Here is a 72,089-nt window from a genome sequence, read left to right as displayed (position 1 = left end):
AAATAACAGAATAATTGGAAGGGACTCCGTCTGTAGTTTTTGACCAAGAACATAGCTGATAGACAGTTAACAGGAAAACTATCGTTACTTTTACTTGTACAGCTTACAAGTTGTATATAGAATATATCACATGTACACATATGCTAAAGTTTTTGCAGTTTGAAAGTAATGAAGACAAATGTCTAAATAAAATTACCGTTATTTGGCTTGTTGTCTCCCTAGCTACATATAGCTATTTTGATTTGCAAATTTATCTTCATGTATGACACAATCCCAATATTTAACTCATCCAGAACCTTTCCCACCATTATAGGCTTATTCTCTAGCAAAAGTATTCCCATATAAGAGATGGTATTTTGCCAGTTCGGACCAGTTCAGACGAACTGGTAGAGCTGACTTCAGGTGGGGGTAATTAAATCTGAGGAAGCAGAAGTAATGTTTAGAAGCATTTTGTGACATGTTGATATACTGTTTATTTCTTCCAATACTCTTAGAATAATGAATTTACAAATGCTAGCTAAAATTTTACTAACTCTTAGAAGCCAGTAGCATGAATGAAAACCAACAAAGATAAGTTATTGGGGTAAAGATGGATTCTGTCAGCAAACTGCAATCAAGAAGATTTCATTTAACAGAACAACAACTGTATGAAAACAAGAAATTGATTAAAATTAAAATGAAACTTTTAAGAAGCATAATATCAGTAACATTAAGACCAACATTAAAATTTAAATACTTTGGAAATATGGAACTAAGTAAAGAGATGGCTATTTCTCCTGATGATGAAAGAGTTAAGTAAGTTAAAGAAAACTCTGTAGAATTGAACAAATGACTAATAGTTTGGCCTGCCTTTATATGAAAATGTGTGGTACAAATACAAAGTTAAGATGAGATCCATACGACCCAAATTTTCTGTAGCACTTAATTGGGTGTTCTCAATTCAGCATACAACGGCACCTCACTACTCATTGATCATTAGTTCCAAGAGGCACAACGAGTACCAAAAATGGTGAGTGCTGAAAAAACTTTTCCCATAAGGAATAATGTAGTGAGTCACAAGGCAGTGATATTAAAAAGTTCTAGTTCATGCATTGAATACCAAACAAACAATGAGTACTGGAAAAAAAATTCTATGTCACAATCCTCTGAGTACCAAAATCATTGAATTTCAAACCAGTTGAATACCAAGCACCTCTGTACTCCTAAAATGTTGTAAAAAATCAAATTGTGTTAAAAGTATTATGCTATATACATCTTGAACTCCAGGAAGACATGATAATAAATATATAAGAAATACCAGAGTTTTCATCGGAAGCATATACTGTATATCTGCAATTTCTTCAACTACAGAAATGGAAATTAAATAGCAGCTATAATATATATTAGGGCAAAAGAATCTGATTCATTGTTGGCTTTTTGAGAATACCGCATTCTTCAAGTCACTATATTGATTTCAGTGAAATGGAATCACTGTTTTCTTGATGGAACAAAATGTATTTACAGATCATATAGTTAAAATATATAATGGTCAAATCTGTGATTCTTTAATTCTGTGATATCTCTTCATACACAGCGCAGTTGCAATGCAAACAGATGTCACATTGAACATTATATTTTTTCTTCATATTAGATAGTGGATTTTACATGTTCACATCTGCTGTGACATCTGGATGAAATGCATTCATATTATATGTTAGGGAAGCTAGGTTTTTTTCCCCTTTCAAAACAACAAAAAAACCACCAGAAATTTTTCAAACCATTACAAGCTAAAATAAAAAACAACATGCTGTTCTGAGCACAATCAGCACAACTCTGAGATTTGTAGAAAATATTTATGCTATTAGAATTAAATGCATAAACATTTATTATAATTGCTAACAATGGTGGATGATGATGATGATGATCACGATGATGATGGCATTGTTTGCCTTTTCTTTGGTTTGAAATTTTCAGGACATTTTTTACTATTTTGTAATTACAAATGCCTGCCTAGATCTTCATCAATAACAGGAAGGTGATATTCTACCAAGTGAATTACCAAATAATTTATACAAAGATTAGCTTTGTTGTGTTCACAATATATAACAGGAAAGTAAAGAAAAGGATGTGGACAATTTAAAAAATTGGCACTGCCCTTTATTAACTAGAATTCAAATATTTCGCATACTATTTCTGAAATGCTTATTTTTACAATTAATCAGTTCATAGCACAGGAAAAAATTCTTACGGAATGGCTAAAATAACTCAAATCCACAGTGGCAGAGAATTTCCAACTTAAGAGATGGCTGCATAAATAGTGAGTATAGTTTTTGTCCTTGGAGGCAGGGATAAGAACATAAGAAAAGCCATGAAGAAAGAAATGAAATGTTTATGTATTTTAATGTACATTTGTCTTTCTTTCCTAATCTAAAATCAGCTCTTATGAACATTTGAAACATTAGGTTTTATTTGGTGGACCAATTCCAGTTTGTCTTGGCATAAAAATTAGACTATAAATGCTGTAATAAAAAGAAATAAGAAACATTTGTATGGTTTGATATAAACCCAGAGAGGTGCACAGGAGGAACAGTAAGCGATCGAACTGATTCTTAAATATTTCCCAAAATTGTCTCAGAAAAAATGTATCTGGTCAAACTAGACACATTTTTTAATATGGTGACAGCCACCAGATGAATAAAACTAATATTACATTTGTGTTAAAATTGGATGAAACAATAAATATAAAACTTTATAAAATTATAAATATATAAAATATATTTATATATTTAAAATAAATATAAATATTTTATAAAATAAATATAAATATATAAAATATATTTATATATTTAAAATAAATATAAAATAAATATAAATAAACAGGTGAACCTGTTTTACAAAAATGGTAGAAGGTCTTAAGCATAAAACTTATCAGGAAACACTTAATGAACTCAATCTGTATAGTCTGGAGGGCAAAAGGGAAAGGAGGGACATGATCGAAACATTTAAATATGTTAAAGGATTAAATAAGGTTCAGGAGGGAAGTGTTTTTAATAGAAAATTGAACACAAGAACAGGGGGGCACAAACTGAGGTTAGTTGGGGTAAAGATTAGAAGTAATGTGAGAAAATATTATTTTACTGAAAGAGTAGTAGATGCTTGGACAAACTTCCAGCAGACATGGTTGGTAAATCCACAGTAACTGAATTTAAACATGCCTGGGATGAACATATATCCTTCCTAAGATAAAATACAGGAAATAGTATAAGGGCAGACTAGATGGACCATGAGGTCTTTTTCTGCCGTCAATCTTCTATGTTTCTATGTTTTGGTTTGCATGCCAAAAGGGGGAGGGAGCAGGGGTAAGTGCGTGTGTTATAATAATAATAATAATAATAATAATAATAATAATAATAATAATAATAATAATAGTTATAATAACAATAATTCCATTTGGGGGCCCCATGCGTGTGTGTGGGATCCCCCCACTCCCATCACGCAATGGTATACCTGATTTTTGCTCTCCCAAGGCTTCAGGGCCTTTCTAAGAGCCTGGGACATTCTAAATGGCCTTCCCCACACCCCTGGGGTGATTTAAATGGCCTGGGGCATTCTAAATGGCATTTCCTCCCCCAGAGGTCCTTTAGAGGCTGAAAATATTAAATTTTCCGACTTATGGTTGAACTAGAAGTTCCATTTTTTTTTTTTTTTTTGCTCATCCAGGCCCCTAGAAAGGCTCTGCAGACTGGGGAGAGCAAAAAAAAAAAAAAAGAGGCTAAAAACAGGCCATTTCCTGACTCCTAGTGGGCCTAGAAGACCGAAAATCAGCTGGCCGGACCTGATCGGATATGACCACTGATATGGATCCATATGCCACTTGTAGCAGGCATGCCATAGATTCGCCATCACGGGCATATTAGTTAAAATAGTTTATGAAATTATCTAATTCCAGTTATTTTAATTGGAAACAATGAAACCATTATATTTTAAACTACATCTGAATGGGACAGATTAGTCGCTTTCATTTTGCATAGTTTTCTTCCACCAGAGTTTTATTTTTAGATAGGTGATGTCCATTTGGTTGAACATTTGATCCAACATTTATTTTGAATCAATAGCTGATATTTTTAATGGTCTTTTTTCCAGGCAGAATGAGAGCAAGAATTTTATTTTCTTATTTTTGAAATACCTTAACTAGGTGTTATTTCTGCCTTGAAATCAGTATGTAATTGAAATTCAACATATTTACAAAATTGGATGGGGGAAACACACTGATTTTGAACTTCTGAACCCAATTTTTACTTCAATGCATGATCAATAAATTTGATTACATCAGAATATCTTTACATGTCAAACACCTAACATATCAATGACCGAGAAAACTACTGGAGGGTATTAAGATATTTGATGAGTCAATATTTAGAAAATATGGGACCTTCTCATCCTCTTGACCTCATAACTAAATAAAGAAGAATTGATTTTATTAAAGTTGGATTAATATTAATCATTATACGAAGGCAGCAAACTAATTCTAATTTAACCAAAATTTTAATTCAAAACGTAACAAGCAAACATAAGCAGAAAACTGAATACTTCTGTTGATCAGTAGATCAGCTGATCGTCTATTTTGAATCAATAGCTGATATTTTTAATGGGGGTGGTGTGGACAACAACTTGAATTGCTGTCTTTTTTTCCAGACAGAATGAGAGCAATTTCTTCCAAAGTGCACAACTATGTGTGCCCAGGACATAGGGCTTCTACAAGCAAAGCAGGAACTTGCTAGAACTTACTTTAGACATTGCATATGTTGGCTTTCCTAGGCAGAGTAGGAACACATTTCAATAAGAATCCAGTTTTAGATGTATGAGCCATTTTTCAAGTACCTCAAATTTGCTCGAGACTCTTTAAGCACATAATCTAGTGATCACCATATGAGAGAACAATCATGCATAACTTGAAGTCATAAAGAACAAATGTATGATTTTTTAATTTTGTTTAACTCCCCATCATTGTATTCTCTACTCAATGGTGCCTCTTAAATCTTGAAATATATTCAAACTTGAAGTCTGCAAGATATTGTAAAAGGTCATTTATAACAAGGAAATGGTAACAATTTGGCAATAGCAATATCAAACTTCATCCAAATTTATATGAAATAACACCTTATGTTAATACGAGATATATTACATCAAATCCAACCACATGGAAAATGTGAATATTTTTACATAATCAATCTCACACAATAGTTAGATTATAGAAGGGGTTTTTTTCTAGAAAAGGAAGAAGGTGACATTCAAACACCATGTCTTAAAATGAGCCAACAATGTTCTCCAAGTACCAGAATAGAATTAAGGATAAGTAACAGTGGGCTATGACATTTTGAACAGATTATCTTGTTTTACCAAATGCTGCTTATTTTCAGGATAAATTGCTAACGGAAATAATTTAAACATATGCATGATGAGAAAGAAATACCAAAATAAAATAGTTGAGGAAGGACAGGAATATCAATAACAGCAACAGTTATTAGAATATTCTATATTACATCTTCAGCTAAAACATTTTACCTAATCCTAATCCATGTTTCAGATTTGTAATCTTTTTGTCATTTGAGTATTGAAGGAGGTTAACTATGTGAAATAGTGAACAATGCAATGCAAAGAAAATATTGTCACAAAGTAGAAGGAAAACTAATGGGAAACATAATTCTTCAGAATGTCCCCACACAGAGATTACTAAGGCCGAAATTTTGTTGTGTGTTGTGTGTATGTAGGTAGATATGTATCAGAGGTGGGTTCCTCCCCATTTGGACCAATTTGCCCAAACCAGTAGGAACCTGCTGGTGATTTCACAATGATGTCACAGAACTGGTTTGGTGAGTGGTACACACAAACACAAACACACACACACACACACACACACAGTATATATCTCAAATTGAGGAAAGGTAGCTTTTTAAAAAAAGAAATGCATATAACACAATTACACACAATTATGTGTACAAACAAAAGTGACAATTTAAAAGCAGTTGTTTGAACAAATGTGCCTGTGGAAAAGGCAGAATATATAACAAACCATGATAAACAACAGTGGGAGAAAAGGACAGTCTCCAAGAGCAAATAACTAATGTTGTTGCAATCAACAGTTTCGCCAATTATTTTTAATTGCTCTAAATTTGCCTGTTGTTTCACAGACAGTCAAATGCATAGGTCAAACCCTTCTAATATTTCTTTTTCTTGTGGTTTGGTAAAATGCCACAACAAATCAAAGGCTGGTGTGATATCAGTTGCCTTTATGAAGATTATATTTTCTAGAGGTTATTGCAAGATCAAGGACAATTCCATCTGTCTGTCCATCACCCTGGGGGGGGGGGGGGAAATATTGACCCCCTTGGAGAGGGTCCGCAACTTGGGCGTCCTCCTCTATACACAGCTCACATTAGAGAAACATCTTTCAGCTGTGGCGAGGGGGGCGTTTGCCCAGGTTCGCCTGGTGCACCAGTTGCGGCCCTATTTGGACAGGGAGTCATTGCTCACGGTCGCTCATGCCCTCATCACCTCGAGGTTCGATTACTGCAACGCTGTCTACATGGGGCTACCTTTGAAAAGTGTTCGGAAACTTCAGATCGTGCAGAATGCCCATGTAACACCAACACTCCGCAGTCTACATTGGTTGCCGATCAGTTTCCGGTCACAATTCAAAGTGTTGGTCATCACCTATAAAGCCCTTCATGGCACCGGACCAGGGTATCTACGAGACCGCCTTCTGCCGCACGAATCCCAGCGACCAGTTAGGTCCCACAGAATGGGCCTTCTCCGGGTCCCGTCAACAAAACAATGTGGCTTGGCGGGGCCCAGGGGAAAAGCCTTCTCTGTGGCGGCCCCGGCCTTCTGGAATCAACTCCCCCCAGAGATTAGAATTGCCCCCACCCTCCTTGCCTTTCGTAAGCTCCTTAAAACCCACCTCTGCTGTCAGGCATGGGGGAATTGAGACATTCTTTCCCCCTAGGCCTTTACAATTTATGCATGGTATGTTTGTTTGTATGGATGCTTAGTTTTATGAAAAGGGTTTTTAGTTGTTTTTAGTATTGGATTTACATGATGTTTTTTATTACTGTTGTTAGCTGCCCCGAGTCTACGGAGAGGGGCGGCATACAAATCCAATAAATGAATGAATGAATGAATGAATGAATGAATGAATGAATGAATAAATAAATAAATAAATAAATAAATAAATAAATCTTATGGGCAGGTGTATCACAATTTACTAAGCCAGATATCCCAAACACTGGGAAAGATAGTGTCCTTTCTATGTCTCATATTGCTGTTGCCTCTTGAAAATCAAGTTAAAGAATGCAAGAAGTAACTGGAAGAAGTCTAGAGGTCTACTGTACACAAAGGACACAATTTTAGCCTTTAAGGTATGTCCTTGGTTGACTGTCCTTCTTCAGCTACCAATGGGAATCATGTAGAAGACTATCTGCAATGTCTTTCCACATTCAGAATGATAATGATGAAAGAAGAGACTGTTGGCCTATGTTGGTTTTGTAGCTGTAGGTAAATTAATTTACCTTCAGGAAAAGCTGTTTTACTAACTTTTTTGCTATGTGTGTAAAGTAGGCCAGTAAAAAAGAGGACAAAGAAGCAGAGGAAAAGCAACAAGATTACAAAAGAGTCTGATCAAGAGCTAAAGTTTCATGGGATAACTAGATAATAACTTCTCCTTCCATATATGCTGTAGGCGCAGTTTCCTGTATTCTTTTCAAGTACTCACAGATGAAAGTTGGTAGCGTTTCCCAATAGTTTAAAGACACTTTCATTTCAATCTTCTATTTTCAGATGCTTATAGGTTTGAAATAAATTAGCCTCTAGGCTTGAACTTTCTTTTGCTAAGCCCAAAGGTGGTAACAGTTTCAAGGGAACAGACAAAATTCTACTTGGCAATTTTTTTTAGTGGGCCTGTCATGAAAAGGGGGAATATAATAGTGTTTTCTCAGCATGTATGATGTTTTAGACTCTTCTTTTTTCTTTTCCATTTTTCTCATACAAGAGAAAAAGTAACACAAATGCTTCAGTTTTTGGACTGAAATTCTTGGCAGAAAACCATAATCAAGTGTCAACAAAAACCAAGGTATCAGCTTTGTTGTTAATAGCTTCGCGTTTCAGCCAGCACATAGGATTTCTTTCTTTCTTTCTTTCTTTCTTTCTTTCTTTCTTTCTTTCTTTCTTTCTTTCTTTCTTTCCTTCCTTCCTTATTCCTTCCTTCCTCCCTTCCTTCCTTCCTTCCTTCTTTCCTTATTCCCTCCCTCCCTTTTTTTTTCCTTATTTCTTTTTCTTTCTTTCTCATTGAATATGATAGCAAATCCAAAATAAAGTTATTAATTGTGGGAAATTGCTTCTCCATAATATTTTCATAGCAAACTCTGTTGAAAGAAGCTGGCAAGATTTTACTAACATCAATAGCATATTTTGATTTCTTTTGAGTTTGACAGTGTAATGCATTATCAAAAATTATAAATAATCTTATTTTTAGATGCATTTTTGCCATTCTCTTATTTCTTTTTTAAAAAAAACACCACCCAGACTTGCTTCTCATTTGTGCCTTCTTGCAAACTGCAGTTTTCTTGGCAAGATTGTCAGAACTATCTTGCCATTGCCTTTGCTGTAGGTATGAGAGAGTGCCTGGCTCAAGGTCAGCATGTTGGCCTCATGCCAAAAGTGGGAATGAAAATAGTGGTCTCCCAGTTTTATTTCCTGCTTTACCAATGAATTTTAGCCATGTTTTATTGTCCCCAAATTCATGGGATAAAAAACACAGGTATATTTTTATGGATATTTCTGAATATAACTCCAGAATTTTTTTCTGTCTATGGGATGCATCTTGTAAAATAACATCCTGCTTACATATAACAGCTGAAAGAGATATATTTGTATTTAATCTATATTAGTATTATGTTATGAAGACGTATCTCCGTCATTATGTTGAATTCATGATCATCTTTGCAAGTCCTTTTAGCTATAGCATGTTAAGTTTACTAGATCCTTCTTGGTGTGCTATATATTTCCAGAATTAGTTTTGGTATTTATTATGAAGACATTAGATGCAATGTTTCATGCATAAATAAATTGTCATCAAGAAATTTGAGGAGATTCATAATTTTTGAGAATTAATGATTTAACATTGGACCTTATTCCAAATTAACTATTGAGCTAAATAACAAAATGGAATCACACCTGAGAACAAAAATAAATGTTAGTTCTGAAAATATGACTTCATATTTTATAGATTGGCTATAATATGTCTTCAAGCTATGATCTGTCTTACCTGAAGAAATCTTATCTAATGTTTGATAAGAATGACAGTTGGCTTGATAAAACAATTTGTTTCTTGATGAAGATAACATTTAGTCCTGCAAGAAAAAAAACAAAGTTACTATAAATCAACAAATCTGTCTTTTATATATATGAAAAATCAGGAAAAATATTACCAAAGTTCAAAAGTTTGAAAATTTATCCAGGCATAAATGGCATATAAATGATAGTTTTCGTAAATTTGGTTATAAAATTATATAGCAGAATCTTATTTTCTTTTTTTTGAAATACCTTAACTAAGTGTTATTTCTGCCTTGAAATCAGTATCATTGAAGTTCAATATATTTACAAAATTGGGTGGGGGGAACGGACTGATTTTGAACTTCTGAATCTAAATTTTACTTCAATGCATGATCAATAAATTTGATTACTTCAGAATATCTTTACATGTCAAACACCTAATGTATCAATGACCGAGAAAACTACTGGAGGGTATTAAGATATTTGAGTCAATATTTAGAGAATATGGGGCCTTCTCATCCTCTTAACCTCATAACTAAATCAAGAAAAATTGATTTTCTTAAAGTTGGCTTAATATTAATCATTATACGAAGGCAGCAAACTAATTCTAATTTAACCAACATTTTAATTCAAAACATAACAAGCAAACATAAGCAGAAGACTGAATACTTTTGTTGATCGGTAGATCAGTTGATCGTCTCTTTTGCATTCATGTCTGCAGGTTGTAATATGAGAGAATGCAAAATTACAAAACTTATGGGTCTCACAAACATTAAAATTCTTTCATGATCTGTGAAAAGTATGCTATCATGTACTTCTCTATGGGAGGGAAGTAGTATGAACATGGGTGAGGTAGACCAAGAGTTATGATTTGGCTTGTATCCTGGGATGGGTCTTCAGACGGACATGTTTTTAAAAGGCATCAGCAGATTCCTTTTTCTCTTCTGGCCTCTTGTTACAATTCAATTTTGTGATTTAGCAAAATGTAGATTATAGAATATTCATAATGAAAATTTTATGTCCTCATATTGAGGAAGCCCAATAAAGTATTTCATTGGAAAAAAATGCTTCATTTAAAAGCAAATTAAACTTCCTTCTGGCAGAAAACTGCAGTTTTGCCAGTAGATTAAAAATTCTTGGAATCAGCATTTGAAGCAGATAATTAATTTCTTCCATGAAGCATTATCATATTTCTTTCTTTATTCCTATTATTTACAATGCTCTACTTAATCATGTACTTATATATTTTTAACTTAGGGCAATATCACGTATATCTAATAAAGTACAGTTTAGTTCATGAAAGTTTAAGCCAGATTAATTAGTTATCCTCTTAGGTGCCATAAATTTCTTTCCTTGTTTTTGTTCCAAAAAATTGATATGCCTAAATCTGTGAATAATGATATTAATAACAGTCATAATGCCAGATTCATTTTCTATCACTTTCTGAGATTTCCATTAATCATTTAAAAATTATTAGAGACCTTCAGGATGGTAAGGTTGAAGTGTTGCCAAGTGAGTTTAGTTTTAATTCTAAATAGTGTTACTTAACTCTAATAAGTGACACTAAATGGGACTAAAGATTATAAGGACAAGGGGGGGAAAAGCCTGAATTTGATTTCAATTAATACTGGGTCCTACAAACTGCTGCAAAATGTCATAAGTTTAGAAATATCAAAAGGGATCTTTGAAGAAGCGAGACAGAAATTAATAGTTACAATATCAACACTCTCAGTAGCGATGTCTGAGATTGTCTGAATCTCTGAACAGACTATGCCCCCAAAATGTTAATGAAATGAAGTATAATAAATGGATGGAATGACAGATGTGGAACAAATTTTATCTAACAGAGAAACTACTGAAAGTGGAACTGCAAACGACAGGCCAAGATAATGATTTGTAAAAGAACACGTGATTGTATATACAAAAAAAACTGGTTTAAATTTTAAAAATTAAAAGGGAAATAAAAATAACAAATCAATAGAATGACTTGGAAAATGTTTGGTTACTGAATCTACAAAAGAACCTGGTTGAATTCTTGACATACTGTAGTCTGTGCAATGGGATAAAGAAAAATTAAATAGAAACCCTAAATCTTTCAATAATATTTGAAGGAACTAAACATTATCATCACCATCACCATCATCGTTGTCGTCATCATCACCACCACCACCATCAACATCAACATATAGACCAAAATGCCAAATCCACTGTCAACATCTGTCTGATTGTGCAATGAATCATAATATAATGAATATAGTATATGTCTTTTCACCCTGTGTATTATATGCAACTTCTTGGGTCTCAGGTTCTTTAAAAATGGCTTCTGTATTTGAGGTTTTTGCACAGGAACTTAGCTGTTCCTAGCACTGCACTCTTCTGGACAGAGAGCACTGATATTGTGGGATTTGTTGGAGCCACTTTCCCATTTTATTAATCACAATCTGAGGATTCCTACACCACCAGAACTATTTTGACATAGTCTCCCATGCCAAAGGGCAAATGCTCCATACTATCCAGTGATGATAGATGATGATGATGAAGAAGAAGAGGAAAAAGAAGAAGAAGAAAGATGAGAGAGAGAGAGAGAGAGAGAGAGAGAGAGAGAGAGAGGCAGGCAGAAAAAGGAAAGGAATATAACATTGGTTTATTTTCTCAAGTTTGAAATGAAGTTGTTAGGATTTCTGGCAATTTTGGTGGGCTTTTTGCTGATTAAAGATTAAAAACTTACAGTTTTTTGTAACTTTATAGGGGGAGAATACTTGTTTGTATATACACTCCTTTTTATATATTTCCTTATTATATTCTTTTCTCTTTCTACTTTCTTTTTCTTGTACTTTCATTTTTCCCCTATTCTTTTTTCTTTAAGCTTTTTTGTATTACTTTTTACTTTGTAATCAAAATCTTTAATTGAAAATGATACACAACCACACACACAAAATCAATAATAATGCCACATTCAACAAGAAACAGAATATCTTGGGTACTATATACCAGTCCAAAATATTTTGCTGCTTCATTATTGGACAACACTTTAAAAATCTTAAATGCATTAGTTAACTATCAGTTTGTCCCTTCATCTTTTTACCCCCTTTATGCTATTTTTCTGAATCAAATCATTTCTTGTTAATTTCAGCAGCACTGCTCTCCAAGAAATGGCAGGGCTGGTCACTAATGTATTTTCTGGCAGATTCTGGTCAGTAATGTATTTTCTGATATAATTTGGCATCGGGAGAGCTATCATCTTTATGAAATGCAGATCCTAGGATTACTCATTAGAGCTTTCCCAAACTTTTTACATTTTTTGATAGACACACCCATCCCAAGATGTTGGCAATTGATTTTAACTCTCCCTTTTTCTATGTCAAAGAAAGTTGCTTTCCTTCAAGTCTATGCAAATTAGCCAGCTGTCACCATATCAGGATGAATGAGAATCATCTGCAAAGGGATTGTAATACAATAGGATTTTTTCCCCACTTTCTTGGACAAAAGGACTTGGCATGTCAGGAATGTAGAGGAACTCTGCCTTTGATTACTGCCTTGGAAGATTCAACTTTAATTCAAAGAGCCTGAAGCTATTTCAGAGTGGAAAGAAGTCATATTCCAGAAGCCATCTTCCCCTTAGCTGATGAAGAATTTTCTAGCTTTCTAGCTTGTGATTTAACACTCCTCCAGAGAAATAAGGACTACAAATCCAATTCATTAGGAGAGGAACCAAAAATAAACAGCAATGAATAATTTAAGCCTCATGGAATGTAAACTGCTATGGAAGGAGATTTTTTTTTTAAAGAAGAATCAGACTCTGGTAACAAGTAGTGTTCTCCTCCTTAGCTGTTTTTAAGGGATGGTGGGGGTACATACAATCAGATTCTGTCATTAATTCTGCCAGAAGACAGCAAGAGAAAAATTAGTGAAAGACTATTAGAATATTGAAATATCTGCTGACACCAATTCGTGACAAAAGGCAGGCATTTATTCCATCAACTTCCAGAAGCGAATTGAACATTTATTAATGCATAACCTGTTAGCTAAACTCATCTCCCTGTCCTTCAAAACTGCAGAATGTCATGTAGAAAAACCTTATGTTATTGGAAGCAGATACTCTTTACCTGACTGATTGCTGAAAGAATGAAACAAGGAAGGTACTTGGTCCTGTGCATTATGACGGGTATGATGAAAACACAAGGGCAGGGAGATCAGGAAGCAATGAAGAAAACCCCAAGGAGATGATAACTGTGGATAATGAGATTAGTAAGGGACAAGATTGCAGGTAAAGGAGATTAATTGGTCACAATGATCTAAACATATGTCTGCCCTTTTCTTAAGAACAAGTGCAGAACTACACATGATTGCTAGGTAAGAAATATGTCTTACTGTCACCATTTTTTCATACCCATTTACTATTTTCATATTTATGTTTATACTATACCTGTTATCTTGTACATGTTTGACAAATTAAATAAATAAAAATAAAAATATATGGCATGCATGCCTTGCTTTTAATTTGATGGTAACTACATTTTTTAAAAATATTATGTGCATAAACTTATGCACCTTCAGAGCCCTATTACTTCAGCCCTGCAAAACAATCAATTTCTCATATAGCCCCTAGGGGAAATTAATTGTTCATTCCTACTCTAATACATTCATAAATAAATAAATTTATTATTATTATTATTATCATTATTATTATTATCATTATTATTATTATTATTATTATTATTATTATTATTAATTAGATTTGTATGCCACCCCTCTCTGAAGACTCAGGGCGGCTCACAACAATAGTGAACAATATGAACAAATCCAATACTTTAAAACACTATCTAAAAATACTATCATTAAAAATAAGCACACAACCCAGTCATACCATACATAAATCTTATTAGCAGGGGGATGTATCAGTTACCCCATGCCTGGCGACATGGGTGGGTTTTCAGCAATTTAAGAAAGGCGAGGACTGTGGGGGCAGTTCTAATCTCTGAGGAGTTGATTCCAGAGGGCCAGGGCCACCACAGAGGAGTCTCTTCCCCTGGGTCCTGCCAGACAACATTGTTTGGTTGACGGGACCCAGAGAAGGCGAACTCTGTGGGACCTAATCAGCCACTGGGATTCGTGTGGCAGAAAATGGTCCCAAAGGTATTCTGGTCTGATGCCATGTAGGGCTTTATAGGTCATTAACAAAACACTTTGAATTGTGTCTGGAAACTAATCAGCAGCCAGTGCAGGCCGGGGAGCGTTGACGAGAAATGGGTATATCGAGATTGCTCATGCAGCTGCATTCTGCATGATCTGAAGTTTCCAAATACTCTTCAAAGTTAGCCCCATCTAGAGAGCGTTGCAGTAGTCGAACCTTGAGGTGATGAGGGCATGAGTGACTGTGAGCAGAGACTGTGTCCATTTTAGGGTTTTTAAACCAACTTGGTCCTTCATACCAATTTCCAAATTATTTTCTGCAACCTGTAACAAAATGTAAATGTTCAAAATTATGTGCCACGGAAATAGACATATGTTCTGTGCAATAAAGCCAACCTCCTTTCTGATTTTATGGTAGATGGGTACTGTTGGTCAACTATAATGACAAAACAAATGGGTATTTATTTTGATCTAAAAGATCACACTCCATCAAGCATAAATTTAACACCCTCATTACAGGAGGAATCAACGTTACTATTGCATTTTTGTACCATATGTTCTCTACAGTAAAAGCATAAAAATGAGAACTTATGAATATAGATATAAAAAACCATTAATTTCACAAATGCTTGAAGGCTGAATCCTAAGAAGATACCTTCCTTTCTTGGAAGTAGAGATGGTGAGAATGGCAAACTTTCATTTCAAAGTTAGATGGCTGACCCAGGGGAATATTTTTGAGATGAACATTACTGGTAATTCCTTCATGAAATTGAAAGGCAGTTCATCTAGATTATTCTGCAATCTTGCTTTTCTAAGAGATGTAAGTGATCACCTGAAAGCACTAAACCTGAAGCTTCAAAATAGAAAACCAGTGACAAGACAGATGCAGGATGCTGTTATATCATTGTTAGAAAAGCCCAACAATAAAATTCACAGGAGTTCAAAAGAAGAATAAAATAGAAGTTCTAAATAAAAGAACAGAGTTGGCCTTCTCCGGGTCCCGTCGACTAAACAATGTCGTCTGGCGGGACCCAGGGGAAGAGCCTTCTCTGTGGTGGCTCCGACCCTCTGGAACCAGCTCCCCCTGAGATTAGGATTGCCCCCACCCTCCTTGCCTTTCGCAAACTCCTTAAAACCCACCTCTGTCGTCAGGCATGGGGGAACTGAAACATCTCCCCCTTGCCCATGTTGTTTTGGTGTTAGATTGACTGTAGGCATGTTTTTAATATTCTGGGGTTGTTTTTTATGAATTTTTTAGTTTAAAATTGTAATTGGATTGGTGGGTATTGGATTTGTTATTATGCATTGTTTTTACCTTGTTGTGAGCCGCCCTGAGTTTGCGGAGAGGGGCGGCATATAAATCCAATAAATCTAATCTAATCTAATCTTGCAAGATTATATCTAAAATCTCTGTATCACAAGAGGCAATATGAATGCCACGTATAAATACAGTTCACATCTTAAACCTCATTCCTCCTACTCCGTTGTCCACTCCCCCCCTTATATAATACTTTTGGCACCCTTTCACTGTGTTTTCCAACTTGGAAAAACCCTAAAACATCCATCACCCCGATAACAGCTAATTTCCTCAATTTCATGTCTTTAACATGTCAAAATGTCCTTTCCTACATTCTTGGTTGCATAAACAGATCCTCTTTATAAGGACAGAAAGATTACCTAACAAAATAGTCCATTTTTGATTATATATGGTTGTGCAATGGCTCTTGTTACATATTTTATTTCTTATTTCTTACAAGAATAATACTCCATTTCTCACAATCACAAATCACAAATCACAAACCAAAACTGAAGCTTACTTTAGGGGAAGGGAATTCTTGGTCATTTTGGTCTATTTCTCAACTCTGGATAAGGCTGTTCTCTGATCTTTAATGGAATGTTCAGATATCATTTCTCGTATACAGAAATAACTGGATATATAACAGCAATGATTTCCAAGTACTTGAACCATAATTTCAGTTTTTGTCTAGATCATTTGCTGTGGAAATTGACAATTCTGCAGACGAAATAGAGATGAATTAAGTATCTTCAGTATGATACTATGTTGAAGCACAAGTATATAGATGTTGCAAATTCAGATTCTTCCTAGGTCCTTTCCCAAATTAATTGCTGCTTCAACAAGAGCATGTATACACCTTTTTTTCTTTAACTCAAAATTGGCTGATTGATATTTATTATACTCACAGTGCTTTTCCCAAAAACACATTTCAATATTATGTTCTGATTAATGAGCAATGGTTGAAAGCTAGGGCCAAATTGATATGTTGGGGGGAAAAAACTTGATTTTACAATGACATTTTTCCTATGTAATAAATGTATGTTTAATGACATACTGTAACACTCTTCATGTTCTTTATTTTTGACTCACTAGAGACTTTTGTATCAACACATGAAAAAGGCTTCATTGTTGCATGCCTTGGGCTAATGAACAAGCTCTCAAAAGCACTTGTGTTGATTTGAGTGTGAAACTTCCAGTCTTAACGGCTTTTAGTGGTAAGTGGTAATGCCATTAAGTCTGATCTTAATACATTAGCATTCTGAGGTGGATAAAACTGCTTGAGCTATAAGAGAACAAACAATGTAAAAATTGTTCATTAACTTTGTACAAAGCTACTAACTAAAGCCTTTTTAAAAAGTCCAAAATATGACATGCATCTGTAACTTTTGTTAATTAAGAAACATTAAGCTATTAATCTGGATTTGACTTTCTGTAAAGTAAAATTTAAGATGATGACGATAACGATAGCGATAGTGATAACAATAACGATAATAACAATAAACATTTATTTATAGTGCCTTTTTAACAAAGGGCATAACAGCATGTTAGCAATAGCACTTTTTAACAGAATCAGCAGAGTTTAACCCTTTTCTTTCTAATTTGTTTCTATTCAAATTTCAAAGTTATATAGCAGTTAGAAAGGAAGAGAGGAAGTCTTCCTTGGTATCAAAAAACAAAGTTCATGTTCTTTTAATCTGCAAATGCCTGCAGCTTTTTATTCCTCTTTCCCTTTCCTTAATTCTTGCATTTTGAAGCAAAAAATATTCCTTCTTGTGCATTGTCCCCAGACTGATTGCATTGTCTTGTTTTCTGGGTATTGCATGGATAAAACCATCACCATTTTCTTTATGCAGAAATGTGTCTGTTCCAGTTGGTTTAAAGGGATGCAAATACAGTGTGGCAAGATCCCAATACTGAACAGTTTGGCTTTGAACTAGCTTTTGCGGTGTGGAACTAATCACAAGTAATTTCACACAGAGAAACAAGGTAAGGGCATGTATCATTATTTGATATTGCAAAAGATGTTCTGGCTTTGGCTCCTCAAAATGTCATGAGATCTGGTTCAAAATGCATAACTACATTTGCAGACTTAATTCATTTTTTCTTAGCACTTTCTCCTACATATCATTTGAAATTTACTTCTCACAGGAAAATCCAGATGACAGTGGGACAAAAAAAAAAGCAGTGTTCCTTGTGCTATTTTCTCATAGTTTTTCTGACTTGATTTGAATGTTTTAACCAAAATATTTTTTTAAATTCTACAAATAATGCCTTAAGTCATAACTTTTATTATTTGAGCACTGAAATAAAATCATTGTAGGAATGATTGTTAATAATCATACAATCATACTTTTTACAATTCTTGAAATAATGAATATATAGTGTTCCCTCGATTTCCACGGGGGATGTGTTCCGAGACCGCTTGCGAAAGTTGAATTTCCACGAAGTAGAGATGCAGAAGTAAATACACCATTTTTGGCTATGGACAGTATCACAAGCCATCCCCTAACACTTTAAACCCCTAAATTACCATTTCCCATTCCCTTAACAACCATTTACTCACCATTATTACTGGTACTCACCATTGAATAAAACACTTAGTGATCCTGATATTTATAAACATAATTATTTACTAACAATAATTATTTTTTTTGTTATTTATTTGCAAACATTATTAGTTTGGCAATGGCATATGACGTCATAGGGTGGGGAAAACCGTGGTATAGGAAAAAAACCGTGAAGCATTTTTTAATTGATATTTTTTGAAAAACCGTGGTATAGGCTATTCGCGAAGTTCAAACCCGCGAAAATCGAGGGAACACTGTATTTCACAAATTCATATGAATAAAAATAATGGATGAATATCATTGTACAAGCTTCCAAGTGCATGTGCTTGCACGTGCATTCACTCTCATACACACACACACACACAGACAGACATTGAACAATGTCCATAATCAGTTTCTGTTAATATTCCTCCACACACTTCCATAGCTCCTCTCAAATATTGTTATAATTATGTGAATCTGCTAGAGGGTTTGATTTACCAGATAGCAATAGCAACTGATTACAATCATGGGACTTTGACTTTTTCAGGAAAGATATGTTACTAACTCTGGAAGTACATAAATTTCCCAATTGTTTTACCAAGTGTGGATTGGCAATACTACAGGATAATAGCATCAAGTACCTAGCTCAGAAATGATGTAAACAAAGTGAACTATGCTATACAAACGAGTGCAATATATGAGTGCAATGTGATTTTAAGCCAGTACAATTTTATTTAACAGACAATAATGTTGCTGCGGAAAAATATTAGTAGATGATCTTTGTTGCCCTTGATGTTGGATTTTGTATGCACAATTTGGCTCTGAGATTCCAGGAATAGCATGAGCTTTAACCCACACAGTAAGAACACATATAGAAACATAGAAGATTGATGGCAGAAAATGACGTCATGGTCCATTTAGTCTGCCCTTATACTATTTCCTGTATTTTTTCTTAGGATGGATGGATGTTTATCTCAGGCATGTTTAAATTCAGTTACTGTGGATTTACCAACAACGTCTGCTGAAAGTTTGTTCCAAGCATCTACTACTCTTTTAGTAAAATAATATTTTCTCACGTTGCTTCTAATCTTTTCCCCAATATGAGGAATATGCCTTACCATTATTTTATTAACAAGGAGAATGAGCTCTGAAAGCAGAAAAAGTAGGAATAACACGAATTCATAATTCCAGTAGGAAGGACTAACATCTGTTAACACAAGAGTTGAGACTAACAGTGAAGATAACTCTGAAATTATTAGCTAGGTATAGGGAGGATTCTAACATTCTGCAGGTGCAGACACCATGCTATTACCCTAGCCACATTCCAGCTTAGATAATTTCATACATTACAAAATTATATTTTGAAATATAAATGTTCCGGTCAATTTGTGCTAGTTAAGCTATGCAGTCTAGCACATCTGGTCCATTATTTCATCGGCTTTTGCATCCAAGAAACGACAAAAGGAAAGGGGGAAAAAATAACACCCTCAAACCACACAACTGGACATCAGATAAAAAACCTATATGAAGCCACACATCTATTTCTGCCTGTATAGTCTGGAGGACAGAAGGAAAAGGGGGGACATGATTGAAACATTTAAATATGTTAAAGGGTTAAATAAGGTCCAGGAGGGAAGTGTTTTTAATAGGAAAGTGAACACAAGAACAAGGGGACACAATCTGAAGTTAAGCATTGTACGTGAAACCTTTTTAAAAAAAGTAAATATAGTTTATTCAGATTCTAGCCTGAACGGGTGGTAGGATGATTATGCAACACATTTCCTTGTCCTTTCTTTCTCTCAGAATCTTTGAAAGACTGATGAAGAGCTGGTACAATAACTTCCTAAATGGGGCATATATACAGGAAGTGGAATAAAACACTACCTCTGTTAGAAGTACACTTGATATCTTAATATGCAGGGGCAGGCTACTGCCCGGACCGGGGGACACACACGCAGTGGGATAGTGAAAATGGAGCTCCACCCCAGAGCACCCAATTTGCACTGAAAGATGTTGCAAGAAAAAGCAGAGCGTCCTGTATAAGCCACGCCCACAGCGTGGTAGTAAAAAAATTGGTAGCCCTTCACTGATAATATGATTTCATCAAAATGATGATATGTGTGATATACCTGCACACATTTTTTTGGGTCATTGTGTGTGTTAATGCTAATCTTAATGCTAGTCAATGAGGTTTCTTGACGTAAATTTGAAACTGTAAGGGAGGAAAACAGATCTTAATTTTTCAGACCTTCCTGCTTTTCAATAAGTCTTGAGATTCATTAGTTCAAGTATCAACTCTGATGTTTTGAATTGTCTCAGCTATTATTGTTTCCATTAATGGTCAAGAAAAATAACTTTATTTATTTCATCCTGATTGGGCAGGCATGAGTTATTTAGGATAAGTAAGAATGAATCTGAGGTTTGTGGTTTGTTCTCCAAGCTTGTGGGTTGGTTTCCAAATTATTTCATTACCAGGCCATTTTCAGTGGAGCTAAGGTGATGTTAATGTCAGTGGTATTTTGTTGTTGTTTATAAGGGCTTTGTGTGGTCAGTAGGTTTTGTAATGGGGAGATCCCTTGAGGTGAGGTCTTGTGATAGGTCTTGTAATAAGGAGATCACATCAGATGAAGTTCACATTAGATGTTCTCTTCGCCGATGATGTAAAACTTTTCAATCAATTGTTCTGGCCTCATCAGCTAGCCACACCCTTATTGGGATTTGATCCGGCAGCTTCTGCCTTGTAAGGCAGAGAATTAACCTCTAGGCCACCAGATCTGACCCCTTTCAGCTCTGTACCAGGAAGGGGCTATATGTTTTTAATACCTTTTGCATTGGTTTACTAATTGGAACATTCCTGATCATAAACAAATGAAAAATGAAATGAAAAAATTAATGTTTATTTGTTTATTTTGCTCATAAAAGCCCCCCCCCCCCACACACACACAGGAAGAAACCCAAATATGCCAAGACCTTCATATATAAAATTAAAGTTGGTGGGGTGGACACAGTGTACAAATTTGACACAAACTGCCTAGAAGTGTTCTTCAGTTCCTGCCGGAGAAGCAATAAAGGCAAATACATAAACCAGCATTATGTTCATGGTCCTTTGGTCTGATTCTAGTTCATCAAGTTCATGTGAAGTATTAGTAATGTTTTATAAAGCCTTTGTAATACTACACTTAGAATACTGCATCCAGTTCTGGACACCATATTATTAAAAAGATGTAGAGATGTACTGTACAGACTTTTTAGAAGAAACTGGACAGCCATTTGTCTGGAATGGTATAAGGCAGTGATGGTGAAACTATGGCATGGATCCCACAGGTATATCTGCTGGCATGCGAGCTGTTGCCCTAGCTCAGCTCCAACATGCATGTGTGGGACGGCTAGCTGATTTTCGGATTGCACAGACTCTGTGAGCATATTTTTGGCTTATAGAGAACCTCTGGGGGTGGAGTAGGGCATTTTTCTCTTCCTCTGGCTCCAGAGAAGCCTTTAGAGCCTGAGGAGGGTGAAACACGAGCCAACTAGGCCCACCAGAAGTTGAAAACAGGCCACTTCCAGCCTCCAGAGGACCTTCAGGAATAGGGGAAGCTGTTTTCGGCCTTCCCAGGTATTGAATTATGAGTTTGGGCACTCGCACATGCGTAATAGTGCACATGCATGCTTTTTTGGCACCTGAGGAAAAAAAAGTTTGCCATCACTGGTATTGGGTCTCCTGTTTGTGAGGCAGGCAGGACTAGAAAACCTCCAAAATCTCTTCCAACTCTCTTATTGTCTCCCTTGTTAAGACAAACCAAAATACATTGATAAACTGCATGCTTTGCTTTATTATCTGCGCTGTTTATGACAGACACGACTTGTTACTGATATTTTTAATATACAGTGTTCCCTCAATTTTTGCGGGTTCGAACTTCGCGAAAAGTCTATACCACGGTTTTTCAAAAATATTAATTAAAAAATACTTCGCGGGTTTTTTCCCTATACCACGGTTTTTCCCACCCGATGACGTCATATTTCATCGCCAAACTTTTGTCTGCCTTTAATAAATATTTGTTTTAATAAACTTTAATAAATAAACATGGTGAGTAATAATCTGAATTGTTGCTAAGGGAATGGAAAATTGCAGTTTAGGGGTTTAAAGTGTTACGGGAAGGCTTGTGATACTGTTCATAGCCAAAAATAGTGTATTTACTTCCACATCTCTACTTCGCGGAAATTCGACTTTCACGGGCGGTCTCAGAACGCATCCCCCACGAAAAGCAAGGGAACACTGTAATGAGAAAATGTAATCAGTAGCAACAGTGCAGTTTCCTTCAAGAGCCCATTTTATTATCCACTTTGTAACCAAGTCGGATGGGTAGTTCTCAGCAGTTTCTTGGTAAAGTACATCAGTTTGTATTAACTTCCTATGATAGAAACACATAAGAAACATCATGCTGGCTTCTATACTAACATCTCCCCTAAATAATGTAAAAGAGAGCAGAGGCCAGAGGCAAAAGGTAACATTCTTTGTTATCCTCCAGGAACCAAAGGCTAACTCAGTATTTGGACCCCAGAGATTAAAAATAAAATTTCTTGGGCTTTTTTCAAAAGGCAACTGGACTTTCTTATGCTCCCCCCACAAAAAACATTTTGTTTCTCGTCCAAGAAATGTCTTCAGTTCCAACTATTAGATGAGAAACAAAATGTTTCCAAAGAGAAAAAATAAACCCAGAAAAGTCCAGTTGCCTTTGAGACAACCATGACCTGGATTATTAAGTATGCCCATAGACATTGCTTGGGCTAATAGGTGGAATAAAAAAAAGCTTAAACATCATGGACAACGTAAAAATTAATCAATATAAAATTGTCTGTAATGGGTTTTTTTCAATTATGTGCTGAGTAATTTAGGTAATCTGGTAGGAAATGAACACTTATTCGTACTTTAATATGTGTGTGTTTGGCAATCCTGGATTTGGTTCTGCATGGGGAACTTCAAGTTTTATGGTAGCCATGGTAAACTTGGAATTATCCCAATATGCAATTGTACAATACGTGAATCTGCATATGGTCATTTTTTAGGGCTATCTATAGGTTTGTTTATCAAAAGTCTAAGCAGAACTGTTTTTATTTATGTAATTGTTTAAAAAAAGTCAGTAATGATTAGAACATTACATGAGAATGTAATGAGAAATTAAGGTATTTGTGTGTGTATTTTTGTATGTGTATGAGTGCTGAAACTTATCAGCAGTTGGTTCAGGATAAATAAGGCAAGTCATTCTTTATCCTGGTCTTTGTTTGGAAACATAGTGAAATTCCTCGCTTCATTGCACTTGGCATTTTTTATTTTTATATTTTATGTTTCATTGATTTTATTGTAATTTTTTAAAATTAATTGTTATAAGCTGCCAGAGTTGTATAGAGTTAGGTTGACTACAATTTAAATAAATTAATATTATTATTCATTTCACACCATGACCATATTTTATAATTATGTGTGCTTGAGTCTGTCTGTCTGTCTGTCTGTCTGTCTGTCTGTCTGTCTGTCTCCCTCCCTCCCTCCCTCCCTCCCTCCATCCATCCATCCATCCATCCATCCATCCATCTATCTATCTATCTAACTATCTATCTATTTGTCAAACATATATAGGATAGTAGTAGTTTGTATAAACATAAGTAAAAAAAGTAATGATGAAAGAGTACAATAGGACAGTAGGATAGGGACGGTAGGCACAGTGGTACACTTATGCACACCTCTTACAGACGTCTTAGAAATGGGGAGAGAATTAATTGTAGACAGCCTAAAGTTAAAGTTTTGGGGGTTTGATGAAGTTACCACAGAGTCAGGTAGTGAAGACAGGTGAGCTATACGAGTATTCCAAAATTGGTCTAGCAAATGTTTGTAAACTCTTGTTAGCAGTGTAATATTGGCAGAGAAGAAGCTATATAAGATTAGATCAACAACTCTTAGTGCCTTTTTGGCAATGTTGTTACAGTGGTCTCTAGCACTTAGATCATTGGATATGAATACTCCAATGTTTTTGACAGAGTGAAGGTTATCTACAAGTTCATTTCCTCCAAGTTTGTATTTTTGTATTCTGATTCTTTTTGCCAATGTGTAACACAGAGAATTTGTAGGTTGAGATTTGAAGTTGCCAGTTGTTTGACCATTCTGCTACATGATCAAGACCTTTTTGAAGGGTAACAACATTGTTGATGGTGTTAAATAGTTTAACATCATCAGCAAAGCAAACACAGTTGCTTAAAACGTGATCACAAAGATTATTTATGTAGAGTATGAAGTGTTGGTTCTAAAACACTGCCTTGCGATACACCACTGTTGACAGGAGCAGGAATTGATATGGCACTTCCTATTTTGACCACTAATTGTCTGTTAGACATGGACATCATTATTCAATCATGTATGGATCCACAGATGTCATAAGATTTTAGCTTCAGAAGGCATTTGTCATGTACTACTGAATCAAAGGCTTTACAAGAGTCTATGTAAAGTGCATCTATTATTTTACTTTGATCAAGTTCAGTGGTCTGTATGTTTTTGCAGTGTAAGAGTTGCAGATTACAGGATAATTTTTTCCTGAAATCAAATTGTTGTTGGAGAATAGGTTATTAGTTTCTAATAACCTAGAGTGCAATGGATTGGTTTATGATTGATTTCACGACTTTGCAGGTGACACAACCCAAAGAGATTGGTCTGACTTTGAATGACAACTATTTGTGTTAGATGACATACAAATTGATAAAATAAATAATAGGATGAAGGCAATATATGTGTCCTTGGGTAATGTTAGTACTAGGCTATTAATTACTTGCCCCCTGGCCAATGGATGAAATGTATGGTTGCTCTATGAATGGGAGCGATTGATTATAAATAAATATGGGTTTTTAGACTAGTTAATTTTAAGTTAATTGGATTCAAGATGTTTTTTCATTGTCTTTTTAATATGTTGTAAGCCACCCTGAGTCCTCTGAGAGGGGCGGCATACGAACCAACCAACCAACCAACCAACCAACCAACCAACCAACCAAACAACCAAACAACCAAACAAACAACCAAACAACCAAACAAACAAACAAACAAACAAACAATTTTTTATTATTATTTAGGATTCAATCTGGGTCAATCAATGGAGGTTTAGTGTTCTGAAGTTTTGGACTCATGCTGGAGCCCATCCCCAGGAAACATCTCCCTATACATTCTGGTAGAAAGAAGTTTGAGTTTGAAAGCCTGAAAAACTAAGCCTCTTGTTCTAGTGACTGACCAGACTGGATCCTGTAATAAATAATAGGACTTCAACCTAAAAAGTTGATTTTCTAAATTGTGCAGAAGAAGCAAAGCCAAGGCATTTGCAGAAGTAACATTTCAAAAGGATTCCTTGACAGTTTATGATACAGAAGTATCATAATACTTCTTGATTCATGAGCAGTGCCAGATATAAACCTTAATGCATTTGGAATCCCAGCTCACTGTATTTTGTTTTACGGCTTCCTCTATCAACAAGACCAAATGCTTATTATTATCAAACACACTGTCATATTGAGGGAAAACACATTTGAAAATACAGTATTGCAGTTCTTTTGTTTTTGTTAATTACTATTCTAGTCCAAAGTCCCCTATGGTAGTATATAATACATATTGATTCATGTTTCTGAGTCCGTGTTTTTCAGATATGTTAAAAATGCCAAAAAGTCCTAATTTGTGGTTTGCTAAAAGTAGCTTTTTACTTGCGTTTAACAATTTTCCTCCAATTGCCATTAGTTTGTTCTGTCCTACATTTCATTCCTCTTAGTTTAGTAATCACACAATTATTTAAAAAATCTGTCAGTAAACCAGTAACACATTTAATTCTCAGTAAGAGAAATGACTGGAGTTTTTTGGTGTATGTTTGTGGGTGTAAATGTTGAGTTCAAAGAATCTTATTCCTGTGTAGAGCTCCATTTCCATTCAAGCTTAGTCGATGAAATGTTGAGAAAGAGGGGGACAGAGTGATAGATTATGGTATATTCTCACATGTCAATCGGTTGCTGAAACACTTGAAAGATTCTCAATTGGGAGGAACAGTGAATGATTTTTGAACTGGTAGGAAAGGCTGTAAAATATATGTGGAAACCCAATGGGGAGAAAAGCTGAGGGTTTAGGATGTATATTATAGAATTCTGTCACAAAATCAGTTGGTTCAGATGCTCTATTAGATACTTTGGAATCAGAATTATAGAAAGTATAGAGGACAGTCTTGATGGAGAAAGGAAAGCTCTTTTACATAAACAACAAAAAGGGAGACATTGCTTAAGTCCAAATGACAAATGAGAATGATAAAAACAACAACAACATCTGAACAGATACCTCTCTAATTTACATGAATATAAATTTGTATATATTTGTATGCTGCCCTGAGTCTTCGGAGAAGAGCGGCATACAAATCTAATTAATAATAATAATAATAATAATAATAATAATAATAATAATAATAATAATAAACATTGGAGGGGAAGCACAGCCAGACTTTCAATATTATTTTTGCCTAATTTTACATTATTGTAATTATATTATTGTAAGCCGCCAGTCTGATTGGAGTTGGGTGACAGATAAATCCCATAAATAAATGTTACTACAGCCAATCTAAATAGAAGTACAGTAGTTTTAGTGTTCTGTGGAATTTATTTCTTGGGCTGATCTGCCCTTAATGCTGATAGATGTTCAATTGCAGCTCTTTTCTCGTAGACACAGTGGAGAATTAATTTTGACTTTAAAAATATATTTCAGCTTCAAAATTTCTTTAACTTTAGTAGTAGACTCAATTTTTTTCCTAATTATAACATTTTAGGCCTTTTAAGGTAGCCAAGACATCTTGTTTATATAATAATTTTCTTTTTAAAAAATCCTTGCCAGTATAATATGTTATATGGAAAGAAAATGTACACTAATTGTTGAAAATCTTGGAAAAAAATCATTTGAAAATATTTGATTTAAAGTGACTATTTTAGACTGTGCTTGAACTTTCCAATTGAATGTCTCAGCATATGTTTCTAAAGTAGAGATTTTTCGTAAAGTTAAATATTCATAAGACTCAATATTAAAAGCTAATATACATCCCAATAAAATCAAAACATGTCTAGATTAATTTAAGCTAGCAGCTGAAATACTTCTTTTGCTATCTGGTGACCCCGATAATTGCCAGGATCTTAACAGATCCAAATAAAATTAGCAGAGATACTAATAACTTTCCAATGAAGTCTATGGAGATTAATATTAAATTCCCATCCTGCATAAATATAAATGATTAATTATAATTTTGAAGGCTAGTAAATGAAAACTCCCCCCCCCCCAAAGTTTATCTCATGACCTGTTTTGCTCACACTCTCTCTCTATTTTTATATATGGCTAGCTAGTTAAAACACAAACATACACATACATACTATATATTTACACATCAGTGGTGGGCTGCTCCCACCCACCCAGCTAGCTTCTTAGAACTGGTAGCGCCAGTGGTGGGAAGCTCCACCCACCCACTTGGAATTCTTCTCTGCCTGCACAAGTGCACATACTAACCAGTAGTAAAGGGTTTTAGAAACCCCTACTGGTACACATACCCATGGAGAGAGAAAGACAGGGAGAGACAGGGAGAAAGACAGAGAGAGACAGGGAGAGGGAGGGAGGGAAAGAGAGAGAGAAGGAGAGGGAGAGAGAGAGAGAGAGTAGAGGAGACTCTTTGAAATTAGCCCCAGGATACCATTTAATTATGTATGTCAATATTAACTATACAGTATTTATTTTACTATAATTAATGGTTTAGTGCCATTGATATTGTAGTAATATGTAATTCACCCAATCAACCAAGGGGTTTTTTTTCATTGTAAAGATTTAGGTATTCTGTAAAAAATATAAAACTTTCATTGTCCTGCAGATTTTGAAGCAAGTTTCTATACATAACAATATTATGCAATTTTTTTAACATTCCACTTTAACAAACTATTAAACTTTAATTAAAATAAATCTAAAAAGTATACACCACATTGATAACTTCTTTTTATATCAAAATTATAACTAAATCAATCATTATAACTGATATACTTTAGTGGATATAAAATGTAGTTTAAAAAGGAATAAAATTATAAGCAAAACAAACATAAAATATAAATGAAGACAATTATTTTAAAAGAAACCTATTCACTACCTAGTTACCTCCTTCCAAATTAATTTCTCTAGACAAGCAATGCCTTAATTAATACTCAAATTGGAATGAAAACGGAAAGGAAAAATCTAAATAAAGTATATAAAAAGAAAACAATAATGAAAGTAATTCTATAAATATATATGCAATACCGGCTTGAAAATTGTTATCTATTGTGTCACATTATCTGAACATATTTTCTAAAACTAAATGTTTTCTAATCTTCTATAAGAAAATAAGGGTAAAATAAAATTTAAAAATCCATGATGCCTTAATCTATAACTAACAATGAGAAGCAAAATATATAATAATAAAAATACTCTAATTTGTCTTTAGATTGTACAATGAGTACACCTTTAACAATCTATAGAAGAAATTTCAACAAGAAAAAAAATCAAGGAAACAGTCCATTAAAAAGAGAAGAAGGCAAAGAAGTAACAGGCAACAGAGAAAAAGGAGAGCTACTTAACACATTCTTTGCATCAGTCTTCACACAAAAAGAAAGTGCAGATCAATTAATCCAGTAATACAAATGCAAAAAAACAGAGTCTACAGAGAGGGGCGGCATACAAATCAAATAAATAAATAAATAAATAAATAAATAAATAAATAAATAAATAAATAAATAAATAAATAAATAAATAAATAAATAAATAAATAAATAAATAAATAGTCAAAACGAAATTCAGCGTAAGGAAAAATACAGTAAGAAACCACCTGTCTGAGCTTAACAAATAAAAATCTCCAGGACTGGATGGACTATACCCCAGAGTCCTAAAGAAATTAGCAGATGTAATTTCAGAAGCAGTGCACCACATCTTCCAAAAATGCTGGAACATAGGAGAACTACCTGAAAACTGAAAACAAGCTGACATGGTCCCTATCTACAAAAAAGGCAAAAAGAAGAGACCCAGGTAGCTACAGACCAATCAGCTTAACATCAATCCTGGGAAAATACTGGAAAAAATAATTAATAAACAGATCTGTCACCACTTAGAAACAAACAAGGGTTTGCTAAGAACAAATCATGCCAAACCAATCTCATTTCATTCTTCAACACTGTGACAAAATAAATAGACCAGAGAAACTCAGGGGACATAGTATGCTTGGTCTTCAGCAAAGCATATGACAAAGTGGACCACAACCTACTTCTCCACAAACTAAAAAAAGTAGGATAGACAGCTACACAACAAAATGGATTAGCAACTGGCTGACCATCCCTACCCAGCGAGTAGTCCTCAATGGGTCCAAGTCCACATAGAGAGAAGTAAGCAGTGGGGTGCCACAAGGTTCCAGCCTAAATCCAGTTACTCTTTGATATCTTCATTAATGACCTAGATGAGGGAATAGAAGGGGAACTAACCAAATTTGCAGCAATAACCAATACCACAGAGGACAGGCTCAGGATCCAGATGGATCTTGACAGTCTTGTACACTGAGCCCAAACAAATCGTGCAGAGAAAGGTTGAATCCTACACATAAGTAAGAGAAACCAAAGTCATACTTATAAATTGGGTGAAACCACACTCAATAGCAGTGACTGCAAGAGGGATTTTGGACTCTTAGTGTCCAACCAACTAAATATGAGACAGCAATGTGCAGTGGCAGCCAAAGAGGTCAACACAATCCTGAGTTGCATTAACAGAGGGATACAATCTAGGATTAAGGAGGTACTAATACCACTTTATAAAGCCTTAATTAGACCACACCTAGAATACTGCATCCAGTTTTGGTCACCACACTACAAAAAAGTCATTGAAACTCTAGAGAAAGTTCAGAAGAGAGCAACCAGGGCACCGGAAACTAAAACATACGAAGAGAGGTTGCAGGAACTGGGCATGGCTAGTGTAGCAAAGAGAAGGACCAGGGCAGACATGATAATAGTGTTCAAATAACTGAGGGGCTGCCACAAAGAGGAGGGGGTCAAACTGTTTTCCAAAGCTCCAGAAGGCCATCCATATAATGGATGAAGCTGACCAGAGAAATTCAACCTGGAAATAAGGAGGAATTTTCTGATGGTGAGAGTGATCAACCAGTGGAACAGTTTGCCTGCGGAGGTTGTGAGCACTTGAAACTTTCAAGGGGAGATTGGACTGCCATTTGTCTGAAATGGTATAGGGACTCTTGCCTGAGTAATGGGTTGGACCAGATGACCTATAAGATTCCTTCCAACTCTAATAAAATGAATGAATAAATAAATAAATAAATAAATATTCATAATAATATGATATTACTAATATTGCTAGTAGTGTAAAAGGAAGTGAATATTTTATCAAAATTGCAAAGTATTAGAATATAAATGTGTATACTGTATTGGAATTTTAATATATTGGAAGCTACTAGAACAGCAGTAGGCAAATTAGATTAGATTAGATTAGATTGTATGAGATTGGATTGGACTGGATTAAATGTGTTTTGATTTGATTATGTGCCATCATGTTGGCCTAAATTCTTAATGACCACATAGACAGATTTTCTGCAAGATATTCTCTCTCTCAGCCCAGATAATTTCCAAGACTGTTATTTTGGGTAAATCATGACAAGATAGATGTGTTGGATATATCCTCTGCCTTAAACTGTAAAAATAATAAAATTTGGAGACAAATAAATAAATAATGTTCATGTTAACTCTTAGCAACCATATAAGTAGATAAATTTTGTCAGTCTCTGTCCCTAAAATGGCCCTTCGGTTCTTATAATGGTCCATTATCATCACTTTAACTGAGTCTACCCAATTTGCTACTGGTTGTTGTCTTTCCTTCCACCTCTCTCAGCAGTTGATGCTTCTCCAGAGAGCTATGTAACTCTACAATATGTCTAAAACAGGATAAATAGGGCTGGGTATTTTTGACTCAAATGAGAAGTCAATGACCAAGTTGTTTGACTTTGCAGATCCTTTGCATTTTTGGCTATTAGAACAATGTTATCAGCATAACAGGGTGACCAGAACTTGGGAGCACATTATAGATGCTCTCAAAAATTGTCATTGCAAAGCTTGCCTAGCTGCCACATGAGCTATGGACAAAATAACCCACTTACCAAAAGTCAAACTGTTGATACTATTCTCCGTCGTTCTCTTCAGCTATGTGCTACTGCTTCTGCATATTTATTCTTTTCAAATTCCTTCCCAAACAAAGCACTGGATTTCCTGTCTTTATGTATTAGGACTTTCTATGAGATATTCTTGAGGTCAATTAACTTTTCTGTAAATCAAAATGATGCCAAATGGCAGTTGGCTTTTCAACTGTTTACTATATTTCTTCTAGATTTTTATCTATGTGAACAATAAGGGCATAGTGTAGAGGTTCAATGATGTGCTGCAGGGAAATAATAATAATAAAAAAGTCTCGATGGTAGCTACAACCACCTAATTGAATCCCCAATTTGCAGGCTTTTATGAAAACAGTCCTATGAAAATCAATCAGACAAGGGGAAAATTCTAAAAGCTCTTTTGCTTTCTAACTTGCCAGCTTCCTAATTATTCTTTTAAATACTTTTAAATATTTTAAGAAGCAAAGAAAGGTGAAACAGGAATCCTGGTAGATCCCAAAGGAAGCATCTGTAGCATATTAGAGCTCTAGAGAACATTTTACCATCCTTTAGAGTCATGGATTGTTTCAGAAACAATTAGCTTACTTATTTATTCCTTATTATGGTTACAAGTGATCAGGCATATAAATAGCAGTTTTAGTAACGTGATGGCTGCTTTATAAAACCAAGTGAAGTTGCGATGATTTAGGAGAAAACATTTGGGATAGTAACAACATTCAGGCCTTGTGGCAAAAAAAGGGGGAGATGTGGTGTGCTTTATTATTAATATCTTCAAGTGACATGTTGAGAATCGTGATATTTTGATGAGTATAAATAATTCTGTTCACATTTTCTTTAGAAACTACACCCAATTTGCATTATAAAAAGCAAGAAAATAATTAAAAGCTGTATCAAATTAACAACATATTCAGAATATCTCTTTTTAACCCCCCTCTGTTAATTTGTTAACGACCTAGTGAAAATTGATGCAAATTTTATAAAATTATATTTTTAAAGCCGTTATTAACATTAATCTGTAACCACTACACTATAACCATTAATCTATAACCACTGCTACCGCCACTACATGTACATGCAGGTTCGGGTTTCTGACATGCGGACATGAACGTCCCAGCAAGATTTTGCTTCTGTGAATGCGCGGGAAGCAAAATCTCACAAAGGGATGTGTGCAACTGCGAGATTTCAGTGATTTTTTTTTTGCTTCCATTCATGCACAGAAGCAAAAAATCGCTGAAATATCACAACCTGCACATGCGCAGAAGCAAAATCTCACTGGGATGTGCATGCACACACTCCTGATACTGGGTGGGTGACCCTGATTATTTATTTATTTATTTATTTATTTATTTTTATTGATTGATTTTGTCCAATACACAATGAGAGTTTTAGTGGGTATACACATAGTAAAATACATGATGAAGGTTATAGAGGAGATACTCATAGTAAAATATATCTAAGAAAGAATAGAAAAGAAGATATAGTAATAGAACATATCAATGAAAGAATAGAAGAAGAGATATAGGAATAGAAGAAAGGTATATGAGATATAGGAGAGCAATAGAACAGGGGACGGAATGCACTCTAGTGCACTTGTACTCGCCCCTTACTGACCTCTTAGGAATCTGGATAGGTCAACTGTGGATAATCCAAGGGTAAAGTTTTGGGGGTTTGGGGATAACACTATGGAGTCCGGTAATGAGTTCCATGCTTTGACAACTTGGTTATTGAAGTCAAATTTTTTACAGTCAAGTTTGGAGCGGTTAATATTAAGTTTAAATGTGTTGTGTGCTCTTGTGTTGTTGTGGTTGAAGCTGAAGTAGTCGCCGACAGGCAGGGCATTGCAGCATATGATCTTGTGGGCAATACTTAGATTATGCTTAAGGCGTCTTAGTTCTAAGCTTTTTAGACCCAGGATTTAAAGTCTAGTCTCGTAGGGTATTCTGTTTCGAGTGGAGGAGTGAAGGGCTCTTCTGGTGAAGTATCTTTGGACATTTTCAAGGGTGTTAATGTCTGAGATGCGATATGGGTTCCAAACAGATGAGCTGTATTCAAGGATGGGTCTGGCAAAAGTTTTGTAAGCTCTGGCAAGTAGTGAGAGATTGCCAGAGCAGAAGCTCTGGAAGGCTAAGCAGTATTTGGGTGGAAATTCTAGAATAAATCTTGCCTTATAGGAGTTCTTATATTTATAACCAGAAGGAGGAAATAATCTGCCCTGTTATTGGTGTGTTATGGTACTATATGTTGCCCAGATCTGCTGTTTATGAGATGGGAAGCTATAAAACTAAATAAATAAATGATTTCCAAGATTCAATATTCCATTGGAAAGAGCCTCCTAGGTCAGAGGTGTCAAATTCAAGGCCCAAGGGCCGGATTCAGCTGTGGGGCTGCCCTGGAAACAGTGAAGGACTGGCTTGCAGTGCCTCTTCCAATGAAAATAGAGCTCAGGAGGGCTGTTTTCACTGGCAGAGTGTTGCAGGAGGCAGACACCGCTGAAAACGGTGCTCGGGAGCCTGTTTTGTCTAGCAGAGTGCTTGAGCCACCACAGGTGCCCCTGATATGACTGATGTTGACCTGGTCACACCCACCATGGCTATGCCCACTCTGGCCTCCTGAGGTCAAATACAATCCTCAATGAAATTGAGTTTGACCCCCCCCCCCCCCGCCATAGGTGAATAAAAATTCCAAATCCAGGCTAAGCATTTGGATGATTATGAAACTAAATTCAATAGCTGTTATATAAAAAGAAAGCTCAACCACCACCCAGTCTCAAATCAGGGATATCTAGGCTTTAGCATTTGCAAAAGGAGGAGAGAAGTACAAATCTCCTTTCTTTAATTTTCTTGTAATGACTCACTGGAGCTACTGTTAAGGATACACAGGAGATACAGAGGGATTGAAAAATGGTGGATGCTGTTTGAAAACACATATGGACACTAATGAGTACAATTCTTTTCTGTCATTTGGCTCCTTAATTGGAGTATACTGGACCAGTTGTAATGTAGTGCCTTATATACTGTGAAAAAAATACTTTTCAATATTTCCTGACTGTGTCAGCGGCACATTTTTAAGCATAACAACTTTTAATTTATTTGCAACATGTTAACAATATGTCTGTCACAAATATTAATTTGTTCTGCCTTTAGTATGGTTAACATTATACTGTTTACATTGATAATTATCTTCTTCCCCAACTGCTGCCTCCCAGATGAAAGATGAAAACTGTGATGTTCTACTGTTAGTCCACAATACCTTAATACCTTGTATTATGACTGAACCACTCGGTTCAGTCCTGCCTTCCCAACTGACTTTAGGACAAGAAACAACGTGGGTGGGAAGATATGTAATACGAGTCTTTCTATACCAAGAAGACAAGATAAAAGAGCATGAGTCACAACTGACAGCTGTCAATTCTGAATTCTATATTTGAAAGTGCCAGGTTAAAGCATAATGGGGAACTAATGATTGGCATTCAGTACGTTTTTCCTGTTGCTTCTTCTTGAAAGTTTTGTGCAAATTTTATCAAAAAGAAAATAATTGACTTATATATTAATATAGCACTTACAGTATATGGGGAAAGGACACCCCATTCCCACCTCCAAGACAGAAACTTTCAATCATTGGCTCCAGAAATGGAATTCCCTAAATAACTATTCCCATGGCAACTACTTAGGAAAAGAGATGAATTTGCTGCATTAAGTCAATGATTTATTTTTTTTGCCAATTGTGTATATTCAATAGTATGGTTCCATATTAGTGACAAACAGTGCTTTAGGTAATGTTACCTCTTTCAAAATATAGCTGATCTTATTACTGATTAGCTGCACCTGTAATATCACAGGCGTGTATTGCCTTTTGTTAAGCTCAGAGAATATTGTATTAGTCTTCTGGTATTGCTTGCTATAATTTATCTTAGAAATAGTCTACATTACAGAACAGGAATCACAATGAAATGGCCCCCTGTGTGATAATTTAACAAGCAGCAGTGAAGAGGAAGGACAGGTTATAAAAAACAGTCCACGACAGTGCTACAGTCCAAAGCTGATTTTCAAAAGGAAAATATAGTTCCAATTCTTCAAAATCTGTTGTATGTTTCTTTTAATTTCCTGCAGTTAGAATAATACAATCAAGCTGAGTTGCAATCAAAGAACCATTTTGGTGTCTATGTATTGCATGTGTGTGAGAAAGAAAGATAAATAATAATAATATTTAAAATGCATTAGGAAAAAGAAAATAACCACAATTGAAATTTCAGGAAAATGTTTATATCCTTTGACAATGTCACTTTATACTTCTTTATTTTCTTCATGAAAACCAAATGCTAAAACAAATGAATAGTAAATTTATTTATTTACTTATTCGATTTTTATGCCACCCTTCTCCTTAGACTCAGGGCAGCTTACAACATGTTAGCAATAGCACTTTTTAACAGAGCCAGCATATTGCCCCCACAATCCGGCTCCTCATTTTACCCACCTTGGAAGGATGGAAGGCTGAGTCAACCTTGAGCCGGTGATGAGATTTGAACCGCTGACTTACAGAAAATGTCAAGAAAAATGCAAAAATCGTCATCAAACTTTACTTCCATTTAAATACACAATGGGATCTTCAGTACAGCCAGAAAAGATCTAGTCATTCTACTATCCAGCTGAACCTGGTTGCTATAAATCAGAAATGGAAATTAAAAGTGGATAAGCTTTCTGCAGGTTCTGAACTTTCCCAAGCATTGTAAAATGTCAATAAGTGCATGTATTATTCATAGTGCATTTCTTACTCGATGTTCTGTATTTCTAAGGAAGGAGGAGTGATTAACCATTAGAAAGTTTATTTCACCCATTTCTAGTATTAATGTCTTATGACTGAATCTTTATCTTTTCCCCTTCACTATTGATTATCACTGAACATGATTTCCAAGGCATTTGGCCAGGAGACTACTGAAAAAAAATGAGTTTCAAAAAGTGATGGCTAGATCTTTCTGAATAGCACAATTCTGAATCTGTATCTCTCTCTGTATGTGCACTCAGACACACTTTTATGTTAGCCCTGAGTCTTGGCCACTGTCATTTTCTAGTACAGTGTTCCCTCGATGTTCGTGGGTCCAAACTTCGCGGAACGTCTATAACACGGTTTTTCAAAAATATTAATTAAAAAATACTTCACGTTTTTTTCCCCTATACCACGATTTTTCCCGCCCGATAACGTCATATGTCATTGCCAAACTTTCGTCTGCCTTTAAAAACATTTTTTAAAATAAACTTTAATAAATAGACATGATGAGTAATAATCTAAATGGTTGATAAGGGAATGGGAAATTGTAATTTAGGGGTTTAAAGTGTTAAGGGAAGTCTTGGGATACTGTTCATAGCCAAAAATAGTGTATTTACTTCTGCATCTCTACTTCGCAGAAATTCGACTTTCGCAGGCGGTCTTGGAACGCATCCCCCGCGAAAAGCAAGGGAACACTGTATACAGTAAGCAATTCAGATTTCTTAGTCAGCTTGGAACTAATTACATCTGATTTTTGTTTATCCACACAAATGAAAGACTATTACTCTAACCTTGTTTGAAAAGGGGTTTGTTCATACTCATGAGTAAAGTGGCTTATCAATGCTAAGGCTGGGTCAGAGCAGCAATATGCTGACTCTGTGAACCACCTAAGAGAGAGATATAAAGCACAGTGAAGTGGTATGTACATTTGAATGCTATTGGTATTGGTATTGCTATCTTATTGCTTCTGCTGCTGCTAAGGCATGCTTTGCATGACTCCTGGAAAAGTTTTGGGCTGGCTTGTCACTGCAAAAGAAAAAAGAAAAGAAAAGGAGGGTTTAAAATCAGCCCCCCTGAGCCAGTGTGTGACAAAATGCCCCTTTGCAAAGAGTACAGGGCAGGGCTGGGGCTGCCACTTAGAAAAAGGGGTTGGTCTGCTTTTAGCTCCTCCCCCTTTTGTTTTCATAGCACAAAACAAGCCTTATCTAACACAGCTGTCTGGCCAGCAGCAGCAACAAGAAGACAGTGACGGTTTTCTGGGGCAGCCAAGAAGAAGGAAAGCTGGATGGGTTCCTCCCAGTTCAGACTGTTTTTCTAGAACCAATAGTGGGAATCCACCCCGCACCCCCGCTTGCTGAACTGGGAGCAATGGCCAATTGGTCATGCCCCCAAACCAGTGTTCTTGGCACTGCCATAGAAGGCTTTTTGCTTCTGCACATGCACAGAAGCTGAGTTTTCAGCACGGTGCATGTGTGCATGCCCAAAGTGTGTGCGTACCTATGTGGCATGGGAGGAAGCTAACTGGCAGTGAGATAAGTTAGGACCCACCCCTAGAGAAGGTAAGCAGGTAGAAAATTTGCAGGGCACAGGGTTGTAACCACAGGTACACCAAAAACATGAATCCCAGTGACTGTTTAGGTCCCACAGAGTTGGTCTTCTCTGGGTTTCATCAGCTAGACAATGTCGTCTGGCGTGGTCCAGGGGAAGAGCCTTCTCTGTGGCGGCCCCGGACCTCTGGAATCAGCTCCCTCCAGAGATTCGCACTGCCCCCACTCTCCTCGACTTTTGCAAGAGCCTCAAAACTCATTTATGTTGCCAGGCATGGAACAATGAGATCATAAGACCCATTTAGTTTATTTTCAGAGTCCCAAATCTTTAAAAAAAAATCTTACTCTGGGTTGATATAATAAGATCAGCTTTCAAAGAAAGAGATAGGGAGGGGGTATGTTTTTATGGTATAGTGGCTTCTACAGAGGAGACTGTTCTGCCGGCGTGTGCCAACCGCCCTTAATTACAGGGTAATTAGTCCAAGCAGACCCACACACACACATACACACGATTGAATGCAAAATAAATGTTCTTTATCGACAGAAGAGAAGAAAAAACTCCCTTTTAAACTTCAAAGGGATTTCTTGTACAAACAAGGCACAGTTGAAATGCAATCCAATTTCTAACCCAGTAAGTGGAAAATTGAGTCCACTAATGTTCTCCAAACAGTGATAAACACTCACAATGAAGTATAATCCAGAGTCCAGGAATTCCACACACAGTCTTGAATACAAACAGGAAACAACAAATCACGGTCTTGACAAAACTACGATCAGATATTCTTCTACAACGACCAAGCCAGCATGTTGCTCTTTTATCAGCAGCTCTAATTACTAGTGCCTCATCCAAACACAGGTGGCCTCTCTTATCTCTTGTAATATTTCTTAAGTTGTTCTCTCATATGCATAACTCTACGCATGCGTGGGTCTGTCATACATTCCTGATCTGAATCCAGTGAAGATAAAGATGATTGATCTCCTCCTGGGCTGTCAGCCAAGCCCCCCCTCTTCCATGTCACCGCCACTTTCTTCGCTGGCAGACTCTGTCGGGAGCAAAACAGGCCTGTGGCATGTGGATGTTTCCCCCACATCCACCTCCACATTCCTTGGGGCAGGAGCTGGGCCAGAGCTAACCACAACAGAGACAGGATAATTTTTCCAGGAAAGATGGAAGGGAAGGTGAAATCAGAGGAGGGAGCAGGAAGGAAGGAAGGAAGGAAGGAAGGAAAGAAGGAAGGAAGGAAGGATCATGAGGGGGGAAGGAAGGATGGTAAAATCAGAGGAGGGAGGATGGAAGGGAGGAAGGGAAAAGGTTGTGAAGAGGGGTCATGTGACTGGGTGGGAGTTGGCCATGCCCACCCAGGTTTTATGGCTCCCAGTATTTGGTTTTCTGTGAAAAGGGGCTCCAAATGGCTCTTTGAGTGTTTAAGATTGCTGAACTTAGCCAGTATGGATATATTGAAGGATATATTAAATAGAATGATATTCAACTAGCATGCACTTTTACTGTATGCATAATGTAGAACAAAAAGAAAATCATCCACTTTTTCTTTACTTGAAAAAAGTTATTATTTTTCTTTTACCTTGCCATTCATCTTGAATTCAATTAAGCTAGTCCTTGGCAGATCTGACTGCTGTGTGAGTCATATTTAATGACAATTTTACATTCACTTTTTAATGAATCTATTCCAACAATGAAATGCATACAGTGATACTTTTTTTTAAAAAAAAAAGAGACTTGGCCTGCCTATTTTCAGAGAAACAATAGAGAAAATAATTCCACGTCATTAAATGTCAGTTCCACATTATATTTCAAAATAAAACACATGCAGGGAGAGAGCTTTTGAATGCTAAATTTTATCTTGAGAAGCAAAGTTCAATTTTTCAATAAATTAATTAATGTTATTCTATTTTATATAAGGAATAATAATTATACATTTAATATGAAAACAAGAAAAACGCATGCCAGTACCTTCATTTGAAAAGAACCTTAAACTAAACTGAAATAAATACCTATAAATCTTGTTTTGATTTTTGGTTTAATTTGCTTCATTTTATTACATTTACAACCTTTATTTTATTTTAAATAGATGTTTATCCTTTCTAAATACATCACTTTAGTATTAAATGGATTTAATATATTTAACTCTATTGCAACAGTAAAAAAGCTGACTTCAACTTAGCTGGAGATTTCATTATAAGAATTCAGCACTACCATATTAGATTAAATATGAAATCTGATTTGACCTGAAGATGCACACATAAACAGTGCACAAGTATATATACACATAAAACAACAACAACAAACATATACATGGAGGAGGGGAGAGAGAGAGAAAGAGGAAGATAGAGGGGGGAGGGAGGGAGGGAGGGAGGAGAAAGAGAGGGAGATCAATTTAATTTTTTATTTAATTTTCTATTAACTGAAATACCAAAAATAACTGAAGATTTATTTGGGATGACTCGTTCCATTAAATCACCTTTGAACTGAGTCTTTATAAGGTTAATCTCAGTACCAAAGCTTTACGTGGTCTATTGAAAGCGTCATGGAGTCTCCCTGTATTAATTTTCTCCAATGCAGAATTATGATACAGAAGAATTATTAGTGCTGGGCTTTTCTTAATGATTTTTTTTACTCTGATAAGTCAAAGTGTTTGCTGCAGATCAAATAAAGGTGAGAATTGATTTTTATATCATTGTCAATGGAAGTTGTCTTAAATATTTACTTTAATAATGTAGGGCCTAGCTACAATTGCCTTTTTAAATCCATATTTTTTTGCTTGTACAGTATTTTGTCTTGCAAAAATCAGTATCTAGTGTTGACATCATCACTTTGAAGATGGAACAGAGTGATCAAAACAAAGTTCAGCAATTCCAGATATGAAGATGAGACAGAGGCACATATACCTGAAAGTCTTTAAGTTGGAAGTTTCAAGTTGGAATTTTTATTTTAGACTCTGATACATTGAATGAACATATGCACCAAGGATTGACTTGAATTGTTGAGAGTCTCATGCAATTTAGAACTTGTGATTCATTCAATTAAGATGCATTAGTCTCTCTACTGTGGAAATTCAAACTCATCACACCATGGTCTGGCATGTGTTTTACAATTTCACAGGTAGGATTAAATGTTTGCTCCACAATTTGCCTTTCTACTTTTTTACTTTTTACTTTTTTGCACCATGGATTTAATATATTTAACTCTGAGTTAAATGTATTAACTCAGAGTAACATGAGAACAGGACTCAAGGAAATCCATGCCAACATTTAAATAAATATAATCATTTCAAGAAATATTGAAGTATATTGATGTTATTGGATTACAAACAAATGTGACAAGGAACCAAAGCAAAAATTGGAATGTATTACATTACTGCAAGACATAATAATAAGTACTAACATGACTAGTTTTAAAATGGCTTTAATTAATTTGGAGAGAATAGAATAGAATTTCATTGACCAAGTCTGACTGGACACAAGGAATTTGTCTTGATGCATATGCTCTCAGTGTACATAAAAGAAAAAATAAGGTACAAATAAGCAATCAAATTATATTATATAATTATATAATCTGGATAGGAAAGGTCTGTTGCAAGTTATTAGTTGTCTCTACCTGCTATGTCATATGCAGGAAACAATGTTTCATCTAAGTCTTCTGTTTCTGCTTATGGACAGCTTAGGGCCCCCTAGGACTGTGATGGGTCCCTATAATCCTGGCCTTTTGCAAAGAGGTCAAAACTCAGCTGAGCAGCATGTGAGGCTGGCTGGTTCATAAGAACTGCCTCCACTTGCATTGATCTCCTTTGTATTTACCTCTTTGTATTGCTAAATGTTAATCTTGTAATTTTATTTGCCTTTTTGACACTATATTTTATAATATTTTAAAATATATATATTAAATGATTTTTAATATTAATTGAATATGTTGTTATACATAAACTAGACTTTGGCTTAACTTAGCAGAACTATTTGTATCTTCTTATTTTCTTAACTTTCCATTTTGGGGAAAATATTTTTTTTCTTTCTACCTTTAATTAAGATCCATAGAAACAGGTTGGATCAATGGAATTGCACTTACTTTCTAAACTTTAAGCCTCCCTCCCTCCCTCCCTCCCTTCCTTATCCAATTATAGATTTTATTGTGGAAAGATGAATGCTATTTGACTTTGTTTCAGATAGTACTCAACCATAGAGGCACTTGGACAACTTTCTGTACTTGTTTCCAAAGAGGTATGTTCTGATCATTGAATTATGCCATTATGAAGTTATTGGTGAATGTCCTTGGCTGTGTCCTTGAATGGAAATAATATATGAAAATACATAATACACACACACACACACACAGAAACACACACACACACCGGGATAGATATGAATCCATCACCCAATTCAATTGTGTTCAGTTTATGGCAATTTCCTGGATAGGTCTGCAGTTTTCTTGACAATGTTTGTCATAAGTGGTTTGCTATTATCGCTTTTCTAGAGGTGAGAGAAAGTGACTAACCTAAAATCATCCAGCTAGGTTGGTTACTAAGGAGATATTAGAATCCATACTCTGTCTATTTCTAGCCTGATGCCTTAACCCACTGCACCAAATACAAAACAATATTAATACAATATTCTTAAATACAATACAAATATGAATTAAGGCAAATACATATGCAGGATCAAATCTGGGTTGGTCATCAGGACCGGAGGTTTAGTCTTCTGAGTTTTCAGATTTGTGGTGGAGCCTATCTTTGGGGAATGGGCATTAATATTCTGGTGAGAGAGAAGTTCCCTGAGGATGGGTTCTAGCATGAGTCTGAAAACTCAGAAAACTAAATCTCTGGCACTGGTGACCGACCTAGACACTCTGCAACAATACAAATGTTCTACATATTATTTCATGAAATAACCTTAAAACATTATCCCTTACATGCTAATTATTACCTAAAGGTCTGGCAGCTGCAATGCTTACAGAATGCATGCAGAATATGTTCCAAGTTGATCATAGCTCTCTTAATTTGGAACACGAATGCCATGTTTATGAAAATGTTCATAAATGAAACATTAGGAGATCATCTATTCTTTACAGTACAGTATTAAGGATTTGCAGGATGCATAAATTCCATGGTGGAAAACTAACATTACCCACTTTTCCTGGAATTAGAAAGCCGACATTATCCAACCTGTTCAAGATCCATGAAATTCTCTCACTGAGATATGTGAGTTGAAATGTATATTTTACTGGTGGAAATAAAATAGTTGTAATAAACATTAGAATGTTTAAACAATGTAGTTTTATCTTGTAAATTTGCTCTACTGTTATTTTTAAAAGAAAATATGATAATTGCCACATTGTGAAAAGAAAAGAGTAAATGCTAGTATGTTACCTTTTTGAAGATACCCCTTAATCCAATGAAAGGAATATTAGAAACCCTTTCTAGAATTGAGACTTTGGAAAGAATGCAAATAAGAGCATCCATGATGATTAGGGGACTGGAGGTTAAAACATATGATGAACAGTTGCAGGAACAGGGAATGGCTAATCTAGTGAAGAGAAGGACCAGGGGTGACATGATGGCAATCTTTCTTTCTTTCTTTCTTTCTTTCTTTCTTTCTTTCTTTTTTTCTTTCTTTCTTTCTTTCCTTCTTTCTTTCTTTCCTTCCTTCCTTCCTTCTTTCTTTATCTATTTATCTATCTATCTATCTATCTATCTATCTATCTATCTATCTATCTATCTATCTATCTATTTATTGGATTTGTTTGCCGCCCCTCTCCGTAGACTCGGGGCGGCTAACAACAATGATAAAAACAGCATGTGACAATCCAATAATAAAACAACTAAAAACCCTTATTATAAAACCAAACATACACACAAACATACCATGCATAACTTGTAATGGCCTAGGGGGAAGGAATATCTCAACTCCCCCATGTCTGGCGGTATAAATGAGTCTTGAGTAGTTTACGAAAGACAGGGAGGGTGGGGGCAATTCTAATCTCCGTGGGGAGTTGGTTCCAGAGGGCCGGGGCCGCCACAGAGAAGGCTCTTCCCCTGGGGCCCGCCAAATGACATTGTTTAGTTGATGGGACCCAGAAAGGGCCAACTCTGTGGGACCTTATCGGTCGCTGGGATTTGTGTGGTAGCAGGCAGTTCCGGAGGTAATCTGGTCCCATGCCATGTAGGGCTTTAAAGGTCATGACCAACACTTTGGATTGTGACCGGAAACTGATCGGCAGCCAATGCAAGCCACGGAGTGTTGAGGAAAAGTGGGCGAATCTTGGAAGCCCCATGATGGCTCTCGCGGCTGCGTTCTGCACGATCTTCCAATATTTGAGGGGCTATCATAGAGAGGAGGGGGTCAAACTATTTTCCAAAGCACCTGAAGGCCAGACAAGGAATAACGGATGGAAACTGAACAAGAAGAGATTCAATCTGGAAATAAGGAGAAATTTTCTGACAGTGAGAGCAGTCAAACAATGGAACAGCTTTCAGAAATTGTCGGAGCTTCATCACTAGAAGTTTTCAAGAAGAGACTAGACTGCCATCTGTCAAAAATGGTGTATGGTCTGCTTGGGCGGTGGGGGGGTGGGGTTGAACTAGATGACCTACAAAGTCCCTTCCAACTCTGTTAATCTGAAAATCTGTTAAACCTTGTTGTTATGTCATTTTATGTTAAAACAAATCTAAATTGGTTATTTTAAATGACCCTGGTGGAAAAAAGTTTTTTTTCCCACTGTTATATGTAGTTCTCAATTTAGCAACCATTTGAATGATGCTGAAAAAAGTGACTTATGACCAATCCTCATATTTGTGTATCCCTAAACTCATGTGATCAAAATTTGGGCATCTGGCAACTAGCATGTATTGCAGTATTCTGGAAACCTGTGATTAGTATTTGCATCCTTCTTAGATGGTTTCCAACAAGCAGTATAAATGGTGGTAAATGGATTTGTTTAAAAGCATGTGATATATTTAATGACCATAATAATAAAGGCTGTAAAATCAGATGTGATTCACTTAACAATTTTCTCAATTGGCGACAGAAGTTCTGATTCTAATTGTGATCATAAATCATTTAATTATAAGTATGATTAATGCAAATAGTATTTTTATCAAAAGAACACACACACACACATATGCATGTAATATACATATATGCACACAAATATAAATTATCCATACATAAATGGTCCTTGTTAGGATCATTTAAATGTAGATAGGAGCCATGATAGCACAGTGGTTAGAAAGCAGTATTGCTGGCTAACTCTAGCCAAAGCCAGAAGTTCAATTCTGACTGGTTCAAGGTTGACTCGAAGTCAGTAAAATGAACACTCAGATTGTTGGGAGAAATATTCTGACTCTGTGAGTAAGAGATATGCTAACTTAGAGAGTGCTGTAAAGCACTCTGAAGTGCTATATAAGTCTAACTGCAATTGCTATCATTATATTGTGAAAATATAGCACTAATCTACAACATTGAAGCAGTGGCCTAATGTTCTATCATGTAGGATCTGTTTTAAGGTGTAAGGGGTTGGGCATAATATCATATAGTTTAAACTATTCATGATTATATTATTACATGTGAAACTGACCTTGACAAATATTTTTAAACTCTTTAAACTATTTTAAACTCTGGTTGGTGGCCAATGTATAAATCATGTGCTGTCTGATATGTTTATGACATCTGGTTTTAGCTGACCTGGCTTCTTATGCTGATATTGTTGTGGAACATCCCCATGGGACAAAACATTTTGGCTGAAGAGACACATCATAGTAAATGTGTGAGATAATTCATTTGTGTGGTCAAATTTCCTGGCCCTAGGATAGACATGATAGCAAAGAAATCAATTGAATGTTTAACCTGGCATAACAAAAGTGAAACCTCAGATAGAAGAATGAACTATACAGAAAACCCATGGCAAATGGGAAAAGAGTGAGAATGCTGTCTTTGTGGTGCATCACCCAAGAACTATGCAGAAAGTTGACTGGTAAGATCAATAAGGTGAGACATAACACACACATTTGTCAATAATTCAGCCAATTCCCTTCCTATCTCTCCATGAGAAAATGATAGGGGAGGAAGAGGGAGAAAGGGGTGGGGGGAATTGATAGTTTAGTAATAGAGTGTTATTAACAAAAAGCCTGAGATAGAAGCTGGGAGAAACTGACATTTCCATACATAGATGTTTCTACTTGCTGCAACAGTTGTAAAAGAATAAGTAAAAGAATAATAGAAGTATCTACTGTTTCTGTTTCTGGGATGGAATTGCCCTGCTTAATGATAAAAGCACAACCAGCTTTCAAAGATAACACAATCACCATGTGGTAGTGCTATACAAATCATATTGCACTTGCCTTTCAGCAATTGTACTCAATCCTAATTTATTTATTGGCTCAATTCAAGATTCTGGCAATTATTGATAATGCATAAGATGTCTTAAGGCCCACCTTCTTGCTTAGAAGGCTACATATAGTGTACATTCCTTAAAGGTTTCACTCTAGATTTTCACTATAAGATATATGAGGAAAAACAAAAGTATGCATGCCATTGTAAAGTAAATTATAAATCAAGGGTATTAAACTCATATGTATAAGGACTTTCCCCCCCCTTTGCTAAAACCAGGTGTAGCCAGTGCAAGATACATACCCCCCCCCCCCCCTTGGGCTGAGAGTTTGACAGCCCTGTTTTAAATGAGCATTAATTTTTTCTAACATAGAAAGTTTGAAGAAGAGTTCAGGTTTTTCCAAGTTCCTGACAATTGATCCACGTGCAGTCAAATATTACAATTTCCAGAACAAAGACAAATTGGGGAAAAACCAAGAATCCATGCCATTTTGCACATTTTCTAATAATTGACAAGAATTCTAAGAACATCTTCAAAGTGTACATTTTATATTACTCTGCCAGGGGCCTAGAATTTGACAGAAAGCACTTTGGGTCTTTTTCAATCAATGTCTGGGTTCTGTTTAATTGCCGGTAATCTGGGCTGCAGTATAGCACTGCTGTTGGTAAGCATAATGCCATTGATGCTGCTGTATAACCGCCACCAACATTCCTCCCTTTAGTTCTCTGTACAGAATAATTTTTTTTCTCTACTACCTGCACAGTTTTATCCACTGCCATCATCTGCTATGTATCCCTAAAAAACTGGACTCAGGAATGTATCTTAGTGGTCAATTAGAACTGCACAAAAGGACTAGAATCAGTGATGGTGAACCTTTTTCTCCTCAGGTGCCAAAAGAGCATATGCGCACAGTATCGCGCATGCGTGAGTGCCCACACCCATAATTCAATGCCTGGGGAAGGTGAAAATAATTCCCCCCATCCACTGGAGGCCCTCTGGAGGCTGGAAATGGCCTGTTTCCAAACTTCTGGTGGGCCCAGTAGCTTTCTGTTTCACCCTCCCCAGGCTCCAAAGGCTTTCCTGGAGCTGGGGCAGGGCAAAAATACCCTCCTCCATCCCCATGGAGGCTCTCTAGAAGCCAGAAATTCCCTCCCAGAGCCCCTGTGTGGCCAGCACACACATGTATGTTGGAGATGAGCTATGGCAACAGCTCGTGTGCCAGCTGATATGGCTCTGCGTGCCATCTGGACTAGATCATTCATTCAGAAGAACCACTAATCATTTACCTCCATGGCCCTTTCCATTTGAGTGCAAAGCTGAAATAGTTTCCCATTAGGCTCCATCAACTCCAAAGGTATCTGGAAAGGTATCGTTGAGCGTAGAAAGAAAGAAAAGGGGTAAATCCTAAGTATTGATTGTGGTTCAGCTCTCATGACTCCATTATAGTTTACTGTTTGTGTGCTTGCTTTTTCTTGTTTCATTTCTTTTAAGATTATTTAGTTTGGGTTGTGATAGATTGGTGTGTAAGGGAGAAGCATAGGGGAAAACTTAGAGATGATGAATAGAAAGTGGCAGTCACACCTGGCCCATTCCCATGGCAGAACTATGATTGGTGGACTTTCCCCCCAGTGGTTGGCAATGTGCAGAAGATGGAAAGCAATAGACTCGGAAAAATCAATGCACCACTTTGCCTGTCATGTGCTGCACAACAACATCATTCAACAGTGAGTCAGAACAGATGCACTATAGGCTGGATGGCCATCAGTAATGGGGGAAGCACATTTCACGCCAGGATAATTTCTTCCAAGTCAAAAGTTGGTGGATGGCACACAATTTCACACATCAGACAGGGAGAAACCTTCTGTTGTGAAGCTACTACTGCTGTGAAGCTTCCTTCTATTGTGAAGCTATTACTACTACTACAACATGTTTGTTCTTTGGCAACAAAAGGTTGCTTTTACTCCTTCTGCACTGTCTTCTCTGCAGATATTTTCTTTCTGTCTATTCTCTGTAACCTCCTCAGCCTGTATTTCCTTTTCAAACAACTGTCTTCAGTCTACTCAGTCTGACCTCAGTGGCAAGAAATAAGAAACTTTCTATGCACTTCAATTGCCTTATGAACATAGTGGAAATAGAGGGAGCATCCTTTAGTACTTTTTACATTTCAAATTCACATTTTACTCCATTCAACCCGATTTTGTTCTACAGATGTTGGTCAAAAGACAGAATGCTAAAAACAAAACAAAAGAAAACACCTGGATGTGCTAAAAGGTGAGGAATATATGGTCACCATCAAAAGATAGAGAAGATGAAAGATATCTGGCTTTGACATTTTTATAAGAATGTTCATCGTGGATTTGAACCATAGGGATTAAACAGTTTAATGGCTTGATGCTGGAATATACTGTAGGAAGTTGATAAAGTTATTAACGTTAGACTTAACTGAAAAAATTACTAGCAATCCTAGTCATCATGATCAAAAGATAAGTGATCTCATAAAATACCTGTATTTCAGGTAGGAGACATAGTTTCTTGAAGCTGGACTTCATTCTTATATTATTCAAGTCACTTTCATTTCAATTGAACTGTACCTCCTATAAGAGTTTGAGAGTACTCTATTTTTGCAATAGCATAACATGGCTGCTTCTGGACTTCAGCACATATATTAAAGTAATACAAATATTCTACCCTGAATATCTCCACTCCTGGTTTCAATCATACCGTTATCGTCACTCCAAAGCAGTTGTATATGTCCCCTTTACATATAGAACTATACTCAAAGAAGCTTCTACAGCAACTAGATCATATCATATGCTTGACACACCTAGATTTTTTTATAGTAAATATGCAGTTTGTTTAAGATGTCGAGGAATTGTTGACATGTGAGTGATTTCCTTTGAGTTGTAGATTGAAATAAAGTCTGAAATAACTAGAAAACAACTGTAGAAAAGTAAAGTTAATCTTAAATAGAATTTATTCAAGTACAATGGGGCAAAACACCACTCTTTTTTGTTTTTTGTTTTTGTCAACAATCTGAACATGAAATTGTGAATCATTTTTCAGTCTCAAATGAAATATGATTACTCCTGTTCAGGTGCAAAAGTCACACATTAAAATATAATTAAATTAATTTGGGATTCTTGCACAAACGTAAAAATATAAAAAAGAATGGAATCAAGTTTATTATTTGGGTAAATATCTATCTTAAAATAGTCTTTTTAGAAAAAAAATATAGTCCGTCTTTCCTTTCTTCTTTATATCCATCCATCCATCCATCCAAATATACAGTACATCCAAATATTGAAAAACTTCAGAAATCTCTCTTCTATTCCATTTTACATATACAAGTCACTCCCTCAGGCTTTTCCTGTGGAAACTAATATACACAGTAAGCATTCATTGTCTTTGTCCAACTTGTCTCTTATGGTTGCCCTGGAGATAAAAATGAAGGAGGATTCACTTTGTAAACCAACTTGAAGCTCCTGGTGAATAGATAGAATATTAATGTAGTAAAAGTATCTAAAGCAAACATATTCTGAGCAGCTGGATTTCATGTATAAGCTGGATATAATGGCTTTCCCCAAACTCAACCAGTACCTTTAGTTAGCAGTACAGTTGGGAGTAAAAATAAAGGAATATGCCTTTAGGACTCCTGAGAAATACAGTGTTGTTGAAGTTCAACATGAACTAGCCTGTCCCACTATTCCTGAACTCATAAGCAGACATGAGCTTATTTTCTCATGGCTTTCATACTTTGCAGACAATTTTGAGTGAGCTTCTCTCTGTATTCGTTAATAGTGGCAGTTTGAATCCATTCACTTCAGGACTGTGAAAAGAGCGACTGGCCAAACATTACCTAGCTGGTTTCCACACTGCAGAGAACACTAGAGTCTGGGTCCCCAAACTCTGAGTCTTGCACTTGAATCATTATACTACCTGTCAAGCTGCCAGTAAGAATGTAAGACAAATAAAACTCAGAGTCCTTTTTGTATGCACCCATTGTTGATGGGTGCATAGTCAGCCAAACACATAGACTGGATTTGGCTTATTAAATCCAAAGGACCTGGGATAAGCAGATATTGTTGTTTAATTATGATAAAGGTATTGTCACAAGATGTAAGTTGTTTCAGTGCTTCATTGTCATGCTGTTGTTTGCCAGCCTGTCATCTCCTTTGGAACAATTGTGTATGTTTACTGTGTATCTGTATGTGTAAAATACTCTGTATCTTTCGAAGTATAAGACACACTCTTTTCCTCCCTAAAAGAGGCTCCTAATTTGGATGTATGGATACTCTGAATGTAGCTTTTTTTCAGCCCTAATTAGCTGCTAACCATCTTCCCAGCTCTTACCTTGCAGGCTCTTTCATTTTTTCTCTCTGCAAAGAATGTTTTCCAAGCCCTAAGTTTTTCCAGGGTTTTTTAATTGCTCTAACTTGCTCCGAATAAGTTTCTTTCCAACGCTAACCAAGTGCTAACAATGTTCCCTGCTCTTACCTGCTTGCAAGCTCTTTCATTGTTACTCTATGCAAAGAATGTTTTCTAAACCCTTTCTTTGTAGGGTTCCCCCCCCCACTGCTTTACTTGCTCTGAATGTTTCTTTCCAACTCTAACTAGGTGCTAACAATGTTCTCAGCTCTTACTGGCTTGCAAGCTCTTTCATTGTTACTCTATGCGAAGAATGTTTTCCAAGCCCTAAATCTCAGCCGGTTTTTTTTCATTGCTCTATTGGCTCTGAATGTTTCTTTCCAGGTGCTAATGATGTTCCCAGCTCTTACTGGCTTGCAAACTTTTTCATTTTTACTCTCTTTGAATGAAGTTTTTTTTAAAGTCCAAACCAGGGGATAAAATAATGTGATGAAGCTGACCAGACTAAGGACGCTAGCCAGATGAATACCTGGTAAGCAGATTCTAATATAGCATAGGCCTGGATATGTGCAGAACCAGGTCACTCCAACAATCTTTACCTGTCTTATAAATTTATGTGGCAAGCAGGAGTACACGCCCATGTGTGCAGATCAACTTGTGATCGAGCTGTGTCTGCATGTGCATACACCCCAGCCCACTGCTTGTGCAACCTGGTTACCACCTCTCCCCCACCAGCCAGGCCACTAAAGCACAAAGGTTGAGGATCACTGTTTTAGGAGAGATAGGTAGTGTTCCTTCTTTGTGCCTTTGGAATACAGTAGCATCTTCTCAAATTCCATAAAACCTTAATCAGCCTCAGAAGGACCTTTATTATCCTGGACTACTTACAGGCTTCGGTCTAAGACAGTTTGTGGCTACAATATATTTAATTTTGTTTTTCTTTCCCAGCAGAAGTGTGTTTTATTGTTATGATGTTTTAACTCAGCTTTAAGTCTTTGTACGCCAGCCTAGGTTGCTGGTGAGTGGGTTTCCTTAGAAACAGATTGATTGATTCAACATATAAATAATATTCTAATCTAATTCAAGGTTGTCTTACCAGCTAGAAGCAGCTCTCAAAGATTACAGCTGGATTCTGTCTTTTGCATGGAAATTCCAGAAGGTTAAGATATGAATGCATTCAAGCAGATGAATTTGAAAATGTTTATATTCAGTGCGTATCTGAGCTATAACCCTATAAAAGGTTGAAATGTTTACCAAACATTCAATTCCTATTCAATTTGCCTAACCAGTATCACTGTTTGGAAATAATGAAAGAAATGTCACCTGTTGTATTAGAAACACAGTATTTTGCCATTCTAAGTACAAAAACCATAAAGGAAAGTAATACCTTAAGCCGCTCCGAGTCTACGGAGAGGGACGGCATACAAATCTAATAAATTATTAAATTATTATTATTAATATCTCTGTGCAGTACATTACAAAGAGTTTCATTGTAGCAGGGGTAGGTTCCTCCCAGTTTGGACCAGATCGCCCCAACCCAGGGGTGGGCTACTGCCCGGATGGGGAGGAGGGAATGTAGTGGGGTAGCAAAAATGGAGCTCCACCCCAGAACACCCAATTTGCACTGAAAGATGTTGAAAGAAAATGCAGGGCGTCCTGCATAAGCCACGCCCACAGTGTGGTAGTAAATGTTTTGGTAGCCCTTCACTGTCTGAACCATTAGCAACCTGCTGGTGACATAAAGATGGCATTACGGATCCAATTCTGTCTGTGCCAGTCCGTGCGCAACTTCATCTTTCTTTTGGAATTTTCGGTGAAGTTTTTGATGTTTGGATGGCTTCTCTACATCCTCTGTTTTGAAAAAAATGACCTCTTGCCAGCCCCCGGGTGAATATTGACCTTTATTATTTTGCCCAAAGCATAGCTGAGCTGATCCTCAGCTGTGTTTCATGCTGAAACTACCTCCTGTGCATGTGTGGAAGGGAATTCGTCTTAGGGGATGTGCGCAAAACATCACAATGTTAACCATTGGTGAAGGTAAGTGGAACCCATCCCTGCACTATAGGTGAAATATGACTCACTTCTGCTGCTTCATAACAACAAAATGAATCCAATTGCATACATTTCTATAAATTGTAATTGGTGATAGTACTTTATAACAATTTTAAGCAATTTTTTATATGAAGATTGTAGCCATCTGGGACCTGAGAAGTTACTCTTTTAACTCCGAATGTTTGAGCGCAGCTACTTTAATCTTCTAAACTAAACCCTCACAGCTGCACAGCCTAATGTCCAAGACACTTCTTGGAATAATTTTTCATGCAAGCAATTCAAAGTAGCATTCTGCCAACAACTGACCTTCTGTTATGTGGAAAATCACAAATGACAATGGTTCATGATCTAACATTTCAAGATGCAGGGTAATCTTTATGTTGTTATGCCATGTGCTCAATGCCCAAATAGAAGTTCATACATTGAAACAAAGGTCATATTAAAAAGAAAATTGTTGAAAGATTAATTTGCCACAATGAAGTGCAAGTGAAATAAGTAGACAATAAAAAAAGGAAATACTGTATTAAATACCATTTATACTATTGAAACTGCACAATATTTTTCACTGTTGTAGCACTATTCAATCTAAATGTGAAACTGTACAATAGGCAAATATATAAAATACAGTGGTACCTCAAGATACGAACCCCTCGTCTTACGAACAACCCGAGATACGAACCTGGGGTTCAGAAAAATTTTGCCTCTTCTTACGAACTTTTTTCGTGTTACGAACAGCAAACCCGAACTTCCGGGTTTGGCATTCCGGAGGCTGCTGGGAAGCCCCGCAGCCCGGCTGTCACCTTTTAAAACAGCCAGGGGGCTTCCCAGTTGCCTCCCGGAGCCAAACCCGGAAGTTCGGGTTTGGCGTTTGGCTTGGAGAGGCTGCTGGGAAGCCACCCGGCTGTTTTAAAATGTGACAGCTGGGCTGCGGGGCTTCTCGGCGGCAGCGGCAGGTACGTAAGACGGAAAACGTTCAGGAGGCCGCTTTGGGTTTTTGGCTGGGAGGGAGGGCAGGAGGTCCGACGCTGGGGGAGGGAGTCAGGAAGGTCCTCCTGCTCCCCCCCTCAGCGAAAAACACAAAGACGGTCTGCCATCGCATGACAGGCAGGGCGGAGCAGCATGGAGCAAAGGGAGTCTGAAACCGCCAGCAGCTTCAGTTTCCCATTGCTCCGCGGGCGGCGGCAGACCGCCTTTGTATTTTTGGCTGGGGGGGAAAGCAGGAGGCGCAGGATCAGGCCGGCGGCGGGCACGGGAGAGGCAGCAGGTCTGCATCCTGGGCGGGTGGGCGGGCCGTGGGCGAGGAGGCGCGACCGAGCGGGCCGGCTCATGCTCTGGCTAGGACGGGGCGGGCAGCGGCTGGGCACGGCAGCGAGGGTGCGTCTGATTCGGGGCTTGCGGCGCCTGACGCAGCGGGGAACAACAGCGTGGGAGGCAGGAGAGGACCAGGCAACCGGAGCAGCGTTGCCGCTGCTCCCGACTTGGCTTCCCTGGCCGCCTTGGCTTCCCTGGCCGCCTGGCGCTGCGATCTTCCAATCTTCCCTTGGCGATCTTCTGATCTTCCCTGGCTTCCCTGGCCGCCTGGTGCTGCGATCAGAAGATCGCAGCGCCAGGCGGCCAGGGAAGTGGCCAGGGAAGCGGCAAGGGAAGCCAAGGGAACATCGGAAGATCGCAGCGCCAGGCGGCCAGGGAAGCCAAGGGAAGATCGCCAAGGAAAATGCCCAGCCCAGCCCCACCCCCCCAAGCGTTTTCCTGGAAGGAATGCCATCCACCACCAAGCTTTTCGTAATCTGTTTAAATTTCCTTCACTCCCCCAACATTCCCCGCCTTGCCTCGCTTGACTGGCCAGAGGACATGACATTCACCGCCTCCCGTGCCTCCTTTGGCTTTGCGATTGGACGCGCCTCCCGCCGCTCTGCCCAATCACAAAGCCGAAGGAGGCACGGGAGGCGGTGAATGTCATGTCCTCTGGCCAGTCAAGCGAGGCAAGGCGGGGAATGTTGGGGGAGTGAAGGAAATTTAAACAGATTACGAAAAGCTCGGTGGTGGTGATTGCACTCCTTTTAGAAAAACGCCTCCACGGGGGCTGGGCTGTGTATTTTCCTGGAAGGAATGCCATCCACCACCGAGCTTTTCGTAATCTGTTTAAATTTTCTTCACTCCCCCAACATTCCCCGCCTTGCCTCGCTTGACTGGCCAGAGGACATGACATTCACCGCCTCCCGTGCCTCCTTTGGCTTTGCGATTGGACGCGCCTCCCGCCGCTCTGCCCAATCACAAAGCCGAAGGAGGCACGGGAGGCGGTGAATGTCATGTCCTCTGGCCAGTCAAGCGAGGCAAGGCGGGGAATGTTGGGGGAGTGAAGGAAATTTAAACAGATTACGAAAAGCTCGGTGGTGGTGATTGCACTCCTTTTAGAAAAACGCCTCCACGGGGGCTGGGCTGTGTATTTTCCTGGAAGGAATGCCATCCACCACCGAGCTTTTCGTAATCTGTTTAAATTTCCTTCACTCCCCCAACATTCCCCGCCTTGCCTCGCTTGACTGGCCAGAGGACATGACATTCACCGCCTCCCGTGCCTCCTTTGGCTTTGCGATTGGACGCGCCTCCCGCCGCTCTGCCCAATCACAAAGCCGAAGGAGGCACGGGTGGCGGTGAATGTCATGTCCTCTGGCCAGTCAAGCGAGGCAAGGCGGGGAATGTTGGGGGAGTGAAGGAAATTTAAACAGATTACGAAAAGCTCGGTGGTGGATGGCATTCCTTCCAGGAAAACGCCCAGCCCAGCCCCCGTGACTGGCCAGAGGACATGACATTCACCGCCTCCCGTGCCTCCTTTGGCTTTGCGATTGGGCAGAGCGGCGGGAGGCGCATCCATAGGCTTGGTCGGGTCGCCGCAGCACCCTCCCTTCGCCAACCCTTTGGCGGTCACCGGTGGGCTTAGGGTGCCTCGGCACCGACTTCGCTGCCCCTTCCCGAGCCCAGCCCCGTGACATTCGCTTTCCTCCCGCCCGCAGCCGAGACTGATCGTGGGCTCCTTCGCAACCTCGGAGAGCTTCCAGGGCATGAAAGCTCACGAAAACCAGGAAGCTCTCCGAGGTTGCGAAGGAGCCCACGATCAGTCAACTGCGGGCGGGAGGAAAGCAAATGCCAAGGGGCTGGGCTCGGCTCCCCCCTCAGCTCCCCCCCTTGCAAGCCCCGCCGCGGAAGGCTCCATTCTGTTCCCTGCCGGCCCGATTGAGCGGCCGGCGGTCTCCATTCAGGGAACAGAATGGAGCCTTCCGCAGCGGGGCTGGTAAGGGGGGGAGCCGAGGGGGGAGCCAAGCCCAGCCCCATGGCATTCGCTTTCCTCCCGCCTGCAGCCGACTGATCGTGGGCTCCTTCGCAACCTCGGAGAGCTTCCTGGTTTTCGTGAGCTTTCATGCCCTGGAAGCTCTCCGAGGTTGCGAAGGAGCCCACGATCAGTCGGCTGCGGGTGGGAGGAAGGCGAATCCCCCGTGGGCTCCGTTACATCTTCCGCTGCCAGCCAGGCCATGCTGGCGGCAGCGGAACAATCGCCTTCCTCCCGCCCGCAGCCGACTGACCGTGGGCTCCTTCCCGAGCTCCCTTCCTGAGCCTCCCGTTCTCTCTCCCCCCCCCCTCGCCCCTTCGCCTCCCTGTGTTCCTAGGAGAAGTGCTGGGGATTGAGGCAAGACAGACCTTCTGCTCCTCACCAGCACTTCTCCTAGGAACACAGGGGGGCGAAGGGGCGAGGGGGCGGAGAGAGAACGGGAAGCTCAGCATTCCGCGCAGCGCTGGCTGTCAACTTTTCTTTTTAAAACTGGGCAGGAGCTGACTTGCCTCCCCAGTGCTAAAAAGAAAAGTTGACAGCCAGCGCTGCGACTGACGGAAGTCTGAGCCTCCCGTTCTCCCCCCCCCCACCTTGCCCCTTCCGGTTTCGGCGTTCGGGAGACCGCTGGGTTCCCAGCTGTCTCCGAACGCCAAACACCAAAGCCGAACTTCCGCGTTCGGCTTCAGGAGACAGCTGGGAAGCGGCGCGGCTCTTTTAAAAGATGACAGCCGGCCTGGGGGGCTTCCCAGCACCCCCGAACCCTGTGCTGGGAAGCCCCCCAGGCCGGCTGTCACCTTTTAAAACAGCCGCGCCGCTTCCCAGCAGTCGCGGAAAGCCGTTTTTTTGCGGGGGGTTTTTTGGTTGCACGGATTAATTGACTTTACATTGTTTCCTATGGGAAACAATGTTTCGTCTTACGAACCTTTCGTCTTACGAACCTCCCCCCGGCACCAATTAAGTTCGTATCTTAAGGTACCACTGTATACAATTGTTATGTTCTGTGGATTATTTTCTGTTTATGTTTATGTATACATGTGTTGCTTAAAGATGGGTGATTTTTCTTATGCTGAATCTATTTCACAGGAGAGACAACTTCGAATTCTACATTGCTTTTGGTTTTGTTTAACAATCTCAAATAATTTGATATTGATATTATCAGCAAAAATGGACACCAGCTCAGCTCCCCAGCAACCTACATTACAAAACTATGTTTGTTTTATTAGATATCACATTTTTCTCATTTTGCTTTCTTGAGTCTTTAGATAAAGTTCTTGATCAGAATCAAAATCACACCTATCTTAAAAATATGTTAGCAATCTCTAAAATGTATAATATAATGATTGTCCCTGTAAAATCCATGTTGATTTTACTACACAAGATTAATTGATTATGCATCACAGTTTTATATTTAATTATTCTTTCCACCAATATATATGAAAAACAGATCTTAAATTAACTAGCCTGGCCTTTACGTTTCTGAAGTTTCTTTGTATTTCTTCCAAAATTTTCCAATTGTCTGGCACAGGAGCTTATCTGCAGCATATGTTCTATGATTTTTATAAGATCAGTACTTTTGCATTTGCATTTACATGCTTTTACAATTCTTGGATGGATAATATATAGTTTCAAGTCCCTCCCCCATATTTATTTTTTTCAACTCAGTTAAGAAGAGCTATCTGGTGACACTACTGTAGGTCTCAACTATTCAGATTCTCATCCTGAAAAGATTAATGGAAACAAATGTTGCCTGCAATAAAGTGGATCTACTCTTCAATTTCCAATTTTCAACCTACTTTTTTTAAAGAAAATTATGGTTGTTACATTAATAGGAAAAAAGAAACTTTTTATGCCAAGATTTACCCTTTTTATTTTCCACATTTTGCCAATTTTTCCACTCTCTGAAGGAAATCTTTTCTTTATTAGATTATTTGATAATACTGTCAATTAACTATTCAATATATAATTTATATTGAGATTGTGTCCATGAAATATCAGTGATTCTAACCAGATAACAGAGTTGGAAGGGACTTTTCAGGCCTTCTAGTCCAATTAATTTAATTTATTAGATTTGTATGCCGCCCCTCTCCAGAGACTCGCAGAGGCTCAATGTTTCAGCACCCACAACTAGTGATGGGTGAACCCAACGGTGTTCGGGTTCGGCAAGTTCGGACAAACTTTACGCAAAATTGGGCCGAACCCGAACAAAACCCGAACTCAAACCTGAACGGGGAATCTCTCCCACGAAGAGATTCCGGGGGCTGAGCTTTGATGTCACCAGCAGGTTGTTAAGGACACCAAGGTGATCACTTCCTGGATTCCATGGAATCCAAGAAGTGATCACCTTGGCGTCCTTAGCAATCTGCCAGTGACATCATAGCTCCGAGCGCCGAACACGACCCTGAACTTTGCCCGAAGTTTGAAAAAATTCCGTGTTTGTGTTCGGCATACCGAACACCGCAAAATTTGGTAGGGACCTGAATTGTGCAGGTTAAGTTTGCCCATCACTATCCACAACTTCTGGAGGCAAGTTGTTACTCTGTTTAAGATATATCACTTTTGAGATAGCTAGAAAGTTTTGAATGCTAAGCAGGATTATTAGTAAATGGATAGAACACCACAAATTTTACTGAAAGAGTACTAGATCCTTGGAACAAACTTTCAGTGGTTGGTAAATCCACTTCATCTGTTTTCCATTATACCTGCTACCTCCTATGTCATTGGAGAGAATCCTGTGCTACCCATAGCTATAATTCAATGCCACTCCTTTATGCACTGCCTACTGCACATGTGCACATAAACACCCCCCCCCCGCCCATGTGTATGTGACCCCATTTTTGCTTCGCATCCCAAAACAGCACTGGGAGTGGAGGAAGCCTCCCGTACCCAAACGGTGCTTGGAAGGAGGGAAAGCCTCCCATCCCCAAACTTGCTGGGAGGAGGAAAAAGCATCCCATCCCCAAGTGCTGCTGGGAGGGAGAAAAAGGCTCCTGTCTTCCAAATGATGGTGGGGAGGGGAAAAACCTCCCATCCCCAAATGACACTTGGAGGGGGGGGGAAGTCTCCCATCTCTAAATGGTGCTTGGAGGGGGGAGAAGCCTCCCACCCCCAAACGTTGTTTGGAGGGAGGGAAGCTTCCCATCACCAAATGGTGCTTGGAGGGAGAAAAGCCTCCAGTGCCCAAATGGCACCAGGGGGGGAATCTCCAGAGATCTGGGAAGGCATGTGTGACAGAAAGTGGGAAGAAAGGTAGCCCTCCCATGCCCTTCTGCGCATGCGCACACATCTCCTGCAAGCATGGCAGACCTGAAAATCAACTGGTCGTCAGGAGGCGTGAATATGTATGGGGAGCTGGACTGGAGGACGGCACCGGTACCATAGGTTCGCCATCAATTTTTAAGGAATTTTCTAATGATGGGTTAATCTCTCTGTGTCTCTGTCTCTGTGTCTCTCTCTCCCTCTGTGTATAACTAACTCTTGAGCACTCCAAATAATTTGTAAATAGAATAGAATAGAATAGAATAGAATAGGAGAGGAGAGGATAGGATAGGTTAGGATAGGATAGGATAGGTTAGGATAGGATAGGATAGGTTAGGATAGGATAGAATAGAATAGAAGAGGATAGAAGAGGATAGAAGAGGATAGGATAGGATAGGATAAAATAGGAATAGAATTTTATTGGCCAAATGTGATTGGACACACAAGGAATTTGTCTTGGTGCATATGCTCTCAGCATACATAAAAGAAAAAGATACATTTGTCAAATGCATTGAAAACAAACTGTTTTAAACTCATCTCACAATAATTTCATGTCCTATGTAAGGAAAGGACCTAAGGGGATTAATATTATTGCTGTACCACCAGAATCATTAGACAATATGCCACAGGAATGAAGTGTAGCATTTGCAATAAGGCAAAAAGAAAGGAGACATAATTAATTTGTTAAATTAATTTGTCAAAGTCAGGTAGACTTTCAGTGAATCATATACTGCAGTCAAATTCCTTTCTCTGGAATTATTATTTTTTAAATGTAAGTATGGTGTATTAATATAAATTATCAAATAAATGAATAAATAATATTTTGAGTCATATGATATTAGTATTGTTCTTTCCTCTTTAAAATTTCAGCTTTTAGGGACCTTCAAGATTTTATCCTCCCTGTGGAATTTTGTGTCCTTGTCTTATCTGGAGATGTGTTAAGTCCTGCATATATTTAAGATAAAGAACGATTTCCCCCCCTCCCTGTTAGAATCTGCCTTGTTTAACCATCTCTAGCCTTCCCTCCACCCCACTCAAAAGTATATCTGGCACTTTCCTTGACATCTTTCTGAAAAGCTGTTACGATGAAATTCATCATGATAATCCTGGGCTGATATTTCTAGCTCTGCTGCAACAGCTGTACATGGCGCTGCCCTTGAAGAATTTCTGGAAGCTTTAGTTGGTGCAAAATACAGCTGTATGGGAAGTTATATGTACCTCCTAGAAGTTTTTTGAGCAGCACTGGTAGCAGTTGTTTGTACAGTTGGGTCCAATTCAAGGTACTGGGTTTGACCTTTAAAGCTCTACAAGGCATAGGCTAGATTATCTGAGAGATAGGGCTAGGTCAGTGATGGCGAATCTTTTTTCCCTCGGGTTCCAAAAGTGTGTGCACACACACTATCGTGCCTGTGCAAGTGCCCACATCCATAATTCAATGCCGGAGAGGGAGGGCAAAAGTTGCCTCCCTTGCCCCCCAGAGGCCTCTGTAGGCCAGAAACAGCCCATTTCCCAACTTCTGGTGGGTCTGGTAGGCCCGTTTTTCTCCCTCCCCAGGCTCCAAAGACTTCCCTATGTTCTGTCGAGCTCTCTGGCAGAATCCTCCCGAAAATTCAGATACAAATTTCAGACACACACACATTTGAAAATTCAAAACAATGTTCTTTATACTGAAAATGCAAATAAACTAAGCACTCTTTTTGTATAGCAAAGAGCACTTGTCTCCAAACAAACTGGTAATTTGTACAAGTCCCTTATCAGTTTTGAGATACTTAGCTTGCAGCTGTGAGGCAATTCACAGTCCTTCTTCTTGCACAAAAGAAAACACACTTGGCTCTGGTTCGGTTTCAAAGCAGGGAAAAAGCAGCCCGCAAACGTTGAAGTCAGCAAGGCAGGCACGAAACACAATGATCAGATAAACCCCCACAATGGCCAAACCCACAGGCTGCTCTTTATAGCTGCCTCACTAATTACCACAGCTCCACCCAACCACAGGTGGCCTCATTTTCTTTGATAATAATCTCTCAGTTGTTGCTGCCTATGCATCGCTCTCCACTTGCATGGCTGTATCATTAACTCTTGTTCCGAATCCAAGGAGGAGCTAGATAATTGATCTCCTTCTGAGCTGTCTGCCACACTCTCCTCCTCCCTGTCACTCCTGTCTTCTTGGTCAGAGGAGCCTTCATCAGCAGATTCCACCGGGAACAAAACAGGCCTGCGGCATATGGATGTCTCCCACACATCCACAGTCCTTGGGGCAGGAGCTGGGCCAGAGCTAACCGCAACACCCTAGAGCCTGAGGAGGACAAAGATGCCCTCCCATATCACCCCGGAGGCCCTCCAAAAGTCAAAAATGCCCTTCCAGAGCTTCTATGAGCCTCTAAATCAGCTGGCCAGTGCACATATACATGCTGGAACTGAGCTAGGGCAGTGGCTCGCATGCTGGCAGATATGGTTCTACGTGCCACCTTTGGCATCTGTGCCATAGGTTCGCCATCACTGGGCTAGGTTATTTCTACACAATTACGGGTATCCATCTCAACAGGTGCAGCAAAAGAGGCATGTTGCTAAAGAGCTCCATATGTTGAGACCTAGGAAACAACCCTTTTCTGCCATGGCACTGTGCTTTGGAATATCATTTATTACACCCCTTATAGCTTTCCAGAACACACTCAGTATCCCCCCCCCCAATAGACCCAAGGATCCTCTGGCAGCCATCATGTATAGCATTTTCATTTTTAATCCTCTCACAATTTTATTCTTATTTATGTTTAAGTTGCTTTAAGTGATTTTTGTGATATGTTTTAACTGTTGGTTATATTGTACATCACCCAGAGTCACCTTGTATGAGATGGCAACCATATAAATTTGATAATTAAATAAGTACATTCAATGATATTAACTCCTAAGCAGTCCGGGGCTGTATTTGCCGGCGCTACCAGAATGTGCCGTTAATGCTTGTGCACACACTCAAAGTGTGCATGCACGCTCCTGGCCTGAGATTTGGCTTTTGGGCATGAGAAGAAGCCGAATCTAATGTGAGGACATGCACATGTGTGAAATTTTGCCAATTTTTGGCATTTGTTTGCTTCTCTGCATGCGTGAGCTATACTCGCACTTAACAACGAACTAAAGGGTCACCATCAGTGAACTGTTGGACAATATTACTTGGTTTGTGATGTAGACCTATGAGTGGTTTAGGGTGGGGGATTTGTAGTGGGTGGGACATTTTATTCTATTTTTTATTCTATTTTTAAACTTACCTATTCTAATTTTATGCATGGTGGGACTAGTCTATGGGTGTCACACGACTTCCGTTGCCAATGACAATTCATTGTTTTGACAATGACAATAATTTTTATTATTATTATTATTATAGAAACATAGAAACATAGAAGACTGACGGCAGAAAAAGACCCCATGGTCCATCTAGTCTGCCCTTTTACTATTTCCTGTATTTTATCTTACAATGGATATATGTTTATCCCAGGCATGTTTAAATTCGGTTACTGTGGATTTACCAACCACGTCTGCTGGAAGTTTGTTCCAAGGATCTACTACTCTTTCAGTAAAATAATATTTTCTCACGTTGCTTTTGATCTTTCCCCCAACTAACTTCAGATTGTGCCCCCATGTTCTTGTGTTCACTTTCCTGTTAAAACCACTTCCCTCCTGAACCTTATTTAACCCTTTAACATATTTAAATGTTTCGATCATGTCCCCCCTTTTCCTTCTGTCTTCCAGACTATACAGATTGAGTTCATTAAGTCTTTCCTGATACGTTTTATACTTCAGACCTTCCACCATTCTTGTAGCCTGTCTTTGGACCCGTTCAATTTTATTATTATTATTATTATAGCAAAAAAAAAAAGCTGAAAATCGGTGAAAAATGGCTGCTGCTGCTGCTGCTCGAAGGGTGAGAGGGGAGCAGAAGAGCCTTTTCCTCCCCCCACCTCCTGCCTGCACAAATAAGAGGTCACCCCTCCAATGCAAAAGATTCCCCGCTGCTTGTTCCGGCTGCCCAGCCCATGCTCCTTTTGGTTCCCCTCCATGTCCCCTGCTGCCTGGTCTCTTTTTTCCCTACCTCTGGAAAGAGGCCACCACCACTTGCTTGCTCCTTTGCCCTCTTCTGCAGTGCAGGGAACAGGTCCGCTTCTGTTTCTGGCTGGGCTCTCAGGCGCGTGTCTGGCTGCCCCCCTCCCCATTCTGGATGCAGCTCTGCCACTCTAGGCACTGCAGTGAGATCCAGCTACTGGATATGTATCATCAATTTCTTTCAATTTTCTCTGATTTTCATTAAAATCTTACCAGTTGCGTGCGTACACAGCTGCTGGTGATGGAGCTATCCATGCAGCTCCATTTCCACTACAAGAACGGCGATCCCAGTTGTACCGGGGAGAGCCCAATACTTCTTCTAAGTAAGTATACAAACCAGTAAAATTAGGTCCTACAATTTTATCAAGCAGCTTTGCTCCCTTTCTGGCCATTTCTTGAAAGCACCCAATGGAATAATTACTATGCCAACTTTTAACTTGGTGTAATTCTAGTGAATGCACCAGACAGCATGTTCAAAATTTCCAAACAAAATTTCCAAACAAATGGAGCCTCAACTAGTCTTCCTGACCACCACTTTAGCAAGACTAAGAAAAAATTTCTTTGAAATTAAAATGTTTCCTTATTCCTCTTCTGATAAGATAGAAAACTACTCTTGCTAAATGAGCTATCAATCAGAATTAGCTACCAGAACTATTTTATTGTTGTTGTTAACGGTAGTGGTAGAACAAATACTATGACACTAAATCTCTTTTAACCACATAACCTTTTTAAAAATTCAGAAAAAAATAATTGGTAATTGCTGCTGAATATCTGAGAATATTGCCATATTAGCCAAATACCCATGCTTTGCTACGAAACTATGTGCTGGGGCTTGATAAATTGAAAATTAAAGCTTGAAAATTAATGAGTAGTTAAAAAAGGGACTGCGTTATGTTAGAGGTGGTAAGCTAAGATGCAGACATTATTTGCATAGCATAGACTTTCAATTCATCCTTGAGATGAATTGCTGAGGATCTTCGTGTAAACAACATTCCTGATTTTGCTCTCTGGCTGGAGGATGACCAGGCCACATAGAACTGGCCATGGGAGAAAAAGGCAGCTTCCCTTACTTTTGTTTTCCTAATCACAATCTTTTCCTGTGTTTTTTGCCTCTTTTCCCTTTAACTGGTATTACAGTAGAAGGAACAGATTTGCCCCAGAAGCGGAGTAAAGACGTTGAGACATATTGTGGATTAAATAAGGGTCATTTTATTAAATTAACATAAATTTAAATAAATTTAAATACGTAAATTTAAATATTTAAATTCAAACATAACTAAGGACCTGCAGAGGCCAAAACTAACAGGGCAGAAATTCCTACCAAAAACTTCCTTGGCAACATTGGGCAAAAACTCCTTGCTGAACCAGGTATAGGGAGCCACCTTCACCTGGATCCAAGCCACGCCCCTTTGCCATGTGGGAGGAGTTTACCCTCCAATCCCCGTGGGAAATTGGATCCGGTGATTCCCATGGACATCCTCTCTCCAATCCCCGAAGTTGCTCCAACCTGCCCCAACGTTCCTGGAGAGAGGCGGTCCATCACCCTTTAAAGGATGCCCAAAGGAGCATGCGCAGTCACTTCTAATTGCCCATTTCTGCCCCTAACCTGCCAAACCCCAGTGACCAAAGGGAGGCCTATACTGACATCTAAGTGCGCCGCACCCCTTAACCAATCCAGTCCACACCGTCAGTGTGGAATAGGCAAAAAAATGGCTGCCTCTAAAGGGGAGGCCTCAAAAAATTCCTATTCGGCCCCGAAGCGACCTCCTTAGGACACACTGCTAATAGTGGAGGGTGGATGGGTGTTCGCTCAGCAGCCGAAAACCCAAGGAGGAGGTCCTATTCAGATCGCCCTTAAATAGGGTGATCTAGGACCTCCCCCTGCGACCAGCAGGTGGCGCGCAACCCTGGCGTGCTGCCAGAAGCCAAATTTCCGGGTTCTAACGAACCCGGAAATACGGGGCTGTACAGAGCTGCCGGCAGCGTCCCCTTGCTCTGGGGGGCAATTTTAGCTGGCGGTTTAAGCCGCCGGTTGTGCATTTGTCTGAACTGAGGAAGAAAATAAGGGGGGGAAATCTATCTCTGTCTACCAGCATCTATTGGTATTCATTTTGCTTATGTCCTGTTAGTGTGTGAAAAATTTGAGAGGTATTTGGAAACTCAAACGGTATTTGCTGTGAGACCAAGAAGAAGACAGGAAGGATTAGCTCAGCTGTTCTGTAGTAAAGCTGCTTGCTGTTTGAAAACAAAAGCAAAACTGAAACTCCTCTGCTTGTGTTTTGCATTTGGAACAGATTTATTTTCAGGTGGAGAGTAGAACTCCTTAGCATCAGAGCTTGTTAATAATTATATAATAAATACTCATACTCTGATGGTCATTTTGAAAAATCCTTTCTTAGTGAGCCTCTAGAAGGCAAAAGAAACACACATGGCAAATTTCAAGTTTGTAGGCTTCACAGTTCTCAAGATTTCATGATTAATGTGTGACAGGTTTTTGCTTTTATATAATAATAATAATAATAATAATAATAATAATAATAACAACAACAACAACAACAACAGCAACAACAACAACAACAACAGAGTTGGAAGGGACCTTGGAGGTCTTCTAGTCCAACCCCCTGCTTAGGCAGGAAACCATATACTACTTCAGACAGATGATTATCCAACATCTTCTTAAAAACCTCCAGTGTTGGAACATTCACAACTTGTGGAGGCAAGCTGTTCCACTGATTAATTGTTCTAACTGTCAGAAAATGTGTGTGTGTGTGTGTGTGTGTGTGTGTGTATTGCCCTCAAATAAAACGTAACCAATCATAAACAGTATGTAGTCTCATTGAAAATTAAAATGGTCCAGAAATAAAAGTACACCCTTCAGCTTCACCTTATTTTAGAATGAATTTATTTATATGTTATTATTAGGACCAATAGTGTCACTGGCCCAAGTGAAAGTGGCATCTTTTTTCAGAAGAAAACAAAATATTACTGATGGTGTCATTGGAATGGAGATATTTCCTTATCTAACATAGAAGCAGAATGACCACAGGCAGGCAAAAAATCAGGACTGATTTGTGACTTTCTTCAGGTTCACCCCCAAATTTTCAATGATAGCACCTGGCAGCTGACATAATCACGTGTCTGACAAATATAAACATTGTGGAATTTAACAGTTCAGAGCTTGTTGAGAAGAACTATACTTTTGAGTTGTCATGATTTTGGTTAGTAAAGTAAGAGCAGAAATGCTAAATTAAGTCCTCCCAATTTCTATTATTGCAGAGACTTCTGAGACTGATAATGGCATCCATCAGTAAATGAATACATTCTGTTCAGTTAGGGTTAACCATTTTAACCTAAGCATATGCATTCTTCCTGCTGAAACTGTTGGAAAAAGTAATTAACAATGTGCTTTCTTTCCCAAACACTATTTCTCCTTTGTGTTAAGATTAGGAAAGACAGCATGGTCCTTGTGAATGGATATCTGCAATTAGGGTTACACTGGATCAAAAATAACAAGACTCAGAGGACACATCAAATTGGATTTGTCTTTCAGAAGACAGTTAATGTCCTGGAAAGTAACTCCAACTGAGGATATTTTGCACATACTGTAAAACCTTTGTGTTTTTTTTTCAGTAGCAATTGTAGCTCTGGTTGCTAGCTATTATGCCGTTGAAAATAAAAAGAAACTTAAATAATATTCTCCACACTTGGCTGAGCTCTAGTTTTAATAGTTACTAGACAATCCATGACCTATTGGGTCAGCTTTTCAGAGATATTTCCTTATCTAACACAGAAGCAGAATGACCACAGACAAGCAAAAGAGCAGTTAGAGCAGGGAATATGTGTCTAAGAAGTTTGGTACCATATAGAGTAACTACTCATGAAATTTTCACAGATATTTCCTCATTTAAACAAAGAAGTGGAATAATGAAAGGGCAAATATAAATAAATTGTGAGATCAGGAACAATTTCTGACTTCTTGGTGGCTTCCCCATTAATTTTGTTTGTGGGAAACTGTCAGAGAGCATCAGAAACCACAATCATATAAATTTGGCCAATCCTGGCTTTACTGCAGTGGACACAAGTTTATGAGAATAACCTCTATAATGATCTTTGCAGTTTCAATTCCAAAAAGAAATGGATTACAGATTTGTACACATTCTTTAAGTAAGTAGATTTGAGGGACCTTGTACAAAAAATATTGCTATGTGGTGCACTCTTTTGGCCAATTGAAGCAGCTATGGGAATTTTATTATTATATAAACAGATAAGTGCTATCTATGACTGTGACTGAAAAAATGGTTTAAATTCCCCAGCCAGTCTGATATTCTTCAATGGAACTGCATCTATATGGAAGGAAGTATGCAGTGGTGTACCCGAAGGCTCTGTTTTAGGTCGAGTACTCTTCAATGTCTTCATTAATTATTTGGATGAGGGGATAGATGGGAACCTATCAAATTTGTAGATGACACCAAGCTGGCAGGATTCCAGAAGATAGGCTTAAGATACGATGCAGAAGGATATTGACAGACTTAAACGTTGGATGCTATTTAACAAAATGAAATTCAGTGGTAGAAAAAAGCAAGGTTCTACATTTAGGCAAGCAATGAATGGAAACTAATCAAGGAGAGAAGCAACTTAGAACTAAGGAGAAATTTGCTGACAGATAGAACAATTGATCAATTTGCCTCAGGAAGTTGCGAATGCTCCAACACTGGAAGTTTGTAAGAAGACGTTGGACAACAATTTCTCTGAAATGTTATAGAGTTTCAAAGATCCTTTCCGACTCTGTTATTCTGTTCTGTTCTGTTCCGCTCCATTTCACTCCACTCCACTCTACTCTGCTCTATTCTACAAATTTCCCACTTTAAGAAAGAGATTTGAAAGTATTTATAGGATTTTGTCCCTAATTAAATAATTGTGCATTATCCGGTAAAAAAATGTTTAGACTTAAATTATCAAGTGAATAAGTGAGGGCTAATAACTATATTGAAATATATACAGGTGATAAAATATTATATACTTTAATAATTAAACATTTAAAATGTTATTTATATTTGTAATAATACAGTAATATCATATTATTGTAAAGATAATCATAATTCCACCTTTTGCATTGGCACAGTATCTAACCTGACAAATGTAGTTACCCTTATTCATAAAAGAAAAGCTGGCCTATGTATCTCCACAAGTTAAGATATCTCTTTGGTATCAGGAAGCTTTTCTTTTTAGAAAAGAAATACTGTGACCAAATTGGTGGAGTTATGGTGAAGTAATATTTTATTCAAGGTGAACTTAATCTCAAGGGATTATTTGGGATCATTTGACATGTTTGTCACCGGTTCACATATTTACATTTGAAAGAAAGATTTAATTTAAAGAAGAAAATCCTTTGAATCTGTAAATAATGATATTGAAAGTCTATTGTGTACTAACAATGAACACATTATTGCCAAGTTTTATAAAATGTTGAAACTGAATCTGGAAAATGAATGTGTTAAACATTCAATAGGCATAAAAATATTTTGGTACAATATAATGCTTGGGAAAATATGACAAATGGATTGAAAGAAAATTATCATAAAATTATATATTGTTGGTGCTTAATGCTGGTAAAGATGTGGAAAGATGTTGGAAATGTCTGTTTAAAATGTAATTGTGAAGCAGGCACTTTTTAATCATATTTGATGGACTTGTGACAAAGCCATTTTGAGGCTAGATTTATGCTTTAATTTATTTTTTAAAACAAATATAAAACTAAACCATGAGCTTTTCTGTTAGAGCCATTGGACAAAGAGCTTGAAAAAAATGGAACTTTCTTATTATATTCTATATGTTGATCTCAGCAAGAATTCTATATGCACTAAAATAGAGGGTTATGTCAGTTCTCACATTGGAAGAATGCTTGCAAAATATAGAGATGGAGGCCACGTGGAGGTTGTGTGCAGCAAACTGCCTACTTCAAATGTGCCTCTCATGTCTACATGAGCTCGCCCAGTTCACACAGCCAGGATGATTTAGGACATTATCCCTGGTTGGTATGTGATCTCATCTGGGTTGTATTAACACAATGTTCTTAAGGATTTGTGGGGAGAATTCACTAATGAAAATGCTGTTGCCCTTTTCTGCTATTACTACAGTACTTGGAAAACTGTATGAAAAGCAATAAACACTGCGAAGGCAGTCAGACATCTTAGCATCATACAATGACTTGTCCCTAACTGCATCATCTGGTTCCCAAGGTAGCCTATCTCACATCCCCCTCCTCCTGTGGGAAGCAACAATGAACATACTTACTATCATCTAGAACAGACCCCTAGGACACCTTCATCCTTCAGCTTCATGACACCTCACAGTAAATATGGGTTGCAGTCTATCTCAATACCAGCATAAGTATGTTGTACAGGAACCCCAATAAAAATTCTATTTTATATTAATAATAATAATAACATTAACAATAACAACAACAACAATAACAATAAATGAAATGTCACTTGTTTTGAATTATCGGTGCTGGCCAATAATTCACTGAACTGTCCTCTAAATATCCTGTTTTCTGATTATTTTGGAAGTACTTTTATGATTGTCAGCCAGTTTGTTGTAGCAGTTTAAAGCATCAGTCTAGAAAATAGGATACTAGTTCTGCCTTAGGCATAAAACCAGCTATGTGACAGTCATTGTTTTTCACATCTAGAAAGAAGGCAACACCATAGCATAGCAGTTTTGAAAATATTGCCAAGAAAGTTCAGAAATTTGTGCAAGCAGCCAACTTGTGTCAAAACTGACTTGAATGCTCCCATCGACAACCTTTACTATTGTCAGTATGAACCATTAAAAATTGAACTCTTCTAAGGGTATCCCCCAAATTTTAAAAGATGATGCAATAAAAGTGCAACACTCAATTTGCCAACAAATTTGGAAAAGTCAACAGTGGCCACAGGATTGGAAAAGGTCAGTTTACATTCCAATTCCAAAGAAGGGCAATGACAAAGAATGTTCAAACTATCACACGATTGCACTCATTTCACAGGCTAATGAAGTTATGCTCAAAATCCTACAAGTTAGGCTCCAGCAGTATGTGGATCAAGAACTACCAGAAGTACAGTGGTACCTCAAGATACGAACCCCTCGTCTTACGAACAACTCGTGATACGAACCCGAGGTTCAGAAAAATTTTGCTTCTTCTTACGAACTTTTTTCGAGTTACGAACCGGCGTTCGGGAGACAGCTGGGAAGCCGCGCGGCTGTTTTAAAAGGTGACAGCCGGGCGGCGGGGCTTCCCAGCAGCCTCCCGAACGCCGGTTCGTAACTCGAAAAAAGTTCGTAAGAAGAGGAAAATTTTTCTGAACACCGGGTTCGGTTCGGGAGGTTGCTGGGAAGCCCCCCAGCCGAGCTGTGACCTTTTAAAACAGCCGCGCGGCTTCCCAGCTGTCTCCGAACGCCGAACGCGGAAGTTCGGGTTTGGCGTTCGGCTTCGGGAGACAGCTGGGAAGCCGCGCGGCTGTTTTAAAAGGTCACAGCTGGGCTGGGGGGCTTCCCAGCACCCCCCCGAACCCGGAAGTTCGGCAAAAGTTTGGGGTTCGGGGGGGTGCTGGGAAGCCCCCCAGCCCGGCTGTGACCTTTTAAAACAGCCGCGTGGCTTCCCAGCTGTCTCCCGAAGCCGAACGCCAAACCCGAACTTCCGCGTTCGGCGTTCGGAGACAGCTGGGAAGCCGCGCAGCTGTTTTAAAAGGTCACAGATGGGCTGGGGGGCTTCCCAGCACCCCCCCCAACCCCGAACCCGGAAGTTCGGCAAAAGTTCGGGGTTTGGGGGCTGCTGGGAAGCCCCCCAGCCCAGCTGTGACCTTTTAAAACAGCTGCACGGCTTCCCAGCTGTCTCCCGAAGCCGAACACCAAACCCGAACTTCCGCGTTCGGCGTTCAGAGACAGCTGGGAAGCCGCACGGCTGTTTTAAAAGGTCACAGCCGGGCTGGGGGGCTTCCCAGCACCCCCCCCGAACCCCGAACCCGGAAGTTTGGCAAAAGTTCGGGGTTCAGGGGGGTGCTGGGAAGCCCCCCAGCCCGGCTGTGACCTTTTAAAACAGCCGCGCGTCTACCGAAGCCGAACGCCAAACCCGAACTTCCGCGTTTGGCGTTTGGAGACAGCTGGGAAGCCGCGCGGCTGTTTTAAAAGGTGACAGCCGGCCTGGGGGGCTTCCCAGCAACCTCCCGAACCCCGAACTTTTGCCGAACTTCTGGGTTCGGGGTTCGGGAGGTTGCTGGGAAGACCCCCAGCCCAGCTGTCACCTTTTAAAATAGCCGTGCGGCTTCCCAGCAGTCGCCGAACGCCGTTTTTTTGTGGGGGTTTTTTTTGGTTGCACGGATTAATTGACTTTACATTGTTTCCTATGGGAAACAATGTTTCGTCTTACGAACCTTTCGTCTTACGAACCTCCCCCTGGAACCAATTAGGTTCGTAAGACGAGGTATGACTGTACAGGCAAGATTTTGAAGAGGAAGAGGAATAGAGATTAAATTGCCAACATAATCTGGATCATGGAGAAAGCTAGGGAGGTCCAGAAAAATATCTACTTCTGCTTCATTGACTATGCTAAAGCATTTGATTGTGTAAATCACAACAAATTGTGACACATTCTTAAAGAGATGGGCGTACCAGATTATCTTGAGAAACCAAAAAAGGGGTCAAGAAGCAATAATGAGAACTGGAAATGGAACCATTGATTGGTTCAAAATTGAGAAAGGAGTTTGGCAAGGCTGTATACTGTCATCCTGCCTATTTAACTTACATACAGAGCATATCATGAGAAATACTGGACTAGATGAATCACAAGTTTGAGTTAA

The 72,089-nt window shown here is 38.4% G+C and overlaps 1 long non-coding RNA gene across 1 annotated transcript; it reads left to right on the top strand.

The window, feature by feature from the left end:
* The first annotated feature begins 36,937 nt into the window (after window positions 1-36,937).
* On the top strand, window positions 36,938-69,522 carry LOC139157783 (uncharacterized). The gene is made up of 3 exons (XR_011557566.1): window positions 36,938-36,982; window positions 42,004-42,058; window positions 69,492-69,522. It is a non-coding gene; the product is annotated as an uncharacterized lncRNA (long non-coding RNA).
* The last annotated feature ends 2,567 nt before the right edge of the window (window positions 69,523-72,089 follow it).

This window comes from Erythrolamprus reginae, chromosome 1, assembly GCF_031021105.1.
Source record: "Erythrolamprus reginae isolate rEryReg1 chromosome 1, rEryReg1.hap1, whole genome shotgun sequence".
Lineage (NCBI taxonomy): Eukaryota > Metazoa > Chordata > Lepidosauria > Squamata > Dipsadidae > Erythrolamprus > Erythrolamprus reginae.
The sequence above is the reverse complement of the archived record's forward strand: the minus strand, read 5'-3'. Positions and strand labels throughout refer to the sequence as shown.